At 45.6% G+C, this 71,573-nt stretch overlaps 2 protein-coding genes across 2 annotated transcripts; one reads left to right on the top strand and one right to left on the bottom strand.

Moving 5' to 3' along the window:
* The first annotated feature begins 17,507 nt into the window (after positions 1-17,507).
* On the top strand, positions 17,508-18,356 carry CALML5 (calmodulin like 5). The gene has a single exon (XM_063100161.1). It carries the CDS (start codon positions 17,605-17,607, stop codon positions 18,055-18,057), a length of 453 nt encoding a protein of 150 aa, XP_062956231.1. The 5' UTR covers positions 17,508-17,604; the 3' UTR covers positions 18,058-18,356.
* A 29,395-nt stretch (positions 18,357-47,751) lies between these two features.
* NET1 (neuroepithelial cell transforming 1) lies at positions 47,752-59,435 on the bottom strand. Its single transcript, XM_063098977.1, has 10 exons — positions 59,185-59,435; positions 54,306-54,413; positions 53,718-53,885; positions 53,270-53,332; positions 52,977-53,073; positions 52,763-52,839; positions 51,784-52,041; positions 51,153-51,323; positions 49,991-50,177; positions 47,752-49,673 (listed from the first exon to the last, which is right to left on the bottom strand). The coding sequence occupies exons 1-10, from the start codon at positions 59,275-59,277 to the stop codon at positions 49,267-49,269; spliced, it is 1,629 nt and encodes a 542-aa protein (XP_062955047.1). The 5' UTR covers positions 59,278-59,435; the 3' UTR covers positions 47,752-49,266.
* Positions 59,436-71,573: the final 12,138 nt, after the last annotated feature.

The following is a 71,573-nucleotide window of genomic DNA, read 5'->3' as shown; positions in this document are numbered from 1 at the left end:
TACTAAATGAATAGAGCAAAGAGGGTCACTTTGTCATGAAGGAGCAGCTTTGCCTGCACCTGCACAAGAAGGATTGCTGGAACGTACCTTTCCTTCAAGCTCTGGCTCAAAAAACTCCATGCTGCACCTCCAAAGGTCTTGCCCAAAGGCCCAGTTTATTTGCCTGCGTTGTCTGTTATTTCGTCCCCCATCATTCTCCAGTATGCCATGTGGCTCCGAGGTGGCTGGTGACCTTCCCGTTGGCCCCTGGGAACAGCTGCTGATGCTCCACACCCAAAGACCTCTCCCCCTGCCCCGCCACCGTCTGTGCTGCCTCGGCCCTGAGGTGTGGACCTGTGCTCTCAGCGCTGGTAGACCCTCTGGTCACGTGGCACTGTTATCTGCTGAGCTCTTCACTGTGGCTACCACCCAGGGAGTCTGGAACAGGCTTCTTAGAGAGGCTAGGAAACAAAGTGGCAAGAGCCAGTAGATCTAGGGGTGGTGGGTCTCCTCTCCTTAGGAAAGAATCCATGAGGATGGATGGAAAGAGGCTCCAGGCTCAGAACAAATTTTCAAGAGAGGCTGACAGTCCAACAAGCCTTGACTGGAGGGACCGGGTGGAGGGACAGTGTGGGAGACTGACGGCAGAGGTGGGAAGAGGGTCCTGGGAAGGCGGTCCCATCTCCTGGAGCTCAGCCAATGGCACTTGGTCAGGACCTTGGACTTTACTCACTGAGGGGTGGGCTCCTTGCAGGGCTATGGGGTCAGCTGGGAAACACGAAATGGAAGAATTAACAAGCAACTCCACTGATCCCCCCAACTCCCAACCATGCGGCACAGGGTGACACCCTGGCTGCTACTTGTCCTGGGCCATCTTCTCATCTGCTCTGTGGCCTGGCAATACTTTGGGGTCTTTGGTCTCAGTGTAAAACATTCTCACCAGTGGCTTTCCACCAGGACCTCCCTATGCATCTTCCAGAAATGAACAGACATGCCCAAATTTGCAGGGGAGCACAGCTGGCGTTGTTGATCTGGAATATCTGCAGCTCACACTCTGACATGCAACAGCAGTGCTGCAGACAGACAAACAGAGGGAGGATGTGATGAGATACTAAAGACATTGATCAAATTCGTATGGGGACAGCCATGGCCTCCACGCTGTGCCCATGGTATGGACAAACCACTTCTGCTGCTTCTTGCTGTCTAAGGCCAGGATTGACTGGAATAAATATGCCTTGGTCTCTACTCCAACTTACATTGACCACAGGGCAAAACAATCCTTTCTCAGTCACCCTCACTGCTAGCAAGGGTCTTCTCAACAGACAGTGGGATATTCTGTGGAAACCAGGGATCCTGGGTCTTCCTTCCTCATCTTCTCATGAAAAGCTGTCCCAGATTCCTTGAGTGACCCAGATCTTTGGATGACTTGGTGCCTCTTGTGTGAATCATCAAGATTCTTACAGAGCTGGGTCCTGGGCTGTGTTGGAGTTTAAGTTTAGGGAGGAGATCATTGTTCCTCTGATAAAGAGCCAGAAAGATCTTTGTTTAGGAGGATGTCACGTGAGAACAGCTTTCCCTGCCTGGTCATACAGTGGAGGGTGCGTCTCTGTTACGGTTGGGGCTGCACCCGCAGCACAGAGCTCCGCAAGCACAGGGATAGCCAAACCATTGAATCGTGTGGAGAGTCCCTGGGTTCTCTCAGGTTGGGGTGTCCTCACAGCAGGTCACTGTTTCAGCAGGCGGCTGGTTTATTGGGGCAGGCCCAGGCTGCCCTGCCCTGTGCCGAGGCTCCTCTCTCAGCACCGTCAAGGTCGTGAGCTGTCCCCACTGCTGAGGTCAGCTCTGAGCTTCCCTCCATTAATGCTTTAGACAAGGGGTGGCACAAGGGGCATTCAGCTGGCCAGAGAATGGGTTTTATCAAACTAAGATTAATCATCACCCCAAACAAAAGCAAATTAGTAATAGTTCTCAAGATAAAAGCAGCCATATACATAAAAATCTATTCTTGGACTTCTTACTTTGACACATGCTGGGACTGGAACCTTTCCAGGTAGCTCACCTGAGCCCACTTGCTGCTTCCTGCTGAACTAGGGGGTAGGGAGGGGTGGTGGCAGGCAAGGGGTCTGGACAGAGGGGACGGATGGGAGGTGCAGAGGGCAGCAGAGGAGAGTGTGTGCTGGCTCTCGGAGGGCTTCGTGTCTGGAGTCCATCTGCCTTTCAAACTTGGTGTTTGATGTTCGGTGTTTTGAAAAAAAATGACAGAAAATATTAGATGGGGTGATGTTATAGAGGGACTTGGCTACATGCTAGAAATTTTTTTATATCAAGATGCATTTGATAATTGGCTAAGTAGGACCTTCTCTTATTTCAAGTCCCCATAACCAAAGGGGTGAGATAATTATCTCCAAGGGAACAAGTTGATCTTCCCTGAGGAATACAGAGCTCATCAAGAGACAGGAAGAGTTTTTTTTAAAAAATTTATTTTATTTATTGAATCAAAATTGATTATACATATTTTGGGGGTTGAACATTGAGATATGTTGATTAAATCAATATTACTAGCATATATATTGTTACAAATCGTAATTATTCTTTATGCCCCTTGTCCAATTTCTCCCCTTGCCCCATTCCGTCCCCCTCTCCCCTCTAATTGCCCTAGATTTCTTCTCTTCTTCAAAAGAATAATGGTTACGCTTTTAATTTGTTGCCTAGATGATCTGTCCAATGCTGAGAGATGTGATCAGGTCCCCCAATATTGTCATAGAACAGATGCTTCTTCTGTCACTCTGAAATGGGTTTTGTGGAAAGAGACATCCTCTTCTTTGTCTCTGCTGGTGACTCTCCTTGTGTCAATGCACTCTAGTGGTTGGCAGACCATCTGTGTGGTGGCTGTGGCGTCTAGCCACTTTTGCAGCAGCCATGGTTATTGTGGTGGCTGTGGTGGGCCACCCACCTGGAGGTACTGTTTTTGGCATGCTCCTTGGCACTGGCAGTATGCCTGGTTGTGGGGTGTGTTGATCCCCTTCTCCATGCCTAGGGTCCCCGGGCAGGCCCCAAGGTGCTGGCATGGTGTGCCTAGTTGTGGGAGGGGGGCGTCCAGTCCCCTTCTCCATGCCTTGGGTCCCTGGGCAGGCCCTGAAGCACTGGCATGGTGTGCCTGGTTGTGGGAGAGAGATGCAGTCCCCTTGTCCTTGCCCCAGGTCCCTGGGTGGGCTCTGAGGTGTTGGCATGTTGTGCCTGGTTGTGGGAGAGAGGTCTGGGCCCTTTCTCCATGCCCTGGATCCCTGGGTGGGGCCCAAGGTGCTGGCATGTTGTGCCTGTTTGTAGGAGGGTGGTCTGATCCCCAACTCCATACCCCGGGTCCCTGGGTAAGCCCCAAGGCACTGGCTCCATGTGCCTGGTTGTGGGAGAGAGGTCTGGTCCCCTTCTCCCTGCCTTGGGTCCCTGGGCAGGCCCCAAGGTGCTGGCGTGGTGTGCCTGGTTGTGGGAGGGGGATCCAGTCCCCTTGTCCGTGCTTCAGGTCCCCAGGCTGGCCCCGAGGCACTGGTGTAGTTTGCCTGGAAGTGGGATTGGTGTCCGATCCCCAGATCCAAGCCTCTGGTTCCCAGGCAGGCCCCAAGGTGCTGGTGGTGTGCGTGGCCCGGAACTAACTTTTTGTCCTTTGCTTCTAACACGGGGAAGCTTCCTGTGGGAACCAGTACTTGAGCTGTGTGGTTGTTTAAATTGCTACTTTGCTGCTGTTTCCCTAGGGAAGACTTTTTGTGCAGCTCAGGGTTTAATGGCTGATCTTATAGGTACTTCCGGCTCTCCAGAGACCTGTTGGATCTGTGTTCTGTAGAATCTCTGATCTGGGCCTGAGTTTTTTCATCAAACTGCCCCCCCTGCTATTCTGCATTCCCGACCAGTCTCCTCTGAGTGGTCCTGTGCTGATTGAGGGGTGGATTGGCTGTCCTTGCTGTGCCCCACTGATCCCCTGGTGGGCCCGTCTCCCCCACCGCCCATGCTGCAAACACTTCCCATGGGACAGGCACTGCACTGGTCCCTTGCAATGACTCACCGGCCACTGAATGGCTCCCTTTTTTCAGTTGTTCTGGTTCCTCGCTCCTGCGTGGGTCCATGTGAACCCTATTAGCAGACTTGCTGTCCTGGGGGCCACCAAGACCCTCTTCTCTCCTGCAGCTTCCAAGCAACTCTATCCAAAGGGCACAGCTACAGCTTCTGCCAGCTCCTGCTCCATACGCTCAGCAGCTCCAGCCTTGAAGCAGCCACGGCCCACAACACTCAGAGCAGCTTTTTCTTTCTCTCATCGTAGTTTCTCCCACCTTCATGAACTCTGTAGTTCTCTCCTCCTCTTCCCCTGAGCTCCAGCGGCCCCAGCTTGGCTGATGTTACATTTTTATAGTTGTAAATTTGGTTGATTTGTGGGAGAGAGTGACACTGCGGTCCGTCTATTCCGCCATCTTGATTGGGTCCCCAAGACAGGAAGACTTTTTGTTCCTCATTCCAAGGCTGAAGTTTATGATTGTGATGAAAACCTTAGCATTTATACAGGAAGGTGTGCACGTGTGTGTACATATGTGAATGTGCATGTGTACATGTGTGTGCATGAGCGTGCATGTGTATCCACACATGTGGCTTAAGCATCCACATGGGAACAAGGTGCCCTCTGGTAAGCATGTGACACGTGGAGAGAGCAGGAGGGGTTCGAGCGCACACTCAGTATCTGGATATTTGAAGGAGACACAGGAATTCGGCAAAGTGAAGCTTCCGTTTACCAGAGCCCAAGTTACTCAGTTACTCCCATGGTTTTAAACCGTGCCCTCTGACACCCTTGGATTCTGCAGAGGTCCTTCAAGAGGTGCGAATGGGCAGGGGAAGGTGAGGGACAGGGGCCCAGGTGCCCGACCTCCTTCCTTTCCCCACCACCACCCAGCAAAGCTCTGTTTGTAACTACTTCACGTGCTCTGGGCAATTAGCAGCTCTCGTGGCTCAGAGTCCTCATCTATAAAATGGGCACAAGAGTTGCACTGGGTCATAGGGTAATATGAACTAAGTCATGAAAAGGCTCAGAGGAGTAGCCGAGCCTCTACCATAGCAAGAGCTCAATGAATACTATTATTTTATGATCCTAGTGATGCATTTTTCATTTGAAAAACGACTCCCATGGATCCCCACCTTCATGACCTCATCTCACCCTAATGACCTCCTGAAACCCCATCTCCAAATACCACAACATTGAGGGCTAGGGCTTCAACACAGGAATTTTGGGAGGGGACACAGTTCAGTCTGTAGCACCCACAGAAAACCTGCTGGTGTTTCTGTGTGTCCATGTCTGCATTTGTAAAATGTGAACAGACAGCTTCTGACCTCATCTCTAGAGGAACACAGAGGTGACTGAAAGGGCCCCACCCAAGACTAAGCATGCATGCAGACGAGGCCGAGAGGCCGCATTAGGTGATTCAGCGAAGGGAGGCTCTAGGAGACGTGACAATTGCTCAAGAGGTGGGAGGGGTGGAGGGTAGGCGGGGTGGCCCAGGAGGACTCTGTGAGTGCAGGCGTGGTACAGCTGGGGAAGAAATGGAGGAATTTGGAATTTGAGATTTTCCTTTTCAGCTTGGTGGAGGACACGTGCACCAGCTGCAAGGAGAGCTCAGGGGAAGGGGACCGGTAGGCCGCAATAAAGGGTTAGGATGACGGAGAGAGGTAAAACGAAATCAGCCAGCCCTGGAGGAGCAGACACTTTCCCAGGGCCTTCTGCAGTGCCAGTTCATGCATGTCCTGAAGAAATGACGGGCAAACAGAGAAGTGGCACAGAGGAAAGAGAGGAGAGGAGGGAGCTCTCACACGGCTTCTGGGAGCAGAGCCAGAAACCGGTGCCGCAAAGCTGTGGATGGAGCTCGGCGGGGAACTTCCTGTGAATCCTGCTGAGGCGGGTCTGGGCACAGACCTGAAGGCAGCCAAGTTCCTGGAAATGAGAAGTTTGATGTGTGGTTCAGATCAACAGAGAAAGCGAATTTTGCTTTGCAGAGTGGCTGAGGAGAAACAAAAAGAACTTTAAGTGCTGGCAGAACTTTGTGTTGCACTCATTCATTCATTCGCCCACCCATTCGTTCATCATAAAGCATCAAATTCTTATGTGCTGTGAGTCCACTTGGTGCTAGTGCTGTGCCTGGCCTGAGGGCATCAAGATGGTTTTGAGTTTCCACCGTCATGAGGCTCATGGGCTGGTTACACACACTATGAACCAATATGGTGGGTGCACGGGGTGGGGCAGGACTGACTTTAAGAGGAATCAGGAAAGATCTCCCTGGGGGAACCGCCTTTGATCTCCATTAAGTATGTGCACTTGGAAGGGGGTGGGGAAGAGGTGGGCCTGAGGAGGGCAGGGGTGGGACTCTCCAGATGCTTTCTACAGGGAGCCTGAGGAGGTTTCCATGACAAATCTCATCCCAAGGGAAGAAGGAGGCAGGAGACTGGGATTTGTCCCTAACATTCTGACACTGAGACAGGAAGAGGAGCCCAGTGTGTGTTTGTCCCCTGGATCTGACCCCTCAACCCCATCCCTCCATCCCTGACAGTTCCTTACCCAGACCCAAAGTCTTCCCACCTGATCTGAATTCTTGGGAGAGAAGGGATTAAACACGGGAACAGGTATTTCCGCTAATGAAACACTAGCAGATCAGCTATGTAGGGTCTCTATGAAATGTAGCGGCATGTTCTGCGGGAAGCATGGTGTGTCTCTACCGTGAGCTCTGGACAGCAGCCCGTGTCCGCGCCCTGCGAACCTGCGAAGTTGGGTGTGAGCAGCACCGACTCCTACCCCTGACAAGTGAAGGCAGAAGCGGTCTCCCCTTTGCAGAGGGAGAGAAGACCCAGGAGACACTTTACACAGGGTGGAAATGGAAGACGTAGGACGCGAAGGGGCCGGGTTTGGGTCAGTGGAAGAAAGGGTCACCCTCTGTCCCTGCCCTCTCCTGCCTCCAATGCCTTTCATCAGCCAAGTCGGGAGCTGCAGAACGATGGGTCTTACACGTATCAGTGTACCTTGAGGACGGAATTGCAAGTGCACCCTAGGGAAAATGTTACCACTAGGAAACAAACAACAATATGACTGTGAACCCACATATTTAGAATTGGCTTAGAGGACTTGAGTTCCACAAATCTATTTCACCGTGAATGAAAACAGCTTGGAAAATACTCAAAAAAGGGAAATGGACCAGTATGAACGACAGGATTTGTGGGCAAGGAAAAGGGAGTGTGTGACACGTCAAAGCAAAGCACATATCCTTTCCGATTGTGCGATAGCAACAGGGCCATGCCATGCACGGGTGAGGCAGGAGGAGGGCCCCCACCAGGACAGAGAGACACTAAAAGTGTAGAGAGAGAGAGGACCAAAAAAGGGGAAAGCCTGACTCTCTTTCAAGATGCCAGAAAGTGATCAGATACGCCTAAGAAAATAAAAAAAGAACAGAACACTCTTAAAGAAGAAAAAGGCTAAAGATCTTCAGGAACCCAGACATTATTTCCACATGTTTAATGGGGAGCACAGATGTTAAAAACAAAGATGAATAAAGAGACCCTTATCCTAGCAGAGGCTGGGCATCACAGGAGAGAGAAGGCCAAGTGAGACTACAGGCAGCTTGTCCTGGACTATTCCAGAAGATTGGAAGATAATGGTAGACGAATAAATAAATACTGGCTGATGCTGATTGAGGTGCAGCTGAAAGAATATTCCAAGTGATGATTCTCCATGACATCGTTTCTGAGGATTTCACAGAAATGCACTGAGAACCTTCCAGGTACTTAGCACTTTTACCAGATGACTGAATTTACATTTTAAAACAGACCCTAAGCAGTTGCTGAAGCCACATGATGGGTGAGAGTGGAGCCCAACTGAACCCCACCTCCTCCTGGCACATCCTGGGGTCTTACTGCTGCCCCCACGGCCTCCTGCAAGGCCGGCCTCACCAGGGCCCTGGTGGAAGCTCTGAACGTGCTTTTCACTGGTGCATGTGGGCTGACACTGGGTCAGAGAGCCAGGCTCTGGGGCAGGGAGGCCTCGCAGTCCACCTGGTCAGATCTGCAGGGCTGCTGGAGCTGGGCGTGGCTGTCTTCCACAGCTTACGAGGAAAGCTGAGGTTGTCAGATAAAGAACGGAGAAAAGAGCTCGGGCCCTGGAGTAAGGGAAGCCAGCGCTCCATGAGCCAGTGTTGTGACACAGCCAGGACTTTGTTACTTCAATTGTGAGGACACAATGAGGTCATGAATCAAGGTCCTGAGCACCACACCTGGCACGTAGACAGTGTGGCAATGTCACCTCCCTCCCTCAGGTAAATGGGGCAGTGGTGGCTTCAACGTGCCTCTGCCCAGCTTAGGCAAGGAGGGGCGGTCGGGCTGGAAGGGCCTTCACGGGAAGCACGAAGCTCATGGGGCTCACGGGGTTGAATGCTGGTGCCAGAGCTTTCAGCAGTCCTGTGACAAAGGCCGGCACGACCCCCAGGGACTGCGTTAGATAAAGCACAGGGTCGTCCTGCTACAGACAAGGGGACTTCGGGGAATGGGGTGAACATACCATCATCATGTGTTTACCAAGAACCAGCTGAAGCCAACACGAAGCTCCTGAACAGGGAGGCACAAGCCCCCCAAGAAGGAGGCGGGAGGAGAAGCAGCTGCGGCCGGAGAACCTCATGGTCGGCGGGGGTATCGTTACTGTGGTTGTGGGAAGGACAGGAAGGGCCAGCCTCAGGGGCTCAGCAGGACTTCGGGGTCTCAGCACACGGGGAAAGGAAAGAGAAGACCTTGTGTTTTCGGGGCCAGCAGAGACACGGATGCTTCTTAATGGAATGGGAGGAAAGCGTCGCCATAAATGCACATGGAGCGTGTCCACGTGAAACGAGGGAACGTTCACCCAGATGCACCTTCCTTCTCCTCCACCCAATCACTGTACAGCCAGAAAATCCAGGGACCAGAGAGAGGGCTGGGGTCTCCACAGACCATGGGCGGGGATGACCTGACCCTTCACAGCTCCACCTGCGGAGTGGAGGGTGACAGGACCTGCCCTCGCTAATTGAAGGGGTGCAGGCAGGACTGACCCATCGGGGTGCCTTCATTCATTTTGGCCAGTGCGTGTAGTACCTGGTGTGTGATGAGAAGGACAGGCCACCTGACCTCACGCCTGGGCACGGAGACAGAGGGGTAGACAGAAACTCCAGTGTAGGATGCGGCAAAGGCTGTGTGTCACATGCACAATGCTGCCGGTGACAGAGGGAGGGAGTGAGGGAGGGAGTGATGAGCGGAGGGCAGAGGAGCTTGGAGTACTGCTTGCATGTGGGAGTGGCTCTGCAGGCCCATGGCAGGGAGGGGCCCTGCAGGGAAGGAGTGCAGAGGGGCTGGTGATGGTGGGCTTCTCTGAAGGCTGCCGTGTTTCTTGGGGGTGGGGAGGAGTGATCATCCTACCCCTCAGTCCCCCAGGCCGTTCCAGGTTCTGCCTTGCCAGTTGTCCTCTTGTGGGGACACATCTGGGCATTACTGCATTTCAGCTACAGACATGTGGCCAGACCTGCTCATAAACCAACTTGTCCTCTCTGGCTCCCTGCACAGAGGCGCCTTTAGGGGCAGGCACGTCCTGTTCTCTTCTTCCTCTCTGGGGTGACTGTGTCCCCTCCCCGAACACAGCTCTGCCCAGGGCAGACTGTGCCTGGACCTGCTCTGGTTGGGCCCCCTGGAGCGGCAGGCTTAGAGCCACCGAGGGGGGTGGGGGGCGTGTAGCAATCCCTGCAGGGCGGGCTGGGCTCCTGCAGAGCAGGTTTCCTGTGGGAACAACTCCAGGGAGGTGGTGTGGGCGGCTTGTGCGGGTCCACCTCTCCCCTGGAATTGGCGAGTGGAGGGGGACTGAGACTATGGGGGTCGCCAGGAGTCACCCCCTCCCTCAGGTAACGCAGATTAGAAGGGAGCTGGTGTCAGGCTGGAGGGAGAGGGTCCTACTCTCCCAGTCTCACTGCTCCCACCTCGCTGGAGCTGGTGCCCTTCCTGTCTCTGCCAAGCCAGTGTTCCCAGGGACCAGCACAAGGAGAGCAAGTGCCGCCGGGAAGGGAAGCGTGGTTTGCACAAGCCCGGTCCTTGGCTGTGGATCCTACACTTACAAACAGCATCTGCCTCCTTCCCTTGCGACCATATACCACACGGTCTTTTTCCTGGCCTGTATTGACCCAAGAACCACTCTCTCCCTGCTTCGCAGCATGTGTGTTATAGACAGCCCAGGGCTGGGAGGTGTCAAATCTGTAAAGCCTCCGAGCAATCACTCACTGACGGGGTGGCCAGGCAGTCTAGAGGGTGGAACTGATGGTGAAGAGAATAAAACCAGCCCCTCTCCTTTGTATGGTGCTTTATAGGCTGCTGGCACTTTCCTGTTTACTTCTCACGACAGTCCCACACAGTATTGGGGTAGAGACCCTGTGACTTCTTTTACAGTTGAAGGAACTAAAACTCGGAGACCTGCAGTTTCCTCAAAGGCCCACAGCTAGTGAGGTGTTGGGCCACCAAGACCTAAGTCTTCTGGCTCCTGGACTGTAGTCTTCCTCTGGGACCAGGTCTTGTTGAGGTCACGGCAGCTTGGCCACGTCCCGCTCTCCCTTCCCCAGCCCCTGTTCTCCCACCTCGGGGCTGGGTCCATGGTTCATTCCTTTCATTTGAACAACATAACATTCAGAAGCCTCTTCCACCAGGGCTGGCCCATGAGCAGCAGAAGAGAAGGCCATGGAAAGTGCTTTCCCCCCCCGGAGGGCTCACGAGCTTTGCCCCTGGGAACCTTCTGGGTAAAGAAAAATAAACTTTTCCTGCTCCCCAATTTTCCTTGGCTAGTTTTGAATTGTGTTTTTTTTTAATGCCTTATCTCAGAAGCCTGATGCTTTTCCAGAATTTAGCCAATGGCCCCAGCACTGCCTGGTCCTGACAAAGCCTCAACCATATCACGTCAGATGCCAGTCAAGGTCAAGGTGCTGCGGTCTCACAGCCAGGAAATCTGTACTTATGCTGTCAGCACCCCTCAGACCCAGGAACTTGTATTTTTTAATCCAAGCACATGAATCCCGTGTTTTAGGGAATGTGTCACATGCTATTACAGCTTAACTGCACTGTTATGGGATTGGGGAATCTGACAACTTCCCACATGTCTGTGGAGGCCACTGATTTTCTGTGCTTTGCTAACAGACCAAGAGTTCCCCCAAAGTGAACATAATTGCTTGTTTCACATTTATGAAACTTCTATGATATGTTAAATGTTTCCCAGGAGACGCTAAAAGACACCAAACTTGCAACTTAAAAAAAAAATCAAGACCAAATCACGGCCTATTTGAGAAGCCGAAAAGACAGTCCCTCTGGTGCGGCTAAAATGAAGGAAACGAGAGACCTGCTGAAGCCCTTCCTGGGACTCCCCTGGTATTGGGGTCTAGGATATCCCCTTCTAGCTGGAAGCCCATGGGACCAGAGGCTGGCTGGTTCTCAAGCAACTCTGTAGATTGCCATCAGGGGAAATTCAATTCGTGCAAAGAGAATGCTTTTCTTTGGAAAAATCCCTGGGATGGAAATCCGATATTTAAAATTTTATCCAGCTAAGTGTGCTTCTCTTGATTTCCTTCTTAAAAATGGAAGCTCTTTCAGGCCTGGGCTTGTGAAGAAAATAAATGAGCCATTGCAGAAATAGGAGGTATGCAGCAAAATAAGGGCTCTTTAAAAATATTTTATTCTATTTTTTTGTCCTTATACACACCTACATAGAAAGACCATATCAGATGGCCTTTTTCATCCCCCTTCTTGCACTTCGGTACCTCCCAGCCCACAACCCACGTCAACACCTAGATTTTTGTTCATGCTTATATGATCCTGCTATTAGTTTTAACGCATGACACTAAGAAAAAGGTTGTCATGTTTGACCTTTTCACAAGCAGTGTAGGTTGGTATCCATTTCCTTCTATTTTCTCTAGCAGTAGATGTTTTAGCTAATTCAATTTTTTGCCAGCGGATTGGGCATAAATTCATATCTCCTTATTATTTTAATTTGCACTCCTCTGTCTACTGCTGCATTTTACCATCTTTTAAATATGTTTTCTGGCCACTACGATTTGCTCTTTTGTGAACCGGCTATTTATATCCTTGGCCCATTTTTCTATTGAGTTGTTTTTAAAAATTTAAGGGCTCTTTGCATATTAAATAATTTGTATATTTATCATGTTTCCCAGATCTATTTTTTTCCTTTGTTTATAGTCTTTGCTGCTCATATGATAGTTTTTAAAATATATAGTGAAATATGTCTAACTTTTCTCTTATAATTTCTGGGTTTCCATAATTATACAAATATATTTCTATCTTGACTCTTTCATTGAGTATCCATCTATTTGCATTTAGTTATTTAGATCTAAACTCCCCCAAAGGATTTGTGTGTATATGTGTTACAGCAGTTAATGTGATGATGATAATCCCTGTTTTTATCTGGCGTTGAGGCTTACAGCCATCTTGATGCTTCAGAAGATAGTCCTGAATCCAGAAATACACTGGCAGCCCTGAGCATCACCCTTAGAACAATCGATATATTATTGTTTTTAGATGGAAGTTGCTGATTTACAAACTTGGTTAACTTGTTTTTTTCCTTGCAACTTTGAATTCTGCCTTAAGTTCTGCCAATAATAGCTGTGAAAGGAAGAGAAGTACAGGGCACGGTGAAGGGAACCCACAAGAGAATAACAGGTGACCCTGGACAGCAGACGGAAGAAAACCCAGCAGACCAGGCCTGCCCATGCAGCAGACAGACCCCACGCAAACCCATGAACAGCGCAGCCTTATGACAGGACTGAGGGTTGCGTCAATCAACTTTAACTAGTTCTATTCCACCTGATTTGTTTAAAACAATGGGGGATAAAACATGAAATCCACCTTAGAAAGATTTCCATCTGAGATGGTCAGAGTTAAATGCCTCAGTTGTCTGGAAAAATACCTCACTCAAAACACCTCTCTGAAAGTGCTGGACAATAGGGGCTGGTATGTGGGGACGGATGAAGAGGCTCTGGGTCTGAGACAGAGAGCCCTGTGTGTCCCGCCAAGATCCCAGGTGTGCCATCACCAGAGAAGAGAAGGGCAGGCCTGCTCTTGCCAACTAGCCCAGCAGGTCCAGGCAGACTGCGGGCACCAGATAAACAGTAACCTGTGCCCGCCCCAAGGCCTAGCCTCCCCAGAAAGAGAACCCACAAACAGTCTCCGTGAGAGTGGGCCCTCTGCCCTTTTCCCAGGGGACCCCCAGGTGTGACCTTATATTGTCATAGCCCAAGAATCCCACTGCTGATTGGACAGGGATCTAAAATGGAGTGGCTATCTCCAGCTTCTGGGATGGAGGCGGGAAGCAGGTCAGCACAGGCCCAAGTGAGTGTGAGGTCAGGTGTTTCCTGACTCTGCTTAGACGTTCTGAGAACTTAAAACAGCCACCCTGGTCTGCTGTGAGGATACATATCCTCTGGCCAGAGAGGAGATGGTGTAGAGGAGACAAGCCAGGTGCGGTGCCCAGCAGAGCTGGTGCGGGGAGCCACGGCGGCAGCTCCTACCACTGAGCGCGTGCTTCCCAGCAGCTCTGCAAGGCTCTCAAGGACCCTGCAAGGCAGGTTCCAGCATCATCTCCTCTCCAGTGCCAGCACTGAGGGAGAGCTTGGGGAGGTCAAGCAGCTTGCCCACAGCCACACCAACTCGACCCCGGCTCCCCAGTTCCAGTGATTTGAACCATGTGCTGTAGCCTTTGCAGAGAGTAGTGTGTTGTTTAGGGGTACGCAGGAAAGGGGTTTGGAGCTGGGCATTCCTACTGCTCGTTGCTGAGGCAATTGCAATGCTGATGTGCTCGGTGAGGCAGGACCTTCCTGTGGAGACACCGCCACTCTCCGCACAGGCTCCTTCTCACTCCCCCAGGGAGAGCCGGGCTGTGCCAACGCTGTGGAGAGGTGCAGAGGCAGTGTGAAATTGGGTTCCCGCAAGGCCCTGGAACAGAGTCCCTGGAAGTTTTGTTCCTGGGGTCGAGCCATTGTGAAAGTTGCAGTCAGCTTTAACCATTTGCCCTAAATGCTTGTGCAGAAGGACAACCACCAACCCACATACCACCTCCCAACACATGCACACACACTGCACACGCACAAACATGCAAATGCACCCACACGTGCACACACGGCTGCTGCACGAGGCAGTCCCATGAATAGTGACTCTCCCCTTCCTGTCCTTGGGGACTCATCCAGCTCTCCTTGGAGAGGTTTTCATCCTTCCTGTAACATCTGCAGAGTCTTCAATCCTCTTTCATGAAGGAGGCCCCTTCTCCTCCAGGGCCACAGACCTCACTAGGAAGAGCTGAATTTCCATGAGGGGATGACCTGAGAGAGGGCAGGAGTGGGGGTGAGTCCTGAGGAGAAGGGTCCACCTCCAGCGCTCGGTCAAAGGGCTCAAGTCCTCCCGCAAGCTGGCCTGCTCGTCTCCTCCCCGCTGCACGTCCTCCCTTTTCTCTCCTGGCCTTGCCTTTCAGCTGCAGCTCTCCCCAGCCTCCAGCACTTCCCTGGTGTCCCTCACATGGCCAGGGCTGGATGTGGTGCATTCTTCCCTTCTCTCATGGATCTGCCTGGGTTTGCTTCTCAAGTGGCTCCAGGGGGCTCAGTGACAGGGCCTGCAGCAAGTGGCCACCCCATTTCCAACCTCAGGATGGATGGTAGCCCTTGCTGCCTTTATCACACAGGGAGCCCAGGAGGGGATGCAGCCTGCGAATATTTGTTTGCTAGAAAGACACCCACGGCACTTAGGCATTGCTGGGTTTCTGCCATCTCCTCCACAGAGCCAGGCAAGCTCTGCACCCCGGCTGCTGTGGATTAAACCAGCAGAGCAACCAGGGGTCTCCATCCAGTTGGCCTAGGTTTGGCAGCAAACACCATGTTGTCCCCATTTCCTAGCCCCTTGACTGTGTCAAGTCCCCCCTCAGTGTGGGTCACTCACGAATGACCATCCCTGGAGCTGACCCACAGGGGAGGGGACAGCATGCCCCCCTCGGAGGCTGGGCCAGTGCCGCTGACTGCTGGCTCACTGAGGCAGGAGGCTGGGCGGGAAGGATTCAGGAAATGATTTCAGAGTTTGTTCATGCTCTGAAAAGAGAAAGCGCTACATCAGAGAGGAAAGAGGACCTAAATGGCAGACTGAGGATGGAGAAGCCTCACCCAGAAGTCACGGACTTCTGGAAATGCCACTTCTTCATCCAGAAGATGAGCGTCACACAAAGGACGATCATCTCCTGTCCCACAACGAGACTCACTGGAGGCTGTTTCTAAATAGAAGCCTCCGCTCCGTATAGAGCAGTGCCCAGCAGAGCAGACGTTCAAAAGCCAGCAGTACTCAGAGCCTTGGCCTGTTGGACTTAAGCCAAACCTCGAGGTGGACAAGTTTAAGTTTTCAGTTCAATCAGGAAAGGTATAACAAAATGTAGAGTGAATTCCTCCTGCAAGTATGTATTTTCTTGAGTGTTGATTTACAGCAAACAAGAACCAGCTTGTCATTGAACGTGAGACTTACCATAGCATAAAAACACCTATTGGTTCTGCACTTTCTACGGTGATCCTACGTACTCGGATTAGATAAGGCGGACGTATTATCCTAGTTTATAGATGAAGATATTGAGACACAAGTTTCCACATCTGTGATAGAACTGGAACCAGGAGCTCAGGTCTCCTGATGTTGTTTGCAAAGTATTATCTCATACCAAGGAAAGATAATAAAAAAATAATTATTAAGCATTTGAATTTTAATCACAGGTCCTGCTAATAAGATGAGAAGAAAAAGAAATATCAAATATAGATTTATATCTTCAAATATTCCTTAAAAAAAAAAAATTAAGGTGCTGGATTGAATCTAGTTATTAAAAGTTCCACCCTTCCTGTGCCTCTTACCAGGCAGAATGCTTCCCTGTCCTGGCCTCCCGTCTGGACTGACATCTCCACCCAAAACTGGTTGTCAGTTTCATTGAGAAATTGATTGCTCAATATTTATTGAGGTCTCTGTACTATTCCACCACGAAGATGAGATGGCAGCCCTTTTTCAAAATGTCTTTATAAAAGGAGTTAGACAATTGGAACATTTTTCTTTGAGTCTCTCTCTCCCTCTGTGTACCCTCAGCGTTGGGGGTGGTGTGGGGTGGAGGTTCCTTGCTGAGGGGTGGGGAACATTTGTTTGGCTGCCCTTTAGGGAAGGAGAGAATACCTGGTCTTTTAAATCAGCTCAACCAAGAGAGGTGGAATTTATAAAATTTCTCAGGAGGAGAGTGAAGGAGTTTGTTCTTTATATGCAGATGGAGTAGGGGAGGGAATAGGAGTCTATGAAGACCAGAGAGGACTTGCTAGAGGAAGTCATCATGTGGATTCCAAGGCAAATGTCACCTCACAAGTGAGGGTCCCACCACTGGAAGGACTTGGGGATGATTTTCCAAGGGAGGAGCTCTGGATCTAAACCCTGCTGCTCCAGGCAGTGGGCAGGGATTGTTTCCTTCCAGCAAAAAGATCTGGATGGAGGGCCCTGGGAGGTCCCCAGATGGGTTGCTGATGCTTAGTAAAACCATGAAGTGAGTCAAGTTTGCGTGGCGGGCACCCCGTTCTGCAGCTTCCTGCCCCTCAGTGTCTTCTGGGCTGGACTGCACTGGCCATGTGGGCGTATACACCCACAGCAAGACTTCAAGCTCAGTTGCTCTACTCCCTGTGAATGCAACACCTGCTGCTCCCCTCCCAGGATGCCTGCACAGAGGACCTTGGACTTAGCAATGGAATGGAATTGTAGGAATCACTGAGTTAGAGGAGGAGTATTCAGGGGGAACAAAAAGGCTTTCTCTCACCTCTGAAAGCACACATCTCATGTTCATTTAATAGACACTTCTCACCACCAGCTGTGGTTCTGAAGCAACCCCAGCCCCTTGCTCTCTGGAAGCTACAGGCAGCGAGCCCCGTCTTCTATCTCCGGACCTGCTGCTGCCTGGATTGGGAGGCTGATGAAGCCCACAGCCACACCCAGGCAGACTTGATGCTACCACCCACCCCTCTTCCACCAGCTCCACTCTCAGAGCAAGAGCTGGGCTGTAGCCCCCAGATACCCAATAGCCTTCCATGGCTTTGGGGCCTGCCTGGCCCCTGGGAAGTCTTCACTACCCCTGGCTCCTCCCCAGCCTCAGTCTCTGTAAAGCTAGGGGAGTGTGGTCAGGGTCTCTGTGAGAATCAGCTGCAGAGGAAACCGTTCCCTGGGCAGCATGCTCCTGGAGTGGGGGTTCTGCCATCCTGCCATCCCATCTCACCCCCATGCCGGGTTCCCAGGGACTCTCCCCGTGGCCCTCCCACTCCCATTCCTGCATTTCTTGCTGCAGCTGGTCTGTCCCTCCCTGGGAGGAGGATCTCGCCTGAGGACGCGTGGAGGGTGGAGAGCCCTCCTCCTCCCTTTGCTCCAATTGCAGAAAAGGACGGGTTTCCCTGCCACTCTGCCCTCCCCAGACGCTGCTCAGATCCTGGACCTTGAGCCCTAGGAGCAGCAGGTGAACAGCTGTTGGCATAAGTTCAGAAGCTACGCAGGTGTAGGGACACAGGCATGGCCGAAGAGCTGTCTGAGGAGCAGGTGGCTGAGTTCAAGGTGGCCTTCTCCACGTTTGACAAGAACGGGGATGGTACCATAAACACACAGGAGCTGGGGACGGTGATGGAGACCCTGGGCATGAAGCTCTCAGAGGCCGAGCTGCAGGTGATCATCTCCCAGGTAGATACAGACCACGATGGTGCCATCAGCTTCCAGGAGTTCCTGGCAGCGATAACCAAGAGGACAAAGGCCTGGGGCAGCAGCGAGGAAGGCCTGCGGGCCGCCTTCCGCGTCTTTGACCTTGACGGTGACGGCCACATCACCGTGGATGAGCTCAAGCAGGCCATGGCTGAGATGGGGGAGCAGCTGCAGCAGGAGGAGCTGGATGCCATGATCCGTGGGGCTGACACCGACCAGGACGGGCGCGTGAACTACGAGGAGTTCGTGCGCATCATCACCCAGAAGTGAGGCCCGCGTCCAAGCCCTGGTGCTTCCTGCAGGATGCTGCCCCTGCGGCCCCTGCTTTAGTGGTGGGAAAGTCTGGGTTGGTGGATGGGAAATGACCTTGCCGGTGAGGGAGGCTTTGCTCGGCTGGGCCTGATGCCGGCCACCACTGGGGCTGCTCTGAGCCCCCTGCATCCACCGAGACCTGGGCAGCAGTCCCTCCCTTCTCTCCGCTGTGGACGGGGCGCCCCCTGCTCACAGGGCTGCTGTGGGGATCCCTAAGTGCCCAGGAGATGGTCTAAATAAAAGGGGTGTGCAGTCCAGCTGTGTGCTCGGCGTCTGATTGTGAGTGAGAAGCCCCAGGGCCCCGGCATGCACTTGGGGATCGTTGGCGCCTGGCCCCTCTCACCTGGTCAGAAGAGGGGATAGACCCCAGCTCCACCTCTCACCTCCCCTCTTGCCTGAGGAAGAGGAAGGGTGGGTGGTGGTCCTGGGGTGGGTGAGGACACGCGGGCTTTGGGTCCAGGCTCTGTCTGAGCTGCTGGGTGAGGACCCCAGCCCGGGGCCAGAGGCGGGTGAGCGAGGCCCATCAGCCCCTGCGCCCAGCCCGCTGCTCTTCAACCTCAAGTTTTAAAGACAAGCGTGTGTGCGTGTATGTGTGTGTGTGTGCGTGTGTGCGTGTGTGTATGTGTGCGTGTGTGTGTATGTGTGCGTGTGTGTGTATGTGTGCGTGTGTGTATGTGTGCGTGTGTGTGTGTATGTGTGTGTGTGTGTGCGTGTGTGTGTGCACGAGGGCATCTTGTAAGGTTCACGGAAAGATTCATATTACCTTTCAGTTCTAATTTTCAATGAACTTTTTCAAGTTCCTTCGTGTGTGTGTGTGTGTGCATCTGTGTACGTACATGTGTGTCTGTACGTGTGTCTGTCTGTATGTATATGTGTATATGTGTGTTTTTGTGTAGGTGTGCATCTTTGTATGTGTGCTTGTGGGTGTCCGTGTCTGTGTGTCTGTGTATGTGTTTGTGTGTAGGTGTGTGTCTGCGTGTGTATGTGCACGTTCCTGTGTGTGCCTTGTGTATATGTGTGTACATATGTGTATGTATGTGTGTGTGCATGTGTCCTTTATTTGAGATACAGGAACTTCTAGATTTTTTAAAAAATAAAAGTGTGGCCCTGGAGATGACTTATTACTATTTCTGAGTGCCAGTGGAAGTGGCCAAGTCCCTGGTGCTGGGTTGCTGGGCTGGGCCCAGGGAGGGGGGTGTCGGCCGGGCAGGTGCGGGGAGAGCTCCGGAGGGGTGTTTCCGCGGCCGAGGGCAGGTCACCGCGGGGACACCGAGTTCTGGGAGCCAGGCCAAGGCTGGGCTGCGGGTCTGGACTCGGGAGCTCCCGGGCTCCCGTGTCCCGGTTCTCGGGGACTGTGGGATGCGGGTGCTCGTTCCGCAGAGGGGGGAAACTGAGGCGCGGGCGGTTAAGGGAGCAGCCGGGGGCGGCGGTCAGACCCGCGTCTTCCCCGCGGCTTCTGTCCCGCGTGAAAGGGGGTGAAGTTCTGGCTCAGACGCAGGCGGGCCCGGCTGCCACAGCCACCCGCGGGGGACGCGCAGCTGCCGCCAGCCCCGAGTGGGTATTTTATTTTCCCCCCAGTGGACACTGCCAGGGGGTCCCCCAGACCCTGTCCCCGGAGCCCCGCCCAGTCCCCTCCCTTGGGCTCTGGGGACACAGCGGGTGGGGAGGGGGACGGGGGGGGGGGGGAAGGGGAGATGAGGAAACCGACCAGGCAGCCCGAGGGACCCGAAATCCCGGGGGGGGGGGGGGGAGCGGCAGGTGGAGGGAGGGGAGGGGGTTCCCTCTAGAAAGTCCCTTCTCCTTCCTGTCCCCGTGTCCCCGTCCCCCGTGCTTGGAGGGCCACGGGTCTCAGCAATGCCCAGCTGGTCCAAATGGAAGTTTTCCAGGGTCTGTGTGGAGAAATAAATAAAATTAGAAAAACAAAGGCTTCGTATTCAATTTTTTAAATTCTGAGACTGTGCTCTTGGTTCTACTTTCAGTGTTGGGTGTCCTTTCTTGTAGGAAGCTACCATGATAGCAGATGACAGGCTTTTTTCACTTTACGTTCTTACTCTGCGAAATGGAGAGCCCCACGGGGACCCCAAATTTGTTTCAAAATGTTACTGGTCCATGAAGTCCAAATATCCGAGAACCACTGCTTGAATCTGAGGAGCACAAAATTGATTTTTTTCTTTGGAAAAATACCTTCCCGCCCCCCAGAGATGGAAGAAGTAGGTGGCTCATATATGGGAATAAAAGCCACCAAACTCAGGATTGCGGAAGCACGTGCACGGCCTTAGGTGATTCCTTCATGTTTTATTTCTTGAGCTGATGGATGGTTACAAGATTGTTCACTGTATATTTTTGTATGTCTAGATATTTTATGCTAAAACTACTACATGTACATCATGGAAGATTAGAGATTATGGAGGGTTCATAGAAGAGCAGGACCCTCGCCCATGAGGCCACACCTAAAGAACCCATGCTAGCACTTTTGCTAGACATGCCTGCTATGAAAAGGCTAATTGTCTCTCCAAAGTGGACTCCACAATCTGTTGGTTGACTTGGGAGGAAAGGCTTGGGTTCTCCACTTAACCTGTGGGACGCTGGATCGTTCCCATGCCTACATTGGCAGGAGAACAGAAGTAAAGACATTTTCTACCGCAGGGTCACTGACAATAGGGTCAACATGCCCTTCCAGATTTGTCATGTTAACATTGAGGCTCTCTTTGTCATGGTGGACGAAGGACTAAACCCTTGAGAAGAGAACAAACTGGCACAGAAGTCCATGGGTTCCAGAGGGGACGGCCTTTGGCCCTCAGAAGCCCCCCTTCCCCATCCCATGCTGCCATCTCTGGTAGATGTGGGGAGCATCTGTTGGGTCTTCTATCCCATCAGACTCTACCTAGCAATTTAGAAAAAGAACGGGTCCAATGTTTAAGGGAACACCTGAGAATGTGAGAGACAGTAGCTAAGCTTTTGATTTGCTGCTGGTGATCTGTTAGAAGACTGCGCCCCAGAGACCTCCACGTGGGTGCCTGGAGACCTGTCTGGCTCCCCCCAGAGGCATCTGCATGGACCCCTGGAGACCTCTGTGTGGATGTCAGATGGGTTCTCTTCCCTGGGGAGCAATGTCAGCAGCTCAGCTGTGGTTGAGGGCCCAGAGGCATGGGGTGGCCAGCTGGCTCTGTTTGCCTGGGACTTGGGGGTTTCTGGGATGCTGGGACAGTGGCGGGCAGACAGGATGAGCTAGCCACCCCAGGTGGAGACTGGGAGTGAAGTCAGAGTTCTGGTAACCTGGCCAGAAACCAAAACACGGGCTCTGGAGAGTGGCCGGAGTCAGGGCCCAGAAGGCCTTGGTCTGACTGACTCTTCTCCAGAGACCTTTAATGGGCAGGAGGATTGGTGGGGTGGGAAAGGTGAAGGGGTGAGAATCCCCTTCAGTCCTGCATCCTTTCTGGTCCCTGGGGCCTTGGCTGCAGGGAAGGTCGCCCTCTCACCCTGAGCAGTCCATGCATGCCTAGCGTGTTTACCTCACCCTAGGTACCTGGGGAGCTAGGTAACCAGGTAGGTGTCTGAGTCTTTCTTTCCCACTGGACCCAAACCAGGAGCCCCTCAGGGCCTGCAGTGCATTTTCTTAACTGTTCTGCCCCTGGGTATAGCACAGTGCACAGAGAAGGTGTTTAGTAAACAGGTGTTACCTGTACTCAGGTAACGTGAGTTGGAGGAGAGAAGCCCTTCTGCTCTCCCCCCAGCCTGAGCTCAGCTGTGCATCTGGGTATGGGGGGCTGAGGTCACTGTGCTCGCAGGCAGGAGGGAGCATCGCGCAAGCACACACCCCACAGGGGGCTTCGCCTCCTCCTGGTGGGCTCGACCTTTCTAAGAAGGGGAGGTAGGACCTGCTTGCCCACTGTCACGGATGTGCTGAGCTTCCCGAAGCACCACGGGCACCCACAGTGGAGGTGGCTCCCACTGGACGCTTGGGACCTCCCTCCTGCCTGGGTGTCTGCCGCTCTGCCTCCCTCCCCTCGCCTTCCTGGGAGCCGGTGACCGCCAGCCCCCAGCTCGCCCTCTTCCCGGGCGGTCCGGCCATGCCGGCATCTGAGCTTCTTATCTCTGAATCAGGCAGCACAGATGCTGTGGCACTATCTGGGCAGGCACGGGGAGCAGGGCCAGCCTGCGGGTTTCTCTCTGTGGCTCCCTGCCCAGGTTGTGCTAGAGCATGGGAGGCAGCAGCCACATGTGGAGAGAGAAACTCATTCAGGCCCACTCCATGAGCTCTGAAGGTGCCCCTGGCTCCAATGTCTTGGTTCCATCTCCCAGTGAGACCTAAGTGCCTCTGACCACGACAGGGGGTGCTCACCTCCTCAGCTGATCCCCCAAACAGCTGCTAGTGCCTGAGGAGAGCTGGCCTTGCTTGCAGGGAGGCCGTGGTGGGGGCACTGCAGGCAGCAGGGGTTCGGGTGGGGGAAGCAAAGGGGAAAGGCGGCCCCTCCAGTCTTCAGTGCAGGCCCAGGCCCTCCTTCCAGGCTTTGTCAGGGACTGAGGGAGCATCTTGGGCAGCTGCCCCCAGGTGGGGGGGGCATCCCCCACAGGGAGTGAGGGGTGGGGGTATCCCCCTGGTCCAGTCAGGCTTTGAGGCCCTGTGAGTGGGGAGTCAGGACTTCTGGGTTCCAGGACTGAAGTTTGGGGCTTGCTCTGCTGGGTGGTTCAGGTCTGCCACCTCCCCTCTCTGTGCTGGGTCATGCTTTCTGTGATGTGGGGAGACAACGAGAGAGTCAGGTTCCTGGGAAGGAAAGCATCTCATGTTGATCATCAGGAAAGGACTTAGTAATCACCAGTCTGAGGCTCTCATTTTGTATCTGGGAGGACTAAAGCCCACAGAGGGAATGGACATGTCCATAGTTGCACAGCATTTAGCACCAGGCCCGAGCTTTTCTTAGCTCTTCTTAGCAGGCAGTGCAAGCTTGTACCCTGCTGTTCTCAGTATTCCCAGGACAGAAGATGGTGTGTGTGTGTGGGGTGGTGGTGGTGGGTACTGCAGAGGCAGCCAGTGGGCCTTCCCAGGCTCAGGAAACAGAGAAGAGGGGAGTCAGGAAGAATGTAGACCCCAGCCCCGACTTGCCTGAATGGTCCCCCTGAAGCAATTCGACCGGGGGTGTCATCAATTCCCAAGGATCCTAGTGAGAGTTATGCACTATTTTCTCCTTCAAATAGAAATACTTTTACTTATTTTTCTGATTATGAAAGTTATACATACTCATTGGAAAAGAAGTCAGTAGAATAAGCTAAGTGAAAGAGATCAGAATATGGCATCCCAAAATTTGCCACTTTGGCTTAAGGATTGTTTTGAGTAATTAGGAAATAGCAGACACAGGAGGGATTCTCTGCCCTCCCTGCATGTCAGGAGGGGGAGGACAACCCTTAGTCCCTTTAAACGCCAGAGACACTCCTATAACTGGAAATGGCACAGCAAGCCTCATTAAAACAGCCCTTATCTTCCATTAGCTTCTCCCATGTAGTCACCTTCCCACAATTTGCTGCCCCCAGAAGCCCAAACCCCCTTTCCTCTGCCTCGTCACTGTCAACAATTTATTGCCCTTTGTTAAAACGGTATATGTGCCCTCAAGCTCTAACCACTTTGGGTTTTCACTTCTTTTCTGTGAATCTCCTGTATTCATGTGAAATAAATCTTTTCTCCTGTTTATCTGTCTTTTTGTCTGTTTAATTCACAGATTTCCTCACTGGAGCTGAGAGTTAGTTTTTTTCTCTCCTGTATAAGCATAGACAGCAAGATAAAATGGAGACAGTGGAAACCTCACATAATTTTCTACTCAAAAATCACGTGTAAATATTTTGAACCATGCCCTGCTTTTTTTCCTATCCATTCCTATACATCTATTCATATGTGCTTTTTTCTTCCCAGAAATGGTATCCTACAGATGGCTCTGTAACCTGTTTTTTCCTATTTAACGTTATGTTGTAGACACCTTTCCCTGTAAAAGTAATAGAGATCCACATCTTTGATTTTAGTGGCTGCTTAAAATCCCACAAAGTGTTTGTGTCTCACCTGTGGCCTTCAGAATGAGACAGGGAAGTATTTAAATCCCAGATCTGCCACCTGTTATCTGTGTGACCTTGAGCAAACACCTTTACCTCAGAGTGTACCTTACCTAAACACCGAGAGGCCAGCACCTTGTGCAATGCCTACAGAAAGCATCAGAGATCACTTACAGCCCACTCCTGGGGCAGCCCAGACAGTGGCATAGGACAAGCCAGGGCCTTTGCAGAATGCTGTGGTGAGTGTGGTCCTGAGGTGGCTGTCCGCGTCTGGAGTCTCGCACATACCCTAGCGCAGTCCCTGCCACACAGCAGGTGTTTCTGACAGATCCCCCAGTTGCACAACACTGCCTTGGGTGTGAGGGTGGGAGTAGGGTGTGGGTGAAGAAGAGACAGACTCCCTAGCTTGAGTTCTGGGATTCTGTCCCTATCAGAACATTCATCATTTCCTGGGAATATGGTTCAGCATCCCAGAGCTGAGGCCTGCCAGCCCTGCACACCGCCACATCAGGGAAGCTGGGTGGTCACCCCAGGGCTGTGGCTTCGGCAGATGGAGTCAGGCTGGGGACAGGATGTGTCCCCTGCAGAGAGGCCTGTGGTAGGAAGCTCTGTACTGATTTAGGGGCTGGGGAATTGGCCAGGCGGAGAGAAGGCTTCCTGCCCAGGAGATCACTTTCATGTTTAAGAAACTCTGGCCCAAGAACGGAAATGAAGCTCTGCAGACAGCTCAGGAAAGTGGAAAATTTGTCTGGGGCAGGCAGGTTATTAAGGACGGGATGTTTGAAGCCAACCACTTGTCACTGCTGAGCCCATTCCTAAGAAGGGCTTCTACGTGGGCCTCAGAGGAATGAGAAAGCAGCAGAAACTTCTCTTTATCTCTTGTTCCAGGAGACTGAAAATGGGAATCTGAGAATCTGAGAGGGGAAGTGACTGCTTCAGGTCTCAGAGTGAGAAGGACTGGGATGGAATTCCAGTGCTCAGAAGGGCCACCCCTGGCAGTGCCCAAGGATCACATGGGAGACCCCTTCAAGTGGAAGTTCCTGGGAGGACCTTGTCCTAAGGTGGAGAGAGGACAGACTGGTCCTTGGGTGGGGTGGAGGGGTCAGTGGGGTCCCATGTGGTGGAATGTCTCCTAGAGGCTGGCGATCCTGACTTATGCCTGATGCCTTATGGGAGATGCACAGATATGTGACTTCAGTGTTGTGCTTGAAGACCCTCGAGGGCAGAGAGCAGGCTGCACTCCCCTGCTCGGGGTCCTGGGGCCTGTCTCAGTCGGGTTTGGAGCACTGAGAACGGACAGTGCACACAGAGCCAAAGAGGCTTGAGGTTATTGAGAGAAATCATTTTCTCTGAAAGCTGCTTCTCTGAAAATCAATTTGCCAGAAGACTAGTTCCCTGTCTCATTCTGAAGGCCACAGGTGAGACACAAACACTTTGCGTAATTTTAAGCAGCCACTAAAATCAAATGGTCAAGTTGCTGGCATTTCCCAATTTACCAAAAAAAAGTTTTAAAAACACTTGGAGATCACAGAAATTCATAGTAGATAAGCTATTTTAACAGCTGATGATATGTCTTTGAATAGTTGTCTGGTTTAAATGTTCGGTTTTGTTTAGTTTTACTTTTAGCTTGGCAAATCATTTTAGTTGCAGTCAGTCAGCTAACCACTGTGTATAACCTGATAGAGATGAAAGTTCTCTGTGTTTCTAGCACTTTGGGTGTATGATTTTGGTGAAGGAGAACTTCTGGTTCATTTCAAGATTCAGCAGTTGTACTTGTCTCCAATGTCAAGCATTTTATAAATTATAGATAGGGCAGGTTTTTCTCTCCTAATAGATTTTCTTTTTTCTTTTAAATTATTTATTTATTTTGTTTTTGGCCATAAAACAAGACTTAATACATTTAAAAAGACTAAGATCATAGAAAATATGTTCTCTGACCACAATAACAGAAGGAAATTTAGAAAATTCACAAATGCGTGGAAATTAAACAACACTCTTCTAAGTAAACAATATGTAAAAAGAAAAATGACAGGGAAATTAGAGGGTACTTTGAGATAAAAATAGATGTCCTCTTCCATTTCTGGTCTGGTGACTCTCCTTGCGTCAATGCAGTTGAGTGTCTGGCGGGGCCACCTGCGTGGTGGCTGTGGCGTCGAGCTTCTGCGGCAGCCGTGGCAGTGGTGTGGCTGTGGTGGGCCACCCACATGGGAGTGGTGTTTTTGGTGTGCTCCTTGCCTGGTTGTGAGTGGGTGTGGGGGGCAGCCCTCAGCTCCTGCCTCAGGACCCCAGGCATGCTCTGTTGCTCTGTTTCAACCCCCCAGTTGCAGGCCTAGATTTTCAATATATTTTTTAGTATTTTTTTAATTCACAGATTTATTAACAAGCTCAATCAAGCAGGTGTCCTGCATGTGCTTTGAGTATCTGGAACGTGTTTGGTGTCTGAGTCACATGTCACCTGCAGAGCTGACATTCAGCCAAGCAGAGCTGCAGCTAGTTTGGGTGAAGTACCTCTGGTGAAACAAAAACTACTTTCAGCTAAAGCAAACTTTCCCCAAAAGCCTCCAAGACGTTAATCAGTAAATTGACTTCAGGTGAATTATTCTACTTTTGATCAAAATAGATGTTTTGAATTCCATATACTAAATAATACATTTTCTTTGTTGGATTGCCTCTGGATTTTTAAAATCCTAATGTAGATCCATTCCTGATAGGCCTGATGACTCCAATCCCTCTTTTAAGGCCCATCTCAAATGCCGCTTCCTCTGGGAAGCTTTCCAGAGTGGGGCCTGCTCAGAGAGTCCCCAGAGCCTCCTTCCTGGGTGAGTGGCTGAGTACGAGCTCCCCTCTCTGCACGTCTTATCCAAGGGCGTCGTGCATCCTCACTCCTTGTGGCCTACTCTCCTTCCTCAGAACCCCAAATAATAAAATAAAACTCATTAACACTTAAACTAGACTGTAAACTTCTCGAGTGTGCTGTATTTAGTACAAAGCCCTCCCACCACAGGCACTGTGATGGTGGGCAACCCTCTGGGCTTGCCTGCCCCCACCCAAGGCATCACAGCCCAGTAGCAATGGCTTTCATGGACTGACAGGGTTAGAAGGAATCTTCACAACGATGAACTCAATGAGAAGAGGGAAAACCCAAAGCGTGACTGAAGAGAGGGCCCCCTCTTATACGCTATTGTCTAAGAGCCACGAAAATAGATCTCATATAATCCCCAAATTCCAACAGGTCATTCCCTCTTGGTCTAGAAACATGGAGATTCTAGGGCAGGTAACCCGGCAGGATAGACAAAGATTTAAATGTTAACCACTTGGACTAGTTTATGAGGTTTCAGACCAACGCTTCCCTCTCTCTCCACACATACATGCACGCACACATGCACGCACACGCATGCACGCGCACGCACACACACACACACACGCACACAGGCATGCACACACATGAACATGCGTGCACACACACTTCATAAAGTGCAGGTTCCCAACAGGTACTGTATGTTCCAGATTCTCAGGAACAAGCTAGATGAAATGTTTTGTCCCATTATATCTGAATCTAGTCCAGCTTTTGAGTTTCAGATCATAAAGCATGGTCACCATACCCATTCCTTCTAGAGGGGGCAGAGGTGGCCTTTCCCAGCCCAGAATCTGTGAAGTCAGGACCTGCCTTTGCCTCCTGCCCCTGCCCAGCCCGCAGGTGACCTCACCTCGCTCCTCCCTGGCTTCTCTCGGCTTGATTATCACCTGGGAAAGGGCCCACAGGCCTCCTGCAAGCTCCTTCTTGCAGTCTGCAGCTGTTCCCTCCCCGAGGGGTGTGCTCAGCTCTGTCCCACCACAAACGGCCCCACCCCGAGGGCACCTGCTCCCCATATCGGCTCTGCCTTTCCTGCCTGTCCCTGTTTGCTGTAAGCCAGTGATTCTCAACCCTGCCTGCATGTTGAAAACACCCAGGGGCCACCTGTGGGCCCATCCCCATGCCTTGGCTCTCCAGTGGGCCTGGGAGGGAGCCTCAGTGTGGTGACTTTTTTAAGCTCCTCAGGTGCTGGTGCAGCCGAGGTTGAGAAGCCAAGCTTAGGAACTGCTGCTGTAACCTGTCCTGGAAACTATGACTATACCGGGTGCTCCCCACGCCCAACCTCTCCTCTGCCCCCGGGCAGATGGGCAGCCAGCGTGGGGAGAAGCCGGCTCAGCGCTCAGCTTCTTACGTCTCTATTTCCACCGTGGGCGGCCTGCGGGTTGGATGAGTCCCGGTCTGAATCGCTTTATTTGGGAACAGAGGGAACTTGGTGTCCTCTGTTACCCAGACACCTTGTGCCTGCATCTCAACCCCCAGGAGCTCCCACCTTTCTGCCTGGCTGGCCTTTGACCTAGATGGGAGTCAAATCTCAGTGCTCTTGACGAGCATATTTTCCACACTCAGAGTTTTGTGGTGGTGACCGCATGGCGAGGTGATAGTGACATTCATTCATTCATTCCACAGGTGTGTCCTTGGGCGATCCACGTTATTGTGGGTCTGTGAGGACTCAGAGGGAGATGCCACCCGAGCCTCTGCCCTCCAAGGGAGGCGAGATGAAATGCAGGTGTAAGTGACCGTGTAGGAAGACGGGGGTGGCAGGTGCCTCACTGAAGTTTCCAATGTCTGGGGTGCCCCACGGAGGTAGAGATCTCGAGGAGGTGGTGCCCAGCCTGGTATTGGAGGTGGAGGAAGTTTCTGCCAGGTGAGCGACATTCTTGGCAGAGGGGACCATCTGAGTAAGGTTTTGGAAGCTGGGACGTGCAGTGCCTTTTTGGGGAGGAGTCCGCACACCTGGGAGATGAGAGGGAAGCTGCAGCTCCACCACAGATGGCCTCTGAGGTGTTTGGAATTCTCTTCAAATCCCTGCAAAGCCACACACCGGCTGTGCGACCTTGGGCAAGTCAGGGGCACTTTATGTGCCTTAGTTTCCTCACCTGTAAAATGGGGGATAAGAGTGGTGTGAAGAAAGTGCTAAGAATAGTGTCTCACATAAGTTTCAGCATTATTAGTGCTATTTTGTTTAGAGCATAGTTCAGAACCTTCATGGAAAAATTCGTATTATCGGGCCAAGCCCGTGGCGCACTCAGGAGAGTGCAGCGCTGGGAGCGCAGAGACGCTCCCGCCGCGGGTTCGGATCCTATATAGGAATGGCCGGTGAGCTCACTGGCTGAGTGCCGGTCACGGAAAAAGAGAGAAAAAAAAAAAAGAAAAATTCGTATTATCTTTTAATTCTGTTTTTCCATGAACGTTTTGAATACTTTCATATTTTCTCCAGAAGATCAAACGGACACTCACTGAAGGCTTTTAATCAGAGGAGGATACGGTCACTCCTGGGCTGTAGGAAGGTTATTTTGGCAGTTGCTGTGCAGGAGGAAGGAGCGTAGGGAGGCAGAGGCCGCAGGAGGCGGGCTGGCCCCCCAAACTCGAGCCGATGGAGACCCAGGTGAGGGTGGAGGCTATCAGCAGAGGAGGGGAGGGCTGGCGGGGACCAGGAGCTGCAAGTGAGCGGTTAACTGGTCAGGGATAGGGTCTGACTTAGTAACCCCTGGGCTGGAGCCTGGAGGAGGCGGGCATGGGGAGAAAGGGGTTGGAATGGACTCCTGGCTCCACAGACGGAGCTGCACTGTGCCCACCAGGTCAGGGGTCACCACTGTTGATGTTGCCAACCTTGGACACATCTGGCCTCTGGCCATGTCAGATGGTGAAAGCCCTTTTCAGTTCTCAGAATCCTGGAGACACAGAGAGCCCCAGGGGTCCCTTGTCCCAGCTCTGGGCCTCTGATAGGAACAGGGCAGAGTGTGCTGCTCTGACCCCTGGCCTGCCCAGCAGCCCGTGGTTATCTCCAGAATGTGGAGATAAGAAAAGCCCAGGACTCCCCGCCAGCCTGGACAGTGCTGGCCAAGAGGGAGAGCAGTGGAGGGGTGGTCAGCAGGGGACTGGCGGTCAGCAGGGAGGGGTGTCTAGAACAGTGAGCCGACGGAGGAGCAGAGAGGACTGGCCCAGCGACTGCAGAACCTTCGGAGAGCTGCTGCCTGGAGAAGGGGCTTAGACCCGCTCCAAAGGGCCCAGGGGCTGGAACTAGGGCCGGGAGTGGGAGCAGCAGGGTACTGGATTGTAACCGGGCAGGAGGACAATGCTCTCAAATTGTAGAGCTGCCCGAGGCGGAAGGGCCACCTTGGGAGATGGGGCTGGAGGTTTTCGATCAGTCATTTGGGACATCTGGGAGGGAGCAAGTTGAGGAGGTCCCGGCCATGCCACAGAGGTCAGGCTGGGTGGACTGTAATGTCCCTTCCTTTCTTGAGACTCAGTGGTTCTCTAATCTGGAATCATTTGCAGAGATGGGTCTAAAGATTCTCATTTTATTGGAAATGATGAGTTTGCTGTAAATCTTAAGACCTGGCAGCTAAGCATTTGGAATCCCTGCACTTTTCCTTGCCATTCTTCTTTCACTTCATTATCATTATTTTTTGGTGGCTGGCTGGTACAGGGATCGAACCCTGGAACTCATTTGGTGTCATCAGTACCACAAGCCAGCCAGCCCTCCTTTACTTTATTATTTATTAATAGATGTGTTAGGTTACAACAGCATTTGGTTTCTCTATAAACACACAAAAGTCTTCATACATTTCTGTTTGTTTATAAAACAATGTGTATTCTACCATTGTATTTTTGGTAAAATATAAATATGTGTATGTATGCATGAAACAGTAGACTGCTATTCACCAAAAGATAAATCATTGTTATTTGGAGGATGTGGGATCGTGAAGGACTTCCTTTGTTTATCCGTGTTTTCTAATTTTTTTTTTTTCCAACACGCACATACTTCTTTTGTAGAAAGAAAAAACCAAACTCTGGTAACTTAGGCATGTTTACTTATATCCAGTGGTGTGCCAGAGCCGGCTGGTATTGCCTTGTGGGTCTGGTTACACGGAGCTCTGCCCAACCCCAGGGAGACAGTCACACCGAATCAAGTGAATCAGTGACATCATGTTGGTAGCATGAAATGGGCCACGATGTGAGTATTTACACCACAGAAATTGGCAAGTGCTACAAATCAGAGCCTTTCGGTTTCTCTAGAAAGCTGATTGTTAAATATTTACCAAAATACCACATCAATCAATAAAAAATGTGCAGGCAGTAAAGAGGTATGGAGTATAATTTTTAAAAATCTGAAAATAACCCATAAAAGCAATTCATCAAGCTTAACATAACTACAGAGCCTTATAGTTTACATAACTACACCCCTTTACATGATCTCATTTAATCCTTAGGACATGAGGTCTTTGTACTGCACAGATGAAATACTTCAGACTTTGTGACAGGTAGACTTTGTACTCTTCCCAGTAGAAGTAAAGTCCACGTCAACTTTGAGAAAATTCAAAATGCCTGTAACAGCCACTTGGAGCTGGGATTCTCATATCTCATTAGAGTTTTAAATTTGCTGGAGAACTTTACGAAAATCCCCTATTTGTATAGGATGATTTTACTTGTTTTTCACGATGCTGTGGTTGTTCCGTTTTGACATTTCTTTCGTGGCACCCACCTCTTCACTGCTCCACCCTCACACCCTGGTAGCCCCCACCCCACCCCCGGCCCAGCCCTGTCAAGACCTGTCGTGTGGCCTGACTTACTGCACTGAGGGCTCCATTGGGTCTAGGCAGGAAGGCAGCAGAAGGGAGCGAAGCCAGAGGAGACGGCTGGGTGGGATTGGGACCTGAGGGGGTCAACAGCTGCCTTTTACCCTGGAGTTGATCCCCCAGAGCACTCAGGGCCTCGTGATTCCAAATACACAGTATTTCCAATGTGGAGATGTCCAACTACCCCAGAGACTGAAGAAACAGTGTATTTGGCACATTAGCTATGGTGTGCAATTCAGGACGAGGAGCTTGGGAAGAAATAAGTGAAAGGCAAAGGCATCCGTTTCTCAGCTGACACTTGGTTCAAGACGACCGTATCACTGCAGTCATCGATGTGAGCTGTGTGTGCTACAAGGCTGAGCTGCTGCAACCCCATCTGCAGACCTCACTTGTCCTCGTGAGGCAATGATGCCTGCCCCGCCCTTGATGCCAGCTGTTCTCTTATTTATGATGGTGGCACGGATAGTAGGAGAGATCTCGCTTTGAGTCTCTTTCAAAACAACTTTGTTGTTTTTATGCTTCTGGTATTTAGACACCTGGAGAAATAATCATGTATTGCATTTTAGGAAGTATATCAGAAACTTCTCCTATGCACAGAAGGAGAAAAAGGTCAATGTTCTTTGTTTTTGAGTTGAATTTATACACTCACTCAGTAAATGTTTTTGAGTGACAGTTGCTAAAGCACTGGAGACATAATGTGAGAAAGACAGATACAGTCTGTCCACGTGGATCTCATGGTTCACTGATGAGTGGATTGAATGGTGGCCACCAAAAAAATATGTCCAAGTACTTACTCTCAGTGCCTGTGAATGTGACCTTATTTAGAAATATGGTCTTTGCAGATGTAATTAAGGATCTTGAGGTTAAATCATCCTGGATGTAGGGTGGGCCTCAAGTCAATGACTGTTTTCCCTATAAGAGAAGAGAAGGAGAAACAGATCCAGAGACAGAGGTGAGGAGGCTGTGTGAAGATGGAGGCAGAGGCTGGAGTGGTGCGGCCATAGCCGAGGATTGCCGAGGACCACCGGTGTCACCAGAAGCCTCCAGCAGGCCCTGCCCACACCTTCACTTCTGACTTCTGGCCTCCTGAACTCAGAGAATAGATTTCTTCTGTTTTAAGTCACCCAGCATGCGGTACTTTGTTACACACACAGACACAGGAAACCAGTACAAAAGGGTAAAAAAATATCAATTACTTACAAATGAGCATTCAGAATGGGGACATCCCACAGAGAGGTCCTCCTGCTGCCCAGGGGTCTTGTGGGCTCCTCTTGTTTCTTTGATCAATCCAAATAGGAAAACAAATTAACTGTTACACATCAATGTAACGGGAAAAGACTGGGAAAAAGACTCTTTTCAGGGAAAAAAAGGGGTCCTTGATAGGAAGAGCTGGGAGCTGTTGGGCCAGATGTTCTCAAAGACCCTGCAGTTGTGAGGACAGAGATTTCCAAGGCCACAGAGGTTGCTAAAAGTGAGGCCCTGTGAGCAAGGGCCAGGGCTTTTGGCTGACTGTAGGGCTTATCACGAGCCGAGCTCTACTTAACAGCTTTTAGGTAAGATAAGTGAGGTGTGAGCTGGGGCTTCCAGTTTTTCCGTGGTCTTGAGAAGGTCTCTGAAGCATCCTTTGGGGCCTTCACTCACGATCTGCCCGCCGAGGCAGAGGAGGCTGGATGGGGCTGGGTGTTGGGTGTGGCTCAGGGTTCTTGCTGTGAGCACCCACCTCTGTAACTGGGACTCAGCTGTACTCCAGGCAAGGCTGGAGTCATGGCCCTGCAGGATAGGGAATCCATGTTAGCCAACCAGACCTGGGTCCACTCACCCGACGTGCAGCCAAGCCGAAACACTGACCCTGTTGGCAGGGCTGGGAAATAGGCATTTATTGTTGGTACCACCAGTGGAGGAACTCCCCAAGAGCTTACAAGCAAGGATTTTTAAAGAAAAACTTGTGGATTGGGGTTGGGGCTGCATGAGTAGCCTTTGGATGCTTCAGATTGGTTGAATCTCAGGAGACAAAGAGACAGTTCCTGATCTCTGATCATCAATCTTCTAGCCCTCATTCATCTGGGGTTCTTGCAGTCAGTGTTTGGTCAGCATTGATCACCTGGTGGAATCTCGGTTCCTGTGAAAACAGTTCAAGGACATGTATGTATGTATCATCTTTGATCCCTACAGCCTAGTGAACTCCAATTTGTGTCTCTCCTTATTGCTTAAGCTGTGTTCTCTTTGCTCAGCTGCTTTTCTGTACTCCATTCCTTAATTGCTAGTCATAAAGCTCAGTTCCTTAAATGCTAGCTGTTAATCGAGTTCCTTAATTACTAGTTGTGGAGCCTAGTTCCCAGATTCTAAACCACTTTTTGTGAGGGGCCAAGGCCGTAGGTCACTTTCATCTAAATTCCGAAGGGCTTTATCGAGGGGATGCTGCTTGGTTTCAGGCAAGAGAGGGGGCCCCCCTCCCCACCACCAGGACAGGGAGTCCTGGGGTGGCTGTGTGAAGCCCCAGAGGGGTGGGATGGGCTGGGATGTTTAACAGACCCAGACTCCCCTTTTTCCCCACAGTTTTTCTCTCCTCTTTTCCACTCCAGGTGCTCAGATCAGCTTCAAGAGAGGCCTTGGAGGGCTGAGCTGTATGAGTTCTAGAGGGAACCAGGCACTAAATTTGGTGGAGCCTCACATACACCAACTGTGGTGAGTGGGAAGGGGTGAAGGGAGCATGGGGTCGGTATGACCTTGAACTTGGCAGCACCTTTGGAGAAGCTTGAAGGGAAAGAAGAAATGATAGAATGTGACAGAAGGGTCCAAGGTGTTTTTCTGAATTGAAAACACTTGCATGAGTTAGATCTTGGGCACAGCCTCTTGGCTATAGTTTTCTTATTTGCAAAATGGAGACAATGATATGTCTTCCTCTGCAGGCTTTATCAAGTTGTTGTGAGAGTCAAAACCACTCTGGGGCCAGTGACTACGGTGTGAATGCCGTGGTAGGAGATGATTGTGGTTGTGCGTGTGGGAGCATTTACCTCCTGCCAGTCAAAGCCCACGGGCTGTGGACCCTGGCCCTGAGATGCTGGACTTTTTATACTTCTCTAATTTTGGGTGGAGGCTGATCAGTCCATCGGGGCTACTCCACTGCCATCTGGGTTTTCCATGAGGCCGAAGGGAATTTCCTGTCAGGAACCACCCTGGTATCTGCCGGGGCCAGGGGGAGAGATGTTGGAACAGAGCCCTTTATCTCTCCCCAGGCACAATGCGGGTCCTCTGTTCTGTGGGCTGGCTCTGGAAAAAAAAAGAAAGTCTTTTTAAGCATGCACTTTCAGATCAGAAGATTACATTTGTGTGTACGTTATAATCATTGCAAGGAGGTATTTTAAGCAGCTGGGAAGGGGAGGGGAGAAAGAACCAGAAAAATAAATGATTGAAGTGGTAGCCCTGAAAGGGACAACAGAAATCTTCAAATCCTCTGTTTGCCAAAATTTGGGCTATGTACCACTGAAGGCATCTGAGATGATTTTAGGACTTACAAATGGAAAAGGAGAGAGCAGACCTCTCTTTCAGAGCCAAAAACTCCTAGGCAGAGCTCATTAACACGATTTTGTTTTCAGGACACTCACTGCTACTGTTTCCTTCTATTTATAGCAAGGGAGCTGCTTTCCCACTTACAGTGATGACATAAGTGTTCATTGAAATACATTTACTAAAGACAGAAAGTGGTGATTAAAAAATATCAAGTAGATAGAGGAAAAATGTAGAATTGTGATGGGGTACTCAAATGAGCGAGCTTTGGGGGACACAGACGTGATCAAATCTCTCGTGTTACTGAGGAAGAGACTGAGGAAGCAGGGGCTGGACCAGGGTCTCCCCAGAGAGAAGAACATGGTGGAGCCAGGGTGGGAGGGGACTGGAGACTGAGAGACAGGAGACCTGGGGACAGACTCTAGAATCAGGACTAGACCCACCAAGACTCTCCCATGGTGAGTTCTCAGCACGCCGGGGGCAGCCGAGGCCCTGGACACAGACCCAGGTGGACAGAGGCGCCCTCTGCCCTGGTCCTCGTCCCCATCCTTGGCTCCTGCAACCCTCAGGGCGAGGAGGCTCCCCTTGGGAAGGGACACAGGGCCAGTTGCTTCCTTTCCTTTCTCAAGCCTGGGGAGAGTTTGTGACCTATGCCTGATGCCAAAATCTGGCCCCAGCCACAGGAGGGACTTTCTGAAGATACAGATTCTGAATCTGATCCAATTCACTAAAGTTTTTCAAAAATTCCGAGGCCTTGAAACTTCTGTTTTTGCTCATCAAGGAAAGCACCAGGGGCCACCTTTTGTCTGTGCCCTATAAATTTCCAGCCCACTCCAGGGGAGGGACAGAAGCAGGGAGCCTGTAGAAAGGCTGGCACTATTTGGCCTGAAGTGTATAAAGGAGAGAGAACACCCCGGTTCCAGAGGTCCAGGAAGGTTGGGGAATAAAGATCAGCTCAGCTCCAGGAGGGATTTAGGGCAGTCGTTTGGGAAATCTTCTCAATAGCAGTTGGGTCATCTGTTAAACCTGCGAGGTTCTGAAGCCGGGGCTTGGACTAAGAATCTCAGGAATCCCCTTCATACCCAGGACTCTTTCTCGAGAGAAGTCCTGTGTGGAGACAAAGGGGTGCGAGTGATTTCCCAAGGCCAGTTCTCCTCTGTGCATCTCATTTTCCTGCAGGGCTCCCTGTGCACATGGAAGTGTGGAGCTTGGAGGCTGCAAGACAGCCCTGGTTCTGATGAAGCCTTCTGTGCGGAACAGGAACGGCTTCAAGGACAGGGCGGAGGGAGTCCTGCCCAGGCCTGGGGTGGGGTGGCAAGATGGTAGTTGACCTTAGGGGTCTCCTGGGGACCAACAGAGGACACTTATGGGAGATCACAGAGCCGCACAAGCTGTCAGGCTGATACCACCCAGTCTGGGACATTGAGCCTGGGACTCCAGTGAAGTCTAAGGCTACCCAGAGGTGCCCCGAAGGACAGGCAAATGACGGTGCGATGACTATCTTCAGAGACAGGATCACAGGGGACAGGAATCTATCACTTGGGAACAGTGTCCCAGGCCTGCATTCAGCTGAGTAACTAACATTTCTAAGGGCAGAGGTAGGGGCAGGGGACAGCAGGGAGCCGGGTGAAGCTGAGTGTGCCTTCTGGAGGCACGGCTGGCCAGTGTGCAGGAAAGCGGGTCTTGGTGAAGTATCTTCAGACCCAACGCCTGTACTTCCTCACACGCTTTCAGTTGAGCAGCTGAGGAGCTTTCCTTAAGTTTGTGTAAATTCCTTTCGTTTTGGTTACAGGCTTGCCATTTCTGGGGCTGGTCGGTTAGCTCATGTGGGAGAGCAAGCGTGGTGCTGGTGACACCAAGGTCAAGGTCAAGGGTTCAGATCCACATACGGGCCAGCCGCTAAAAAAACAAAAAACAAAAAAACAAAAAATAAAACTCGCTATTTCAGTGAACTTCAAACATTTCAGCAGTGAAACACATTTTAGAAATAAAGTCATTTGCAGGGGGCTCCAGACAGACGTGATTATGGTTATGGATTAGTATAAATGCATCCAGAAGTTCAGACTGACAAGAGCAGCTTAGAATGAGCTGGTCTCTGCTTCTCCCAGGAGAATCGTCAAACACAGTGACATGGGTCGATCCCTGCAGCTTCTCCCACTGCAGCGGGCCTGAGCACCTGGATGGTGACGGGCATTTGTGGTTAATGTCTGAAGCCCCCGTTTGCTCTGTCCGAGGAGTCTTGACATGTAAACCATGTGTGTTCCCATCACAGACCCCTGGGGGCATCAGTCGCCTTCTGCAGGGTGGGGAGGGTGTGAATCTCGAGGTGAGACCCGTGGAAGCCTCTGGAAGGCTGGCTGCCACGGGGCCCGCTTGGGTCCGACCAGCTTGTTCTCTGTGCCGCCGACTCTTGCTAAGCAGGAGCTGAAACCATCCAGCCTTTATGGTTCACTCAACAAACAAGTTCCAGCACATTCTCCGTGTCAGGCAAAGGGGTAGGTTTGGGGAGCACTGAGTCCAGTGACCCTGTACAATGGCAGAGGAGGCACACCACCTGAAATGCATGAAGTGTCGGGACCCGGCGCGGTGTGGGGACCCCGGGAGGGGTGCTGGGCTCCATGGGGTCGCGGGGAAGGCTGCCTCGCAAAGGCGGGGCTCCGCAGGGTGCTGAGGGGTGAGTGGAGGGAGGGCAGGGAGGGTGTTCCAGGCAGCGGAACAGGTGAGCGAAACACAGAGCCGTCACCAGCCTGGGCACTGCTGGACTTAGGATGTCATTGCTCCAACGTGCTTGACGCCAGAGTCTCCGAAGTCAACGGAGAGCTTCTCCCCCTTTGAAAGAGCCCCGATGAGTCAGTGGCTCCACTCGTTACTGCAGCTCATTGAGAGGCGGTAGAGATCCAGCCCTGGAGGGCCTGGCTGCTCCATCAGAACAGCGGAGAGTGGCAGAAATAGTTTCCATCTGTGGAAGAGATCGTCTCCCGTCCTTCGCTGGAGGCAAACATAACTTCATGCTTTAGGGACGCCCCCACTTGCTCCCAGATGGGGTGTGCACGCGTGTATTTATAGGCCCATATGTCATTTTTCTTTGTTTTGAGTTTTCAGCTACATCTGCCGCCCCGTAAAATGCACATACATACAGGCTTGGTGCAATGGGAGAGTGACACGTACCTATGCATTCGTGCATGCAGTTTGTGGCACTTGAGGTCACCCTGGGGTCTGTTTCACCGCTGCCTGTCTTAGATCACATATTCCTGGGGGCTGAGACTTCCCGCTAGTCCCCTGCCTTCCGCCCTGAGCATGGAGAGGCCCTGAACCTGAGAGCTGGCGACGTGATGGAAAACAGAAGCCCAGGGCAGCCCAGTGTGGCCCCTCTGACATCTTGCTCATCTCTGCCTAGCGTCGTCATGGGAGCTCGGCCCCCCACCTCCCCAAGCCCCTCCTGGCTTGCTCCTTTCCCTTCCCCAGCCGTAGAAGAATCCTCGAGTTTCTCTGGACCATGGGGTGGAGGCTGAGGGCTGAGCTCACACCTGGAAGTCACCCAAGATGGAGAGAACCTGCGCGGCCCATGTCTGCTGGGTGGGGAAGGCATGGTCCCTGCTGGAGGGCTGGCAGAGGTAGGTGATGCCAGATAACAGGCGTTTCCAGCCCTGCAGTGGTTTCCAGGTGTGGAGGGAGGCCTGACGCCAACCCCTCAGCCACAACTGACAGTTGTGGTCTGAACTGCCTAGAGTGGGGTTGCAGGGGAGAGAGAAACAAGTCCAGCCCAAGCCGGCAGGCTACTCCCTGGTGACCTCATCGACAGCCCTGCTGCGGCCAAGCACGGGCTGTGGCTCTGGGCCAACTTCATGGTGCACAGAGGAGGGGCCTGCTTTCCACTCCCACCACAGACAGGGAAGGGAAGAAGGGACACAGAGGCAATGGAGTCTGTGGACCCAGGTCAGCTGGAAACAGCCAAGTTACTGACTGGGGGAGGCGAAGAGGTCCCGAGCTCCCCTCACCTGAATTGGGCTGTTGCTGCTGAGGCTGTGAGTTAGGACACCTCTCTGCCTGTGTGGTCACTCACGACCCCGGGGCAGGTCTGCCTTAGACCCTGACTCTGCAGACTTGGAGGTGCAGGCTGCTCCCTGGCCAGGTGGGCTGGGCCTGGAGGAGGCTCCTGAGGCCCCTGACCCTCTGGATGTAGAGCTTCCCTAAGCTGTTGTGGTCTGAGAGTGAGGGCTTGTAGCCCCAACATCCAGACAGACAGCCCTGGGTCACTTTGCTAAGCATCAGATTCGGTGTTTGTCTATAGAATTTGTACAGCATTATTCCAGGCTTGGCCTGTATAGATATGACTTGAAGGAAGTGTACTAATGGCACATATTTTTTCTGGGTCTCGGTAATTTCTTTTCTTCTAATACACTCTATTTTTTTCACAGCTAAATTGAATGGAAGTTCCAGAGAGTTCCCATACGCCTCCTGCCGCCACCACACACAGCCTCCCCTACGATCAACATTCCCACAGAGTGGTGACTTTGTTAACAATTGATGAACCTACATTGACACATAGTTATCACCTCAAGTCCACAGTCTACATCAGGGTTCATTCTGGGTGATGGATATTCCATGAATTTGGACAAATGTATAATTACTGTATCCACCATCCTAGTATCATACAGAGTATTTTTACTGCCCTAAAAATCCCCTGTGCTTGGCCTTTTCATCTCTCCCTCCCCCCAGCCCCTGACAAGCATGGATCTTTTTATTGTCTGCATAGTTTTGCCTCTTCTGGAGTGTGATATAGTTGGAATTATGCAGTGTGCAGCCTTTTCTGAATAATATGCAGTTACTGTTTCTCCATGTCTTTCCTTGTCTTGATAGCTCATTTTTTTTGGTGCTGAATAATATCCCATTGTCTGGATTTCCCACAGCTTATTGATCCATTTACCTACTGTCTCAGTTTGTTTAGGTGGCTATAACAAAATACCAGAGACTGGGTAGTTTATATAGAACAGAAATTTCTTTTCCGCAGTTCTGGAGGCTGAGAAGTCCAAAGTCAAGGTGCGGTGGGTTCGGTGTCTGGTGAGGGCTGTGCTCTGCATGTTGCTTGTGTCCTTCAGAGGGGATGGATGCTGTGTCCTCACATGGCAGAAGAGCAGAAGGGACAGAAGAGTGTGAACCCACTCCCTCAAGCCCATTTATAAGGGCCCTAATCTCATCCTGAAGGGCTCTGCCCGCACAACTTCATAACCTCCTAATGGCCCCACCTCTTAATATTTTCAGATTGGCCATTACATTTCAACACGTGAATTGTGGGAGACACATTCAGATCATAGCACCTACTGAAGGGCATCTTGGTTGCTTCCAAGTTTTGGCAGTTATGAATAAAGATGCTATAAACATCTGTGTGCAGGTTTTTGTGTGGATATAAGTTTTCAATTCTTTTGGGTAAATACCAAGAAGTGCAATTGCTGGATTGTATGGCAAGAGCATGTTTAGTTTTCTAAGAAATTGCCAAAGTGTCTTCCATTCTGCATTCCCACCAGCAGTGAACAGGATCTGTGGCTCCACGTGCTTGTCAGCATTGGGTGTTGTTAGTGTTTGGGGATTCAACACTCTAAGAGGCATGTAGTGGTACCCATTGTTGTTTTAGTTTGCAATTCCCTAATGACATAGAATTTGGAACACCTTTTTATTTGCTTATTCACCATCTGTCTATCTTCTCTAGTGAGGTCTTTTGCCCATTTTTAAATGAGGTCATTCATTTTCTTATTGTTGAGTTCTAAGGGTTCTTCGTATATTTAGGACAATATTCCCTTGTCTGGTGCATCTTTTACAAATATTTTCTCCCGGTCTGTAGCTTGTCTTATTCTCTTGCTGTAATTTCTTTTTTATACTTTCCTGAATTTTCCACAATAAAAATGTATAATTTTTAGCATTAGAAAAAATTATTTTTAAAACTCTCACATTTACTGAACTGATATTTTATCATGGACACATTTTTGCTTTAGAAAGGTCATTCGACTGCTATATGGAGGATGACTGAAGAGTGGCAAGAGGATTTGGGGGACCTGCTAGGAGGCTGTGGCTGCTCTTCAGACAAGAGCTGGCTGTGGCTACTGACAAGTGTGGAACATTGAAGGGGGTGGGAAGTGGTGGGATTCTGATGTGTTGTAGAGGTCGAGCGTCACAGCCGATGGGTGGAGTGGTCATGGAGCGAGTGACTTAGAGGAATTCAGGGGTCAGGGGCAGATACAGGGAGCCCAGAGCGAACTGGGGATGGAAAAGCAGAGTCATGTTCAGTGTGAGATACATCAGACCTCCACGCAGGCCCATCACGTGGGCTGCTGGGGAGAGAGTCTGGAGCTCAGGGGAGTCTTCAGAAGTGGAGACATAAATTGGGAGTGCTCAGTTGTCTGTGATATCAAAACCATGGGAATGGATGGGATTTTCTGGGAGCATAAAAGAAGAGGTCTGGAGACCGAGCCCTATGACTTCCCAACATTCAGAGGTCCGGAAGAGCAGGAGGACCAACAGGAGAGAGGGTGCTAGGGTGGTAGGAGGAGAACAGGGGGTGTGCTGGCACAGAAGACCAGAGGGAGGGAAGCCTGTGCTGCTGGGAGCTGGAATCTCATGAGTGGTCCTCAGATGATGCAGGCTCCTGGAGATGGAGCCGCCATGGGCTTAGTCCATGTTTCTGAGGAAGCTGGGGAGTCAGGGTGCAGGAGCTGTCAGCAGTGTAAGCTCAGGGTGGTGGGGCCTGGGTGGGGGGCGAGGAAGAGGCTGGGTAGGAGGCCGGTCCCTGGGTGGCAGCACTCGGGGAGACTCTGGGGGTAGACATGCTTGCTGAAGAGGGGTCTGACCTGGGGGCAGGGCAGATCAAACACAGCTTCTGGAGCACAGCCTTGGTGGAGAGAGTCTGTGTGTGGCACAGGGTGGAGCAGGGTGGGCAGGAGACCCCTCAACAGGAGGGAAACCCGGTGGGGGCTGCACAGCTCAGGGTGGAGGGAGGCTGGGTGGATGGGTGCGTGGGAGTATGCGGTGGGGGTGGGGACCAGGCATCATCTGGCCTGAATCTCAGCAGTCAAGTTGGGCCTCCATCAGGGGCTAGTGCATAATGGGATTAGGGAGCCATCTGAGCATAGAGGTTGAGTCTGACAGGGAATGACGCCAGGCACTGGCCAAATCTGAGGGTGCAGAGTCTCTCTGAAACCCCGAGAAGCCAGGTGTTTGAGGAGAAAGAAAGGGTAGGGGGTGGAATTTTAGTTACTCCTTCACTTTCAAGTTCAGGAGAGCTGGTTCCCCAGTGTGAGGCCTGGACTTGGCAGTTCAGTAACCCGAAGGAACTCTCAGTGCAGGCCAGAGAGCTCAGAGCTCTCCTTTCAAAAGGGGTCAAACCTCCCAGTATCTAAACCAGGAGGAGTCAAATATGTTATTCCCATTCCCTCCCATGCTCCTGCCAAACCCTGGGCCATTCTGTCCCGCACTTCAGAGAGAAGGAACACCAGCGGCAGGCTCTCTGGAAGGGAGGCAGGGCCTGGGGAAGGCCGGCTGAAGGCCGTGCTCAGCAGCACTGCATGCCACACACACCATGGCCACCCCACACCCTCCGCCATGGTCCACTCCAGGCAGCAGAGAGCCAGCTTTACAACACTGCCCCTGCCCCTGCAGATCTGGGATCTGAAGCATCAGGGACACATGGAGCAGAGTGGTCATGGAACCAGGAGTGAGCCCTGCATCTCTGTCACTCCTAGCTGGGTGACCTTGGGTAATGGTCACCCATTACCCAATGGTTTCAGATTCTGTATTTGCAGAGTACAGGGGAATGGCACCCATGCTGCCCATCTTAGACCTCTTAGTTTGTGCAATGCTCTGAGAAGTATAAGGTGTGCAGAACATGGAAAGGGCTCTTAGTTTTGGTTTCTCACTTGAGAATGGTGTTTTTCTTCTGGTGACAGAACTACATAGAGCTGTCAGAGAAGTGGAGTGGTCAGCACGTACCACCCTCCTGTTCAAGGGAAACCTCCAAGACAGAGAGGAACTCTATGCCTCTTCCCACAGGAAACCAGACAGGAACTTCCCCAAGGTTCTGCATTCACGATGTGCTCATTTGCAAGGTCTGTCTGCAGAAGGCAAGCAACAGGCATATCACTAGGACAAGGTTTATAGGGGGCTGGTAGCAAAGGTCAATGTCTGGAGAGGAACAAACACAGGACTGGCACACAGAGGCGCTGAACCTCAGTGTTGCCACAAACCAGCTGTGTGATCTTGGGCAAGTCACTTGAAGTTTGTAGATTCCAGATTCTGCAGCTGGAAAAGGAGGGATCAGACTAAACGACCTGTGTGGGTTTCTAGGTCTGAGAGATCCCTGCTTGTCCTGCTCTGTGAAAAAGGAAGACAAACCCTTGACCTGCCCTAGCAGCAGCTGTTGAGAAATCTGAATTCTATGGGAGATTATCAGAATTCTTTGAATCTAGCTAATGTTATCTTACTTTCTGGTCTTGCCAGATATTTTAATGCTATCTTTCTTGAAAGAAAGGAACGTAGTCAGCAAGCTGGCCCATGGGGGAAATTCTCAGGGTCAGGCTGAATGGAGTGGCTTCCCTGGGAGACCTGGGAACTTCTGTTATGCCTCAGCTCCTCTGGACTGTGGTACTCACGTTGCATGGCAGAGAAAAAGGTGTGGGTCAAAGAAACAAACCCTAGTGAAGGGAGAGAGACACGGGGAAAAGGAAAGGAGTGGGAGGAAAGGGGCCCTATCAGAATTCAGATTGGTGTGGTATTACTGCCAAATTGCAATGGAGGATGGCGGATTCAAAATTCAGGTGAAAGGTCCGAGTTTCTGTGAGACGGTAGAGAGCAAATGCAGTGTGTATGACAGACATGCTGCCTTTAGCATGCAAGCGAAGGCTGGGGGTTTGGAGGGAGCTGGGAGCATGCTAGATTACCTGGAATTCCATAACTTCTTTTAACTTTGGCTTTTTCTAGTGAAGAGCTTCAAACATATACAAAAAGATATGAAAAGAGTGTAATAGATCTCTCATTGGCTTCAGCAATTCTCAACTTCTGGCCAATCTTGTTTCATTTTTATCCCCAACCATTCTCCTGTCCCAGTTTGAAAGGAAATCCCAGACAGCATTCAGTTTTACCCATAAGTATTTCAGTCAGTGTCTCTAAAAGGACTCTAATCATAGTACCATTGTTAAACAAAAAAAGTAACAGTAACTACTTGACTTCAAATATACACTCGATACTGAATATTTCCTTGATGATTTTATTTAAAAAGTTGGTTCAATTTAGATCCAAATAAGGTCCATATATTGCAATTGTTCAGTATGTCTCTTAAGTCACAGATTCCCCCTCCACCTCTCATCTTTTCCAGTTTCTGTTTTGTTGAAGAAACTCTATCAGTCTTCGTTTCTTGTGGGTCAGATTCAGGTGCGACCGTGGCAGGTGTGTGCACTTCCTTCAGGAGGAACGTGGCATCTACCCGTCTATGTTGTGTCCTTGTTCATGATTGACAACCAGATTCATCAATGCGTGAGGGTTACAGGAAGCTATGTTCTACCATTTCTTCTTCATTCATTAGCTGGGCTACTGCTATGAAGAGAAACTCTGCTTCATTATGTCTGGTTACCCTGAGGGGATAGTTCATAGAGGAAAGGGTAGAATAGATGCCTGATTCTTTTCCTTTACCAGTTTTCAAGCAATAAGTTGGTTCCCTGAGATACTCCAAGGGGGATCAAAACTCAAAAAGAATCATTATGAATTTATTAATCTAAACATATTTGCTGTATTTTAGTCCCTCATTACGCTAACTGATGCTCTAATTGTTTCGAGTAATCTTTGTTTTTGGCAGCTGGCTGGTTCTGGGATCTGAACCCTTGACCTAGGTGTTATAACACCATGCTCTAACCAACTGAGTTAAACAGCCTGCCCCTGTCTCAAGTACTTTTAAATCAATACTGCATTTACCATGAGGCACCTGTGCATATAGTTACTGGAGAGTGTCACTTCGTGCTTAGGAAAGGAACTTGGTTTTATTCAAGTCCACATTCATCCATCTCATGAGGAGCCCATCTTCAGGGAAAGCAGAGGAGGGACATTTGTGGAGTGAACAGGGCTTAGAAAAAGGAAGCATTCTGAAGCTAGGACTAAGAGGTATCAAATTGAAAGTACTTTACAAAAAGCATATTTGATATTTTTATATTACCCTGAAGAAAATTATATTCAGAAGTTGAATGTGTAGTATGACTTAGAAGACCAGTTAGGAGTGTGGAAGATGTTAGTTTTCAACCATGGTTTATAAAACAACGTGATATTATTGCTTTGAAAATCCATAGGAAAAAAGTGAATCTTAGCTCTCCAGCAGATTCCCTCAACTATGCTGGTCAGGACAGACTTGAGCAGATTTGAACTTGGGGTCCAGAGAGGTTTGGGGAATATCCCTGAACCCCATCAGTTATGTGAATGTGTAATGTACATATACACGTTTTCCTGGGGAGAGGATCCATAGCTTTTATTACAGTCTCAACACATTCATGCTCTAAATAAGTTTATCTACCACTGGACTTGAGTAAACTTATCCGTCAGTGAGAGCTTCTCAGTCTTGTGGTTGGTTCTGGGAATTGCTCAGATGTGCAAGAAAACGATCAAAACTCTTCAGTATCTAGAAGTTCTAGACTTCCTCTGGATCTAGGGAGATTTATTTGCTAGGACATTCCTCTCAAGGGAAGTAGGTTCCAAGGAAAAGGGGCATTACTCTTCCATAGGTGTTCTCTCATGCCAATGAAAAAAGCCCATTTGCAGGTTGAGGTATCACCTGCTCTGAGTCCTTAGGATTTCTAAACGTAACAGACATACTGTTACTAGTGTTTCATCTCCAGGGACAGGCAGGAGTTTCAGCTGAAGAGTATGATAAAGACACACTATTAGAAGGTCACTTTAGAACCTTGTGCATCTCAATCATCAAGATTTATAGACAGGAGCCTTAACTAGGCATTTTCTGATGCTTGTAAAATTAATTACTAACATTATAGTTAGTCATATATATTTGAAAAAAACAAGCAAGCATTGTGCTGGATCTGCTTATTCAGAGAAGCATCAAACATAAAGTAGACCCAGCTAGTACAAAAGTTGCTGAACACCTGGTGGGTCACTGAGGAGACATGTCTCTATAGCCCCCAGGGTGATTCAGTGACCCTGACACCCACTGACTGCACTTAGTCGCAGACTTGGTGCCCTTCCTACTCTATGTGCACATCCTGAGACAGAGCACTGAGCTTAAGACCTTCCGGGTAGAGACTGTCCTTTGCTGAAAACGTGTAAGCATACCCACCACAAGAAGGTAAAAAGGAAAGGAAATTAGATTCTCTCTAGTACATTCTTATATGTTAAGACTTATATATTATTTACCTAAAGGGGAATGCCTAGATTAGTGATTACTAAATGCTGATCCAAGGAATTCACTGCATCAAAATTACTAGAAGAAAGTGTTTGTAAATCTAAATGATCTACTACCCGTACCCCGCTGCCTGACCTGGCCCTGATCTGGATTTGGTGAAATGGCATGTGTGTGTGGGGTTAGGGCCGAGGCCCAGTTACCTTTACTTTTCTTAAGCACCCATTGTGATTCTGATGCCCAAACATGTTTGAGTCCTGAGATCATCACATGCTCTCAAATATAGATGCTATTTCTTTTTTTTTTTTTTTTTTTTTTTGTCTTTTTTGTGACCGGCACTCAGCCAGCGAGTGCACCGGCCATTCCTATATAGGATCCGAACCCGCGGCGGGAGCATCGCTGCGCTCCCAGTACCGCACTCTCCCGAGTGCGCCACGGGCTCGGCCCTATAGATGCTATTTCTGAAGAATGTTTATTTCATATATTGAATCAGTTTCTAGGTCTTATTTTCTCCCTTGAGAGAACCAAAGGAAGATGCAGTTTTAGATCAAACATTATTCCACTAACAACATTTGAACTACCACTTGCTTGTATAACTTCAGAAATTAATCAAGGTAATTCTGGAAGGAATGGTATTCTAAGTAACACCTCTAGAAATGACAAGGAATCTTGATTTCTGGTGTTGCAGATCACAAATCACTGTTATAATCTACACTTCTGAATTTGAATTTCCAAAGTTAGGAACCTGAAATACCTAAATTAAAGGCTGAAATTAATTAAATTAATCAGGATGTTTTGCTATTAGCCTTACTATCATATCCAGAAAGTGGCCAGATATTCAGTTGTCTTTAATAAAACTGCTGTGTCTGATTACACTTTGTTCTTAAAAGGTTTCATAAGATTCACAAGACTTGACTAATTGTACCTTTCTCTTACTTGTCAATGAATTTTAAAGGTTTAACTATTTGTGATTTTAATAAACTTTTGTGAGGCTTGTCATTACCTCCTTTGCCACACCAGCGTATTCTAGCCAATGCCCCCCAAATGCCCCCAATATCCACCAAGCAAGAAACTTTTATCGTGAATAGTGTGTGTGTTTTTTAATTGTATAATTCATTTATACAGAGAAATCATTTGGATTGATCTATGTACAGTCTTCTCCAATTTTCATTTCCACTGGCCAAATATATTTCACATAATAGTCAACAATGACTTGAGTTGATCACCATTACAAGTCTGCCACGACACCGGGCTTTTAGTCCTCCCTCCTCCTTTGTAAAGACTACAAAAGATCTCATTTAACAGAAATATTTTGCAGAAGAAGATTTACCAGTCTTTTTCCCATCTTATGTATAAATCCACCATAATTGATCTAATATGGTCAAATTTTTAACACATTTCATTGTTTCTTTTCAAACTCATTATTTGCAGGTATTATAAACCAAGGCAAATAAAGTCCACGTCCCCTCGAGCCTTCTACGACTTACTGCACACCCTCCAGTAGAGCTTTCCCTAACTCCTTTCACATTCTGGCACAACCAGACATTTTTACTTAAAGAAAAACTACTCTCTTTTTCCCTCTTTTTTTTTTTTTCCCTACTTATTACCAGTCAACTTTCCTCTTGCTTTTCAGACAACAATAAAGCTTTCAACAAAATCCTTGAAGTGGTTTTCTTTCAGTAGTTTAGAATATACTGAGTCATTTCATGTGTATTTACCACCCCGAAATGTTAGACTTTAAACTGTAATTTTCCTAATTGGCTCAAAAACAGTATGGCTTGGTTTCACTTGGTAAAGTTAATATGATTTAAAAACATATATATATACTTATATACACAAATACACACACATTTTTAATCAGGAAGAAAAATGTTTTAAAGACATGCCAATTTGAAAAGGCATCAAAGTAAAAAAATAAAAGCAAATACTAAAAACTACTTTACAATAAAAAAAATTAAATAATTGGCAGGTTAAATGAATGAAAAATGAGGAATGTACAGTGAAAAACAAACTAATATAAAGCATTCCAGTTGACAAAATGGAAAACCTATTAAGTTTTATGATTTGTTTTCCAAGGAAGTTATGTTTCAACGTAGATTTTGAAATATTCCAAATATACATTCCATGTAGATTATAGGTGCTGATGTTAAAAAGTCTGCATGCAAAGTTTACTAAAGAAACACTGGTAGAACTCCAATATTTGCGAGTCTGAATTTTGGCAAATGTTGTAAATATCACAATTGATTCATATTGGGAAGTTGTGATGAATCTGGAATTAGGAGAAAACCTGTTTCATAGATATTTCATTTGATTAAAAATGCCAGGCTTGCATGCTCTAAATAATCTGAGAAAATAATCTTAAAAAAAAAAAAAAGAAAAAAAAAAAAAGGATTGCAATTTAACAGTAATCTGTATATCTTTAGCTGCCATTAAAAAAAAAGAAAAACACAACAACCAAAAACAATGAAAATGTTACAGCTGGTATAAAGTATTCCTACGATACTCCCATGCTCACATTATAAGAAAAACAAAACTGTACACATTTATAAATAAACAGTCTCTCTGCCAGTTAACACACAGAGCTCCCTTTACACTGAAGTCTCTTTCCGTTTGCCACTCAACTGGGCTTTGTCCCTTGCTCTGCGGAAGCCAGACTGTGCTCGGTGGCACTTCACATTCCTGGTGTCTTTTGCTGTCTGGACAGTGGTGCCACATTCTGAAGCATTTTCATTGACTTCTACCTGTATGACACTGGAAACTGTGGATGCCCTCCTCTGGGCCCCCAGGTTGCTGGCAGAGGGGTTGTTCTCTTCACACTCTTCATGCAGCTCTGGCAAGCCCTGTGGTTCTGAGGCGCTGGTGGCCTGCTGGAAAGGGGCAATGGCGGCTCGGATGCAATTGAACCACTGCTGCTTATGGAACACATCATTGGCTTGCAGAGTGTGAGACTGGCCTGGACAAGGGTCTTGGAAGCGAACTCTAAAGATATTTTTAGCTGGAAGGATAAAAATTGAAAAAAAGAAAATCAGACTTTTAAGAAATGTTTATTCTAGAGAAAGTGGTCATACAATCTTAACATGGGTTCTGGTATTCATGCCCATGGGTTAGGTGGACACGTTAAATTAAGCCTATAGATTACTTATTAGATACACTTGCTGGTGTTAAAGCTGTGAAGCACCTGACAATCCAATGAGTGCAACAAGTACAGGACAATGAGCCATTTTATTTTTAGAATTCTTAAGGGTTAAAACTAAATTAATTTAGGTTCCAAGTTTATGTTTATTTAGATTACTTTAACACTTGCATTTTTACCTTTATCTGAGTTGCTGAAAGCCCCTCGAAAGGATCCGCCCATTCGCACATCTCCATCCTGCAGGTCTTCTAAGACCAGCTCTTGGACTGGGATTGGTTGCCGGTAAACCTGGTAAGAGTGACGCTCATTTCGTGTAACAGGTCGAGTCAAAACCAAGATGTCTTGGAACAGGAAAATGTAAAGCTTCTGGAGAAAAGGGTAGCAAATGCTTTCTAAATATGAAACTTTGTGATTTTAAGTGACTGAAATACATTGGTAAAATAACTTGATTTGACATTACTATTAATCTCATCAAATTTATTTTCTAAGATCCCCCTCACAAATCATCTCATAAAGATGGAAATTTCAAGGCTATACATGTTCTATTCAGAAAATTTTTCTAATTTCAGACTATATAAAACCTTTTTTAAAATTGGTATGTAATCAGATTGAGCAACAGTTAGGTAAACACTACACGTCACAAAGACCTGACTGTCAGTAGTAACATGACTTGAAATACCAGCACTGTACACCAAAATTTTCTAACAAAGTAGGGATTAAAAAATGCAAGCTGGTAAAATGTCAATGGTTCCATTTTGTCCCACAAATTTGAGACTTTATAGAACAATTAGGCTTCATGACAGAAATTAGAGTTGTTAGATTTCAACTTTTTCTACAAAAACCTCAATTGGGCTTTTGGAAAGAAAATAATGAAACAAAAATACCATTGCATGATTATACTTAGTTCTAGCAGGTACTTTTGTAACTAACATTTTTTAAAATAAATCTTCTTTCATTCAATCTGCTTGAGAAATTTAAAAATCACTTCTATAACTGTAAACTCTTCAAAAATTGTTTTGAAGATAGGCTTTTTTATTAAGCATTATGGGAGTAATAGTGCACTTAGAAAGGAAAACCCTAGCCAAACAAGTTGATTTAGGCTTCAAAACTAAAAAATACAGTATTACTGATTCTCCACTGAGACATTTAAGTGATTCTGTAAATAGAAACTAAATGCTTGCTTTATCAAATCTGATACTATAAAATAAAAATCAGTAACCTCCTTTTACACTATGTCATAAATTTATTTTTACAAACCTGCTTCACAGTTTATGTGCAAAAAATTAGACAGGGTGGAAAAAAGTAGTAGCTTACTTCCTGTTGGTATTCAAATATACTTACGTGTCCGTTTTTACTCTTCAGCTCCCCGTGGCACAGCAGCACCTTGCTCGCTTCAATTCTAGGATCCTTCTGCTTTTCATCCAGATACTCCAGCTTGTCGATGTAATATTGGCACTCAGATTCACCTTTCTTCAAGTTGATATCAGAGAGAACTCCTTGTATTATCAACACCTAAATATTATCAAAAAATTGGTGGAGTGACTTCAGAATATTAACTCATCCTGCTTCCCTACAGGGCAAAACCGTTACACAAAACAATAGAATTTTAAATGTTGAAGGAACTCTAGAAATCAGTTAATTCAGACTGTCCCTTCATTTCACAGATAAAGAAAAGGTCCTGACCAAATCGGGGTATTTGTCCAAAGTCACACAACTAGCCAGTGAAACAGACCAGATTGGAATCCAGTTCCTTATTAAAAGATAAATATAAAATGTGTTAAATACAGCACATATACATCTCGTTATTGCTTAGTGCACAGTGCACTAATGTATGGGGTACTTAAAAGAACAAAATACTTCACTAAGCTGATTCAATACACATAAGATTTGAGAGAGCATTATTTCATACCTTTCTAAGGCAACCTAATGTATAAACTTAAAAAACAAAAGAATAATTTTTTGGACTACTTACAGCTTCCTCCAAAAGCTGAATGTCCGGGTGGTCTTTGGGAGTGTGTTTAAGAATTTCTTTTAACAGTAAAGGGTATTTGACTAAGCGACTTCGAGGGATATCTAGAAAGCTCCAAAGATCTAGTTTTCGACTGAAGGGTGACTCAAGACACCTCTGGAGGAAGTCTTGGACTCTTGGATCCTGTTTCTTTTGATCAAGAAGAGCTTTGGCTGCCAGCTGGTTGCTACAGTATCCTTTATAGGCATTCAAGCCTGGTAACTGAAGAGTAATAAAAGAAAACGTATGATTCATTCCTGTTATGACTGAGTGCATTAATAAGCCTGTGAACATGAAACTCAAAACGTATAGCTATCCTCGAGAGTTTTAACAAGCTGCAGACATTTTCTGCAGATGATAATGGGGGCAGAATTGTATTCTGGGTCAACATCGGAACACTCTTTTCCAATTCCCCTAATTTGGCTAAATCCAACTGAAGGCTCATGACTTCTACTTCCCCCAGTCTCAGTTAGATGCTATTGTCTGTTTCCCCAGGACACCTGAGTGTCCTATATCATGTTCATCACCAACCTTGAGATTATTTAATGTGCCTGACTATTCCCTCATTAGGTTATAAATGCAGAAACTCTCTCATCATTGAAATCCCAGTGGCCACTCCTCAAACAGTACCCAGCATCTGGCCGGCACTCCAATGTTAAGTGAAAGAATGCAATAGATAATTAATGGCATACGATGTGGTAATTCTGTCCACGTAGGAATAAATTTGTAAACAGATTTGTAACACAAATGAAACTGTACCACTGATAAAGTTTTCTTTTCAAACAGGCTGTAACTTCTTATGTCATTGTAAATTTGTTTAGTTCTAAATGCCTTATCTGTTTGTAGAATACAGTTATGGGATCAAGTTGATTTGATATTCATCACAAATTGCAATGTGGCATATCTGTAAGAAATTATCTGGGGTCAACAACCCACTACATACCCAGTTCACAAGAATGTGACCAATCTGCTCCACTGTTCCATCAGCCTTGGTTGCTTCTCCTATTCTTGCCAACAAATCTGAAGAGTAAAAAAGCAGAAAGACCAATAACAGATTTATTTTAAAAATAGGTCAGCATTACCTTAGAAGCTCAGATTTGAAATTACTTGTGTTACTGCTGTTCAGATACTAATAAAAATTAGATAGCATATCTAACCTTCATGCAGAGGTATGTAAGCATCCAAATCGCCAAATATGTGTGTGAGTTCTTCTTCTGACATGATAGACAACTTTAACATGGGGTCATGGTAGGCCTATTGGAGGGGGAGAAATGTGTCACACAAAGAGATCCAGCAAAGAAAACATATTTGAAGAGATGTATCTAAACCTAATCTAAAAAACATATTCACCAGTAGATATTTTCTACTTTTTACTTCTAAAGGTTAGGAAAATTATACTTTAGAATTTTCAAAATGTAATTTTTAAAAATGTAAAAAGTTATTTACTAACCTTTCTTGCAAGCTTGAGATCCTCAATTAAATCCTGTTCACCTCGGGACATTTCATATATTGCCTGAAAAAACACCCAGCAAACATCAGTGGTCACTCCTTCGAGAAAAGAAAATTATATACAATTGATATTTACATTATTTAACTCATTTTGAACAGCATTTTTTGAAGTGACTCAGTCTCAAAACTATAATTCAGAATGGAATCTCCAAGTTGCCATATGTTTTACATCTTTATCCCTTTAGAATTACTTAATTTGATGACTACCACCCGTCACAAAGTGCTGCTCACCATGTGTCATGAATTATTGCTAAAACAAAAATGCAAGTTGATTTTGTCATAGGCGTTAGTGCGCTGTTCTTCTGGCAAAACATATGTTTAAAAAAAAAGTTTTTTTTTTTTAAAGTATAGCACAATAAATATGGTCTTGACACTGAATTTCAGCATACCTCCTGACGTTTGATTTCTCTGGTGGTTAAAGACTCCTTCATACTGATGTCTAACATCTCTGACCACAGCACACTGCTTCTTCTTTTGGCAGGTGTTGGGACTGTAGACCTGCTAAAAGACTTCTGGGCAGAGGCTGGGGATCGGTGGTCACCACGAAGGGTAAATGACTTAAAAAGAAAGAGGTGAACAGAAGAGAAAATAAGATTTGGAGAAAAGAGTAATTATTCCCTTTTTCATTTTCATTTTTTTTAAAGCAAAGAAAAATTAAAAACAAAGTTCTGAGAATTTCTCAATGCATAAAACAATCATTTATTCAAGTTTCAATCTATTATTCTAGAATACTTATCAGCCAAAATTACTTTTTGGTAATAAAAACTATCTAAGACTATCCTTTGATATAAGATGCAAACTAATATAATAAGGTTATACAAACACTGTTCTGGTAACAATATTCCTTACCACCATACTCCAAAAAGAAAACTTTGTTTAAGAGTGCAAACCTGCTTGTACAGCTCAAAGAAAAATACAAATTTCAGGCTTCTAGGAAATGTCTCCTAACTACATTACTCTCCCTCCCCCTTTTTTACCTGTATTGTTTGACCAAAACGTCTGACTGCTCCATTTCTTACAGGAGAGATTAAATTTGCCAAGGATGTGACCCGGGCTAGAGGTCGAACTCTTTTATTGCTTGGCTCCTGTAAAAACAAAACCAAACCAGATATACACTAAATGTATGTTTAGGTGCAGTGAGTTCATACACACTTGGACAAAGTTAAGCCCTCTCAAAAAAAAATATTTGTACATTATAAAAATACAGAAACACGGAAGTCTGAAAATGAATGTTGTTCATTGTTACAACAATAAGAACACTATTGAGTAGCAGTAACTTATTAAAAAATAAATGGTGTAAGAAAGGCCAATCAAATATTTTAATATCATTTTGAGAACATAAAAATATTACCATTAGACAAAAGAAAAACAAAAGTTAAAACAAAGAAATTAGATTCTAAAACTGTATACAACTTTTCAGCTTAATGTGGAGAATAACTTTTAAAAAAAGGTTTATTATTATGAAAAATTTCAATCACACATGAAAGTGGAGAATAGCATACTGGATGCCATGTATCTATCACTCAAGTTCAACAGTTTCTGGTATAACAATTTGTTTTATCTCTGTCCCTACTTGAATATTTTAAAGCAAATCCCAGACATCGTATCATTTTATTCTTAACAACTTTAGTTAGAGAATAACCTCTAAATAAACATATCTGATACTGGAATGGGTCAAAAAGTGTTCAAGCCAAGACAAGGGGGTGGTTAAAAGAGCTCCCAGCCTCTGGAATCAGACTGAGTGGGCTCAAATCCTGTCTCTAGCACTGGCTAGGACACACCCTGGGCCTCAGTTTCCTCATCTGTTAAATGTGGCTAACAGTAGAATTTCTCTTATAAAATTGCTGTGAAGATTAAATGAGTAAATAGTGCTCAGAACAGTGCTTGGCATATACTAAGTTTTAGCTATTACTAACATTCTTTTTAGGGATATTGCTACTAACTACATAAATGTTGGGATTTATAAATAATTAGATCTTCTCATACATTTATTAACTTAAAGAAAAAATGTGCACAAAGTCATCAGAAATAGTTATCCAAGGATCTCAAAACTTTACAGAAATTGCATTATTCTAATTTTACTGCTAGGAAAATGGAGGCACATCATTAGATGACTCACATAGAGGTCTATTCTTTACAAGGTCTGTGGAGCATAATTATTTGTCTGTATTTGGTGCCTTTGATAACTGTGGCATACTTGACAAAATAATTATGATAAGAATTCAGAAGGATATATAATTAAAAATTATATTAAAATTGCCATTTAAAAATAAAAATTATCATTTAAAAATAACAGAAGAAACTTAAATAATCCCCTTCCAATAATTTAAGAATAAACTGGCAGAAAGTTAAAATTATTTAGAATGAAACTTAAGTAATTAAAATATCAAAAGAAGCAATTAGACTTATTAAAGCTCTTAAATATATATACATATATATCAGAAAAGAATGTGAACTACTAAAGTAGAGACTCTGTATATTATCAGACATTTCAGACCACCCCCCAATAATTAACTCCAAAGTAAAACTTTGAATGTAAAGCCACTAATGTGCAAATGTTAAATGAACTGAAAAAGAAACTTTTGAGATATGTAGTAAAATGTCACATGACATGAGGCCGAGGACATGTGTGAATGCCTTTACCACATACATCTGTGCAGACTGAGTGACACATGCGTGTGTAGAGGCCAGCACAAGGCATTCCTTTCCATTTAGTAAAGACAGTACAAAGAGCCTCCTGTTTGAATGGAGATACAATTACCTCACAAAGTAAGAAATGCCAACATTAACTAGAAACAAAGCAGTTGTCAGAAAGTTCTGCTCTGCCTTTTGGAAGCCAGAGGTTAACTTCTTTTCCTTCTTTAAAGCATAATAAATTTGACTTCCCAGTAAATAAAATATTTAATTTCTATTAAAAAGTCTTTGAAAAGGTGCTCTCCTCATGAATTGAAAGGAAAAGTTAGTTTAGCTAGGAGAAAAGGAATTTTTGATATTATCTATTTTATCACATAAAATTAAATTAATGAAAAAACTCTTATCTTTATATGATCAGTTACTGTACAATTACTAATTTCCTGGTAACTCAAAATTATGTAATTTTAAAATGTGATATTTAAAATGAAAACTATGGGATTTAGGTTTAGATCATTGATGTAAATATACCTAAGGCATATTTCTGAAACTAATATGGATTTTGTTTATGCGGTCTCTTTAGGGTGGCAGGATATCATGCTATGCAGCATGTGATGACTCAGTATGTTCCACAGTTTTTTAAAAACCCAAGTACAAGCTCACTTCTCCACAAAGGATATGTTGCTCTTCAGAGTTTACCAGGTCTAAAATGTTTTGGCAAGAAAGTATGGTGTGGGGAGGGAGAGGAGATCTCTGCACTTTTTGCACAAATTTGGGGAACTAATAGTAACTTTCCTGCCTTACTCAAAGGATATATGTGAACTATGTTTGGCAGATACAACACAAACTTTCAGCTCATATATTTCAAAAGTATGAAAAGTATTAAAGAATAAAATAACTTGAAAAGTGTGATTATGAAATGTTTAGGTATTATATTAAACATGGCCTACCACTAATTTCAGGACACATACACTATTTGAAAAAAAATCAGATAGAAAACTTTTGTGGAAGTGATATGGATTCATGGGCCAACTAAAAGGTTGGGACAAAAATTTGTCTGTTTTGGAATACAGGTTAGGATGTGGCCCATATGAACTACAACCAAAAGTAGTTTTTCTCTACAGGTCCAGATAAACCGTTTTAATGATCTTTTTAATAACCAAAGAACCTAAACATTTGCATTGTCCCAAAACATATTTCTAAGACAATGGTTTTAGAGAACTCTCCATAGACAGAATGCAGTATTTGGAGGTGATGAAGGAAAAGAGTAGTAGGAGTATACTGATCTCACCATCACCAAAAGTAAGGCTCATACAATTGTTTTGTTGTTGCTATTGTTTATTTTTATTTTGGAGTGCTTAAACATGTTATGATGAATACAAGAAGCTTAAAGAACAGATATGGACACTGAAACTATACACTCTTCTCAAGGGACAATTTGAAAATCTCTGGGAATAAACAAAGAATACCAACAAGTTTTACATGCTTAAGGAACTTTCTACTGTAAGTAACCTTTCACCAGGGTTGAAGTTCACTTAAAGGGAAAAACACCCGACACCCTCTAACGTAAGCTTATGTTGTTTATTTAGGTTAATTTTTAATCAGACTGTTTGGTTTAGCTAGGCAGTCACATGCATTATTATAGCAAATCTGCCTTTAGACTCAGCTTTACATGAATGAATGAATTAATTTTAATAATCCTCTTGTAGTTAGATTTTATGCCTTAAAATATTTTCTGGATATCTATAAACAGAAAATTCTTAAGATTAATTTAAAGTCTTTTATTGGGATGTACCTTCCACATAAATGCAACAATATGGAAAAATCCTGTTGTGAATTCAGCTTTTTGTAAAAAGGTTTTCACTACTGATGATGCCACTTAAGAGGACATATTTTAGGAAGGTATCTTCTATAGTCAATCAAATCAAGACACTTAAGATAAAAACGAGTTATGATCACATGAGATTTCTTCCCTTTCTACTTAGCAAGAGAACTACTGAAATTATTTAAGGTTGAGTTGCTAGTTCTAAAACCCTATCAACAATACCAGTGTTTTTAATCTTTGGAATAAATGCATGCCAGAAACATGGCCCATGTCTGACACTAAGAAAAAAGGCTACTTCTTGATAATCCAAAAGATTATTAGTTTCATTATTTATACTGATAACAATGAATAAATTCTTCCACTCAAAGGAAATGCTTATACATTTCCAGAAAACTGAAACTTATAAACCCAAACCCAAACCAAATGGAAAACAAAAATCAAAGCCAAACCACACCAAATAAGTTCCCTCTTAAAGATGGAAGCTATTTTAACTACAATCAAGAGATACTTGTATAATATAGTTAACTGAATACAGGAATACTATTTCTATTATGTGACAATGTAGTATATACCACAGAGTACATATATTGCAGTATGTAGTATAAACAGTATCATATAGTATTAAATCAACTGACACGATTATATAAAACAGCATAAAAACAATTAGATTTATTTAGATAAACGTTCATAAAGACTTTAAAAACCCACAATGACTTCCAACAATTAAAGCAAGGAGGGTAGAACTTTTTTTTGGTGGCTGGCCGGTAAGGGGATCTAAACCCTTTAACTTGGTGTTATAACACCGCACTCTAACCAACTGAGCTAACCGGCCAAGGAGGGTAGAACTTAAACTATGATTCACTGAATTAAATATTTTAACATTTATCGTTCCTTCTGAAGAAAAATGTGGCACACAATGAACGTATTAGATACAGAAAGAAAAATAAACACAAGCACCAGGTCAGACAGCACTTTAGCAGCAATTTGTTCACAAGCATTTACTTGCAAAGAAAGGATTCTTATTTTCCTCTTACTCCAATGGAGCAGGTCCTAACACTAGCTAAAACAAATGCAAGTCAAACAACAACAAAAAACCCAAACTATACTAAGCATCAGAAACGTGACAAATTTAACCAGAGTAGCATATACACCTAAAATCTTTTTCTTTTTGTATAAAAGTTCTGTACACTCAAGCCATGCAACGCATAAACCTATCTATTTAAACTTAGACCACAGTTCCTAAATACATTCCAAACTTGCACGTAAATCAAAATCATACATTTTAACATTTAATAAGCCCAAAAGTTTAAAATTATACTGCTAATAAATTGTTAAAAATCTTAAAAGTTAGTGGAGTAAGCAAACATTCCTTTTGCCTAATGCTTCCCTTAAAGTCTTACCTCTTGTTCTCTGAAGGACAGGTTATTAACATCTAGGACTCGTATAGTCCTTTTAATAGGGAGGAGACCTCCAATCTCATCATGGGCCACCATGCTTTACCAAGTATACCTTCAAGCCTGTAGAATCAATCCACAGTCAGCCCTGTGAGGAGGTACCGCAGAAGCACCTGGGCTCTGGCTGTCCCTCTGAGCGCTCGGCCCACCCAAGCAGCCCGAAGCCCATGCCTCCCGCTGCCGGAGGGCTGACCGTCTGCGGCAGCCCGGAGCCAGCCCGCAAACCCAGCACTCTGGGCGGGGCCTCAGCGACGGCTCCGAGGCGGGCCCTGCACCCACGTGACTTCAGCTAACTGACAGCTGGGTGCACCTAGGCTTCTCGGCTTTCTCTGGACAGGAGGAAGCTGTTTATCAAAAGATTTGGAATTTCTATAGTATGAGGAGAGGGGAGAAGGCAGTTGGGTTAACATAAGTGAGAAACTTCTCTTCCTGATTTAAAAAGCGTTGCCAGAGGAAAACGGATTGCTAACTCCACTCCAGACAGGGATACTTTTTCTATAAAATTCTATTGCTTAGAAAAGAACTTAGTATGGACAGCATGTCAACTTCACGTAAGAAAACAGGAATTCAGGGTTAAATAACTGTATATACTAAATAAAAGCCTACTTATCCAGGAAACTTGCTTTTATTTTATATTTACAGAAGTGCAAGCATATTCACAATTGTAAAATTTTCTACGTCTTTATACAATGGCTCGCACATTTCTTCTTAACATTAGCAGGGTCACAGTGGGCCCACTTCCGTTCATTCTATACTCCTAAACTAAATCTCTCATCGGGTTATGGGTAAAGTATAATTGGGCTACTTCAGATTTTAAAGGTCATTATTTCTTAGACATAAAAGCAGATATTTTTTCTGTACGTTTTAAAAACTTGATATCTGTGTACTAGATGTTTTATAACAAATATATAAAAGGTGATTTCTGTTCTAAAAATGTATGACAGGGTCCTTCTCTAAACTGAATTAACTGGCCTTGATATAGTCCTAACAATTTCAAATGATCTACTTAAAAAGTCTGGCATTTTACAGGAAAAGAAATGAGACTCACAGAGGTGAAGTGACCTGCCTGAAATCAAACACTAGTGACAGTTTCTAAATTTCTAGTCTAAATCCTTTCCTGTATGGAACAACAGTACTTCTGATGCTTTGGTAGGCCCACTATAAAGCAGATTTTCTTCTTTAACACAAAGTACTGTATTCTATTTTGAATGGTAGAATTTTATCTTAGCTGTATATACTATGAATATGATGCCAGTAATTTGCAAAAACTTATGATCAGAGAAATCTACTATGTAAAAGGTATTATTCTAGATACTTGGGTGATACAAAAAATAGGTTTCATATATGTTCCTAAAGTGCTATCAGACCATTGTGTAAAGGTAGGCCATATGAAGAGATAACTGATTCAAGACAGCTTTTGCAAATTCCAAAATAAGTTGTGTAGCTAGTAAGTACTACATGAGTTCAGAAGGAGAAACCATTTTCAGTAATCTTCCAAGCTAAGATATGGCTGGGAAAGATGCTAGGGAAGAGGTTGTAAGATGTTATTTAGTGAGGCCTGAGTGCCGTATTATTTTTCACAAGTTTGAGCAAGGGAAAGGTGCAAAGAGGATGAGGGAGTGAACTTACACTGGGAGGTCATGGGCTGTGGGTAAAGACAGATGAAGTAGATGGCTTTCTTGAGCAGGTGAGAGAGAATGAGAGCTATATTGTGATAAGATATATGCAGCTGGTGTTTCAGGTGGTTGACAGATGACTGGTAACATAGTGCAAAAATCACAATCAGGTATCAAGAAGTTTGCCTAAGGTAGGGCGGTTGGAGATGACAAGGACATATGCAAAAAGTCAAAGACGCCTATGATTTTAAAAGTAGGAGGGGTAACTATTAATGCAAATAAATAAATAAGGAGAAACAAGTTTTGAAAGACAGTTCAAGGTTTCATTTCAGATATACCAAGTCTGAGGCAGTGGAAGAACATGCACATGAAAATATTCAGCTAGTAATTGGAAATGTTGGACAAGGACTTGGAAAAGAAGCTGGGGTTATATTTAAATTAGAGTCAGATACACCGAGATGAAAATGTAAGCTTTGGAAGTGAATGAGATGCCTAGGAAAGAAAATCCGATGAAAGAACATGGGTTGAAAAACAGAAAATCTGATGAAAGATTTGATTTTGGAGGAATGCCAAGGGAAAGAAAATTTTGCAGAAGGAACAGTCAGAAGGAAAGAAACAAAGCAAGAAGCCAGAGGAAGAAAGGGTGTTAATTATAGAAGCGAGGTTAAGCAGGGTAAGAAAAGATCTGTGGATGTAGTAATTACAATTGTAGTGAGATCTCAACTGTGTTAGTTCAGTGAAATAAAGACAGAGGTAAATTATAGGGGTTGAAGAGTCAGTAGAGAAGAATAAATAGTGGGCACAGACTATTTACAATGACAGATATCTATAAAAAATAAATTTGCAGGACAGTGCTACTTCTTGCAGGAAGGAACATTGCTGCCATTCTGTAGCTACCAATGTGTTTTGTACAGAAGATGATGACAATTCATCTTTCTGCTTTGAGTTTTTTATTTTTTAAAAGTAATGGAGATTGGTTCTATTTCATCATCTATTCTCTATTATCCAGTCCCACCTCGGCAATATGTGGGATGTGGTTGGCTTTAAGAATGGATGACTGTAGAAGATAGTTCTACATAGCACTGAAGTGGAAGCCCCTGAGAGAACTGGACTCCAGTTCCCTAAGTTTACAGGTAAGAACATTCATCTGCCTAAATTCTCAGAGTTAATAAAAACAGCCTAGGCTAGAACCCAGTAGTCTGGTTCAGTTAGCTTCATCAGAAAAGAAGCTGCTAGGGAGTTCTCACAGGTCTCATACCCATTGTCTTTCTCAAAACTATGTTTTTCCACTCAGTTCTCATAGAAGTGAGGGCAAGATAATGAGGGGAAGGGATATCTCTCATTTCCCTCCTTGAGCGGGAATGTAAGAGGTAGAGGAAGAAGTCTTCATATGTAAAAACAGAAAGCCTACATGTCTACGGGTGACAGTCAGTCACAAAAACCCCAGCTCACCAAAACTAAAATCTTAGTTTGATTTTGGATGTGCAGGTTTGTGGCCTAAATATTAGCTAGACAACTGTAGATTGCATCCAAAAAAAGTGAACATGTCAATGTTCAGTTAGCACTCTGACAGGATCTTGAGTCTTTAAACAATGCTCCATAAAACCAAAGGGCTGAGATTATTAATCCACCCTCCTTGGTTTTCTCAGGAGGAAACTGAAGGACAATGGTAAAAAATAGAAGGGAAATTTAAGTCCCTACTCTATGCTAGAGTTTTATGCATGTTTCCTTATTTAATCATCTAATATCTCTATTTTAAAGATGAAACAAACTGGGACTCAGAAAGTTTAAGAAACTTGTGCCAAGGTACCTGGTTAATCAGTGGCTGAACAGAGATTTGAAGCTGGTCTGCTCAACTTCTATTACAACATACCTTCCAGACAAGACAATAAATGTAAAACCTGTATCAAATATTCTGGTACATACTGAGTGCTCAGTAAGAGTTAGTTGAAATTCAGTGAGTTAATAGCAGTGCTAGGCTTAAAACCTAAGTCTCCTAGGACCCAGGCTAATATTCACTAAATAACTGCCGACATTACATAGAGAAGGAAACCATAAAAAACACTGAGAGCTTAGTTTGCCTTATAGCCTTTTTATAACAAGGTAGAGGGTGATGAAAAAAGATAATAAAATAGTTCCAGTTGCTTAATCAGGTTTAGAAGAGATCCTATTTCAATTGATAGTACTTTAATTATCCTATTATCAATAACTATTTGACTTTCTACAAAGGCATAATTGAGGCACAGATTAGTTAAATATCTTTTCTTTCTGTAGAAAATTTAGAATTTATAAACTTAAAAACTTAACTGAGTCTAAAAATAATACAACTTTGTAAAAGACATCAAGTTCTCGATAAAATAACTAGTTTCCAAAGGTTTAGTTATAGCCTCTGTTCTTCTGCTTGTATAGAGCCTTGAATGCTTTTCTTCCTAAAATATGAATAAGGTAAAGAGAAAGATAACATTGTTTCTTTTCTCTGTAGAAAAAGAACTGTTAGGCTACTCACTCCCCCCCACCCCCATTTTAATGTGAAAAAACTGTTTGGAATTTAGAAATACATTAGAGCTTTAAAATTACCATTAATTTTTTTTGGGGGGGGGTCTAGGTATTGTTTTTATTTACTTTTATCTGGAACAATAACAAGCAGTTAGAAATTAGGCTAGGAAAGTCATATTATGGTCAAAGAGAAAGCAAAATCTAAGTTCTCTGCTGCCCTCTACATGGGAATATTGCAAAATGCAATATTCCCCTGCCCTCTACATGGGAATATTGCAAAAGCCCCTGGTTTTCCGACTTAGTAATTACATTTGTTAAGGACATTATACAGATGACTATGTAAACAACCTTTAATCTGTAGAAAAATATGGATGTCAGTAAAATTTGTACCTTAAGTCCTTGTATAGCCTTCATGTTTTATATTACTAAATTAAACATATACTTAAAAATCATACAAGTGTATGAAAAAGATTCCACAGTTCACAAGAAATATTTTAAGGACTTTTTCTAAATATAAGAAAACCATGTTCTATTTTAGAACCCTGGAGTTCAAAACTATAAGTATCTACTATGTATCTCACTAAAAATAAAAATAGAATTTGAAATCTTACTAAAAAAGGAAGCACTGATTGAAAAATGGAACTTTTGAGAAATCAGAGTTCCAAAATATCTAGTAATAAGTTAAAAACAAAAAAGGGCGGTTATGTTTGGATTAGATGGTATGAAAGAAATGAGTAATGAAGTTATATGTGAATTTGAGTTTTAAAAAATCATTTGTATTAAAAATGAGTGTCTCCTATCTTTATTAGGTATTTGGTTTGGGAAAAGATCATCAATTAGGATCAATTAAATGCTGAAGACAAACAAAATAGTCTGACAGACTAAGAAATTTGGCATTATCCAAGTGATGGCTCTTTTTGCATTGACAACATAAACAGCAAATAAAATGGGAGCACTGGTAGTATCGGTGGTGACTTTTATCTCAAGTACACAGGATGACGAATAATTTCCAGTATAACGTAAGCTTATGTAACAGGATGATGAGTGGGTATTCCTCCCATTTCCCCCTGAACTTCAGCTAAGGCCCCAAACTGAAGACAAAACGACACCGTCTTGTGCCCAACCTCCTATTTTCTCAGCCCACTTTGACTTCAGTTGTTGCAGCTTCCCACAGGGTTGACCTCACAGCACCTTGCTTCAGCTGTGCTGTGCATCTCTTGCCTCCCCCCCTGAGCTTCTTGCATGCTGCTGCATGGCATTTGCACAGATGTAGCCTGGGAGTGTGAAGGATGGAGGCCCCAAAGGCCAGTGTTGACTAATGAAGCACAGGAGCCGGTGTATAAAAGCTCCCTTTTTCAGTCCCCTTTTTTTGTCTTGAGAAGACAATTCTGTGGTATATTTTACATGGCTGTCCAGAGGGTCCCAACAAGATCGACCCCAGTTGCCCACAGTAATGAATAGCCTGATTACAGATACTGCATGAGCCTCTTGTTTCACTTCCCCAGCCTGTTCCCTGGGATCGCATCTCAAAACAGACCACCTGTCATTGAGCCCTGGTTTCAAGCTCTGATTTCTGGAAGGTGCCTATGCTAAGGCATTGAACCTGAGATTGGCCCATGAGATTAGACACACAGGATGGGACTGTGGAACGGGATCACTCTGGTAAAATGGTGATGAGGTCTACAGGTATGGATCAGGATGAGAGAGGACAGATGGAGGGAGCAAAGAAGCAATGATTTAGGCACACTCTGTGTGGACGAAGAAATGGCATGATGTACAGATATATACAGACTCCTGAGCAGTGGTGAATGGCTTGGCTAATTGGTCAAGGTCATGGAAGGAAACAAGATTGGAAAGGTAGAAACAAGAAATTTTGGAGAAGAGGCATCTGGATAGACCTAGGGGAATGGGCATGAGGTGGGAGGGACCTTTGTCTCTCATGTTAATGCTTATCAAAGAGTACAAAGGTGGGAGGGTCCTTTGTCTCTCATGTTAGTGTTTATCAAAGAGTACAAAGGTGCTCCTGCCTATGAGTACTAGGTAACAGAATGATTTACCCTATGGATCCCAGTGCTTCTGCAAGAGGCCCACAAAGAGAGCAGCCAAGATGGCAGGTATAAAGGTTTAGTGTGCTTTATCAGCAAAAGCTCTCTTCTACCAAGGCTGGTCTAGTCACTGCCACTGATGAATGCCCACCCTGCCAACAGCTGAGAAGTGATGTTGAAACCGGGACATAGAGCACCATCCCGAGCAGCGCAGCTAGCCACCTGGTGGCTAGTTGATTACATCAGACTCCTGCTTCTGGAGTGTGCAGCAATTCATCTTTGTGGGAACTAACTTTGCTACTGGATGTTGAACCTCCTTCTCTCTTGTCAGGACCTCTGTAAGCACCATCATATGAGGGCTTATAGAATGCCTGACTCAACAGCATGAAACCTCATATAACATCACCTCAGACTTGGGGACCTATTTTATAGCAAAGGAGTTACAATGGGAAGACAATCACATGATCTGCTGGCTCCTCCACACATCCCTTTATCCAGAAGCAGGAAGTTTAACAGAATGATAGAACTGGTTTATTAAAGGCTCAGCTCAGGGATGAAATTATATGGGGTTGGAACACTGTCCTTCAGTATGTGATACATGTGAAACAGCCTATATATGGTACTCTGCCACCAACAGCTGTAACACTCTGTTCCAGAAATCAAGGGGTAGAAGTAGAATTGGTCCCTCTCATCATCATTCCCAGAGAGTAGTACTTGTGTTTCCCATTGCTGCAACCTGGCTCTACTGAAAAGGGGCAACTGTAGCCATCACAGCTCAACAAAGGTCAATAAACTAAGGGCTGAGTCCCCTCAAGACAGAGGAGGGCAAGCAACTTAGACTCCCCTGAAGTGCTGGCCAAGAGTGGGGGAAATCTATTATGGAGCTAGAGGAGGGAGATGTCCCTTCTCTATCTGGATTGATAACTATTTCATTTTCCCCAATTCATGTTCACTTTCATAAAAACCCAACTCCAACTCAAGACCTCCAGAAAATCTTCTATTACTCTCATTCTTCTTTCTAACACTTCTGCATAGTCTATTGTAATCTAGCAGGTGCAGTGATTTTGTCAGACAGTAGTCTCCCTTTATCTGTGAGAAATATGTTCCGAGACGTCTAGTGGATGAAACCACAGATAATATCAAACCCTATATACACTCTGTTTTCTCCTATACATACATCCTTATGATAAAGTTTAATTTATAAATTAGAAACAGTAAGAGATTAACTAATAATAATCAATAAATCAATAAATGTGATATGCCACATCAACAAAATCAAGGACAAAAATCACATGATCATCTCAATAGACTAAGAAAAAGTATTTGACAAAATTCAACGTCCCTTCATGATACTCTTCACAAATTAGGTACAGAAGGAAAATATCTCGGTACGATAAAAGCCATATATGACGAAAACACTACCAGTATCATCCTGAATGGGGAAAAGCTGAAAACTTTTCCCTTAAGAACAGGAGCAAGAGAGGGATAACCATCTGACCACTCCTATTTAACACAGTGTTGGAAATATTAGCTAGTGCAATAAGGCAAGAGAAAGCAATAAAGGGCATCTAAATTGGAAAGGAAGAAGTCAAACTATCCCTACTTGCAGATGACATAATTCTATACATAGAAAAGCCCAAAGACTCCACCAAAAAATTACTGGAACTAATAAGTGAACTCAGTATAGTGGTAGTATACAAAATCAATACATAAAACTTAGCCTTCCTAAATGCCAATAACGCAATAGCTAAAGAAGAAATCAAGAAGGTACTCCCATTCACAATAGCTACCAAAAAAAAAAAAAAAAAGAAAAAAAAAAGAAAAAAAAGAAAAGAAATACCTAGGAGTAAATTTAACCAAGGAGATGAAAGGCCTCTACAATGAAAACTAGAAAACACTGGTGAAAAAAATTGAAGAGTTCACAAATAAATGGAAAGCTATCTGATGTTCATGGGTTGGAAGAATTAACATCATCAAAATGACTATATTACCCAAAGCAATCTATACATTCAACACAATCTCTATCAAAGTACCAATGACATTCTTTACAGAAATAGAAAAAATGATCTTAAAAATTTGTATGGAACCACAAAAGACCCTGTATAGCTAAAGCAATCTTGAACAAAAAGAACAAAGTTGGAAGCATCACATTCCCTGACTTCAAAATATACTCTAAAGCTACAGTAACCAAAACAGCATGGTGCTGGCATAAAAACAAATTGGCCAATGGAATGAGAACCCCCAAATAAACCCACACATGTACAGCCAACTGATTTTTGACAAAGGTGTCAAAAATATACAATGGGGAAAGGACAGTCTCTTTAACAAATGGTGCTGGGAAAACTGGATATCTACATGCAGAAGATTGAAACTAGACTCCTATCTCTCACCATATACAAAAATCAACTCAAAATAGATCAAAGACCCAAATTTAAGACATGAAACTATGAAACTGCTAGCAGAAAACACAGGGGAAATGCTACACAAAATGGGAATGGGGAGCACTTTTCTGAGTGAGACTACAATGGCACAGGCAACTAAAGCAAAAATACATAAATGGGACTACAACAAACTAAAAAGCTTCTGCAGAGCAAGGGACATTGTCAACAAAGTGAAGAGACAACCTACAGAATGGGAGAAAGTGTTCTGTAAACTACACATCAGACAAGTGGCTAATATCCAGAATATATCAAGAACTTAAACAACTCAACAGCAAAAAACCAAATGACCCAATTAAAAAATGAGCAAAGAACCTGAACAGACATTTTCAAAAGAAGACATACAAATGGCCAATAGGCACATGAAAAAATGCTCAGCATCACTAATCATCAGGGAAATGCAAGTTAAAATCACATTGAGCTATCATCTCACTCCAGTAACAATGGCTATTATCAATGAGACGAAAAATAACAAATGCTGGTGAGGATGCAGAGAAAAGGGAACTCTCCTACATTGCTGGTGGGAATGTAAATTGGTTTAGCCACTGTGGAAAACAGTATGGAGGTTCCTCAGAGAACTAAAAATAGATCTACCTTATAAACCAGCTATCCCACTACTGCATATAATACCCGAAGGAAATGAAATCAATACATCAAAAAGACACCTGCACTCTCATGTTCACTGCAGCACTATTCACAAGAGCCAAGAGATGGAATCAATCTGAATATCCATAATGGATGAATGGATGAAAAAAAAAAACTGTGGCATATATAAACAATAGAATACTACTCAGCCATTAAAAAAAATGATATCATTTGCAGCAACATGGATGGAATTGGAAACTATCATGTTAAGCGAAGTAAGTAAGGCACAAAAAGACAAATACCACATTAGGTCACTCATATGTGGAATCTAAAAAAAAAAGTGGTTTTCATAGAAGTGGAGTGTAGAATCATTATTCTACCAGAAGTGGGGCAAGAGGGTGGGAGGGTGGAGGAAAAGTCATGGACTAATGGGTACAAAGCTATGCTATCTACCCTAAGTGAATCACTGTGCAGTATATGCACGTATTGAAATAACATACTGTACGCAGCAAATATGTACAAGTAAATGTTAAAATGTTTTGAATTAAAAAAAAGAAAAAAAGTCCTACTAACAATGATTAGTCCAGTAGAAAGGAGTGTTCCTAATGCCCAGATTGTAGCCTCTAACATTTCTGAAAGAAACCTTTAGAAATTACTGATTCTAGCTGGGTGTGGAGGTGCAGGTCCATAGTCCCATCTACTCTGGAGGCTAAGGCTGGAGGATTGCTTGAGCCCAGGAGTTCTGGGCTGTACTGCGTGATGCATCTGGGTGTCCGTACTAAGTTTGCATCAATATGATGATCTCCCAGGGACCACGAGGTTGCCTAAGGAGGGGTGAACTGGTCCAGGTTGGAAATGGAGCAGGTTAAAACTCCTGTGCTGATCAGTAGAAATTACTGATTCAAGGTACAGAGCAGAAAAATACAGCATAAGTGGGCCTGGAATAACTTATCCTGGAAGGCAAGGAAGCTAGTAAGCCTCTAGACACAAGGTAGAGGTCATGTCCAAAGGACACAGGAACCATCTGGAAACAGTAACCAATAACTGAGGATGACTTAGTTAAGCAGTAGTAATAATAATAACTGAAATGGATCAAAGCAAAACAGATGCATTTATCCATGAGTTCATTGACAATATTAAAAATAAAAAACAATCATTAGTTACTTCTAGAGAATGCTAATGAATAAAACTCTATTTTTGAAAACTGATAAAAGAAAATCAAGCATTTGCCCTGCCTTTATCATAAATCAGTACCTTGGAGTAACCTCATGGTTGATGAGGGGAATTTTTTCTTTACAGAAGTATTTCAGTTAATAAAGAGGACTGACAAAGGCATAATATCATCATTTTGCAACCTCCAATAAAAAAATGAATCTAGGTGATGATCATCATTTTGAGAACATCACAAGAAGACATTATATGCCTTCTGAGGGAAGTATATACCTCCAAACAAACAAGTTTGATCAGGCTTCTAGAACCAATCACCAATTTAGCAGAAATATAAGGAATAGAGTAACATAATAAATGATACCATACAGATGCAATCATGAATCCATGTGGGCTGTGAAAAGCTCTACAGGAAAAATGACATTTCTTCAATAAAAAAAAAAAAAAATTGCAAGAAAACAAATACCTAGAGGGGGAAACTACAGATTAAAAAATACTTAAGAGATATAATTAATCATGATGCATGGATCTTATTTGGAATCCAACTCAAACAGACCAAAATGAACAAAAACAAAACAAAAAACATACGACAATCAAGAAAATGTGTGAACACTGACTGAATGTGATGATATTAAGAAGTTATTGTTTTGTGAAAAATGGTATTTAATTGTGTTTAAAAAAATAGTTCTTATCTTTAAGATGATGAAAACTAATAGATAATGAAATATTTACAGATGAAACGATTTTATGTCCAGGATTTGCTTCAAAATCATAAGAGGGGTAAGGTGAGTGGAAAGACAAAACAAGATTGATCTGATCATATCCCGAGAATTGCTAGGGCTGGATTGAAGAAAAGGAGGATTTTCTTTAAATAGGCTTAACCAAGTATTTTACTGTGGCACACTAAAATACTGTCTTATTTCTGTATATCATTTGATTTGAGGCATACGTAAAAGTACTCAGGGTTAACATTTCATACTTTTTTTTTTTTGAATACCAGATATTTTATTATTTATTTATTTATTTAAAAAGATGACCAGTAGGGGATCTTAACCCTTGTCTTGTTGTTGTCAGCCCCACACTCTCCCAAGTGAGCCACGGGCCGGCCCTGACTACCAGATATTTTAAATGGAACTAAAACTATTTTGCAAAAAGCCTAACACTTAAAACCCATAATACTTCTATTAAGACATTATGTACCAAAAATAAGAAAAAAACCTGATTTGCTGAACTTGTCTTTAAAAAGAAGCAGTAGCTGCTGCTGCTAAACATAATGTCGACCATTTAAAAAAAACCAGAACTTTTTCATAACAATCTTCTTAAAAGACTCCCTAAAACCAAGATGCTTCAGCAAAATTTGCCAATTGACAAAAATGGGGTAAGTAATTCCAAATTTTTCAACTTAAGTACAATTTTACATAAAAGGATATAAGTATTTTTAAGAGTACATTTACTGTACATTTTCAAGTGTACATTTAAGGTTATACATTTGAAGTCATGGGCCACATATGACTTGCAGAAGAGTTGTTTGGCTCGCATGGTTTATATTTTAGAAGAATTTGATTCAACATTTAAAATTCAGAAGATTTCATATACAAATTCAGATTCTGGCAATCCTATATGCACCAATGGGCTAGAACACAGCTGTAGCTGCCTCTCTCAGGAGGGGTCCGGTGCTCTCCTTTTCCCCACAATCCCTCTGCTGCCTCCTTTCTTTGCATATACTATGGGTCTGCCTTATTAGGCATTTGTGTTTGTGATCACTAGCAATAGTCTAACATTGTTTTGAGAGTGGTTTCTCCCTCATTTTTATCAAAGTAGAACGGCAAAAAGAGGGTATCTATGAGCCAAAATTATTCAATTTTGCACTTTAAAAATGCACCTACCTTCCCCCTGCAAAACCAGTATTCATTATTCTTATACCACAGAAATAAAATGCTATCTGCATATTTTTTTTTTTTTTTTTTTTTTTTGTCGTTTTTTCGTGA

The sequence above is a fragment of the Cynocephalus volans genome, chromosome 6 (assembly GCF_027409185.1).
Source record: "Cynocephalus volans isolate mCynVol1 chromosome 6, mCynVol1.pri, whole genome shotgun sequence".
Taxonomy (NCBI): Eukaryota; Metazoa; Chordata; class Mammalia; order Dermoptera; family Cynocephalidae; genus Cynocephalus; species Cynocephalus volans.
This window is presented reverse-complemented; position numbering and strand designations above follow the sequence as displayed.

Excerpts from the sequence above, each read along its gene's own strand:
- CALML5 (XM_063100161.1), top strand. The coding sequence starts at position 17,605 with ATGGCCGAAGAGCTGTCTGAGGAGCAGGTGGCTGAGTTCAAGGTGGCC.
- NET1 (XM_063098977.1), bottom strand. The coding sequence starts at position 59,277 with ATGGTGGCCCATGATGAGATTGGAGGTCTCCTCCCTATTAAAAGGACT. Across the intron at positions 53,074-53,269 it reads ATCTCAAGCTTGCAAGAAAG|GCCTACCATGACCCCATGTT; the intron begins GTTAGTAAATAA and ends CCCCTCCAATAG. Across the intron at positions 51,324-51,783 it reads TTCAGCTTTTGGAGGAAGCT|GTGTTGATAATACAAGGAGT; the intron begins GTAAGTAGTCCA and ends GATAATATTTAG.